Source organism: Ylistrum balloti, unplaced genomic scaffold (assembly GCF_031769215.1).
Source record: "Ylistrum balloti isolate Yb309-2 unplaced genomic scaffold, AGI_CSIRO_Ybal_v1 Utg372474, whole genome shotgun sequence".
NCBI classification, from domain to species: Eukaryota; Metazoa; Mollusca; class Bivalvia; order Pectinida; family Pectinidae; genus Ylistrum; species Ylistrum balloti.
In genome coordinates this window covers 1-72,089 of record NW_026783109.1, presented here as the reverse complement: position 1 = coordinate 72,089, position 72,089 = coordinate 1, and the positions used below count along the sequence as shown (strand labels likewise).

At 39.3% G+C, this 72,089-nt stretch overlaps 2 protein-coding genes across 2 annotated transcripts; one reads left to right on the top strand and one right to left on the bottom strand.

The window, feature by feature from the left end:
- Positions 1-46,732: 46,732 nt before the first annotated feature.
- Positions 46,733-47,965, top strand: LOC132564657 (P2X purinoceptor 7-like). The gene is made up of 2 exons (XM_060229295.1): positions 46,733-46,933; positions 47,702-47,965. Exons 1-2 carry the CDS (start codon positions 46,766-46,768, stop codon positions 47,963-47,965), a joined length of 432 nt encoding a protein of 143 aa, XP_060085278.1. The 5' UTR covers positions 46,733-46,765.
- A 1,642-nt stretch (positions 47,966-49,607) lies between these two features.
- On the bottom strand, positions 49,608-54,810 carry LOC132564656 (uncharacterized). The gene is made up of 11 exons (XM_060229294.1): positions 54,735-54,810; positions 54,399-54,491; positions 53,709-54,015; positions 53,070-53,352; positions 52,451-52,687; positions 51,782-51,858; positions 51,411-51,515; positions 51,086-51,300; positions 50,482-50,566; positions 50,361-50,437; positions 49,608-49,869 (listed from the first exon to the last, which is right to left on the bottom strand). The coding sequence occupies exons 4-11, from the start codon at positions 53,209-53,211 to the stop codon at positions 49,608-49,610; spliced, it is 1,200 nt and encodes a 399-aa protein (XP_060085277.1). The 5' UTR covers positions 53,212-53,352; positions 53,709-54,015; positions 54,399-54,491; positions 54,735-54,810.
- Between the last annotated feature and the right edge of the window lie 17,279 nt (positions 54,811-72,089).

Below are 72,089 nucleotides of genomic sequence, written 5' to 3'. Positions count from 1 at the left end.
AGCCTGCAAATGTTCCAAAGAATAAGGGCCAGGCATTTAAAGATGAAGATCCTGAAGTACCTGTCACCAGAGAAGAGAGACCAGCTCTGACCAGAAGACTGACCACCCAGGAATTTCAGCTGATCACCAAGCCTAGTCCTGATGGCCTTTCCCTCGTAGCAACAGATACTGGACACACACCATGTCCAACACGGATACTACGGCCAGCAACTGTTACAGCTGAAGAATCCAATTCCGAGCCTGTGATAGAAGGAAACCGGATCATAGACATAGTGTTGATGGTGAAAATGTGCAACGACATCATCAGACTTCATGGCGGACAACCTAACACTACAGCATGCATGGTACCAGAGTTTGAACTGGACACCGAGCGGAAAAGGGCCCTGGGATGGAGTTGTGCTGTCCGATGTAATAAATGCCAGTACAGATCTCCACTGTATAAACTATATAGAGAGGCAGACACGGATAAGCCCGCACCAAAGCCAGCCCTTGTAAACAAGTACCTGCCTTCAGCTTTGTGTGGCCAGGCTGTCAGCACCAAAGGAGCCAGGTTACTTCTCGGACACCTGAATATTTTGGAGTCAATGCCAGCACCAATACAAACCTGCTGTCAAGAAAACAAGTATGCCGTTGTTAGCAGAACAGCACAAGCAGCATGCGAAAAGATCCAGGACCGCTCGGAAGTCGGACTACAGGAGAGGTCAGCTAGATCCCAACATCCATCTATGTAGGGGAGACAAGCGGCCTCAGGACCACCTGTATTGAGAAGAGGTGACAACAAATTTATTAGAGACATGTTAACAATCAGAAAAAAAACCCAAAATAACGTAACAACAACAGCAACAACAACAACAAAATATATGACTACCTAATGAGGGAACCTCCACGTGGTGGTAGTCGGACAATGTTGTATACATCAGTGTACAATAGCTAATACCCTCAAATCAATAAAAACTTAATTAAATTTTCAAATCTTACATGCAGTCACTGAACCCTAAATGACCATAACACACATTTGAATTTAAACAGTACTGCCTATTATTATTAATAAAATAAGGTTGTGAACTTATGTCCTCTACATTTACACTTTAACTATTATGACAGAGATGGGAACAGTCCAGATCACTTGAAAATTCTAAATTTTCAGAAAAACAAATAAAAGCAAGTCTGTGTGCATGTTTCTTTTTCCAAGTGTCAGGAAAAATGAAACAGATTTTGCAATTATTAAGATATTTCAGTTCTGTAAATTGGTATATAAACTTGAATAATTCCTACATGTACCTATACAAAAAAGTTTTTCAATTTCAAATTACAACTTCATTTTTTTGTAGAATTTTATTGTTTTTTTTTTTCAATTACCAAATTTCAATATTAACTGAACATTTAATCTGCTTTAAAGCATTTTTCAGCTATGATTTGGACATGAAATAATCAATAGATAACAGTAAAGACTTGCAGTAAACAATCACAGTGAATGACACCCATTGGACTAACTAACAGCCACATGTATACATACACAGACTATCCATGCCAAAGACAGGGGGGTGGGGGTGGATGTTCTCTTTGGGCCTTTCTGTTTACTTATGTGTCTTAAACACCTTTGATGTCATATTATCAAACAGGCAATGATGTGTATATCACAATGACCAATCAAATGGTCAGCTTCAGTTTGATTTTTGTATTCTTAATACATCTGACTACTTCTGACTGACCATTGCTGACCACTACTGACCATTACTGACCATTACCAATATGAAGGGAGACAGAAAGAGAAGGAACAATTATTTCAAGCCTGCAAATGTTCCAAAGAATAAGGGCCAGGCATTTAAAGATGAAGATCCTGAAGTACCTGTCACCAGAGAAGAGAGACCAGCTCTGACCAGAAGACTGACCACCCAGGAATTTCAGCTGATCACCAAGCCTAGTCCTGATGGCCTTTCCCTCGTAGCAACAGATACTGGACACACACCATGTCCAACACGGATACTACGGCCAGCAACTGTTACAGCTGAAGAATCCAATTCCGAGCCTGTGATAGAAGGAAACCGGATCATAGACATAGTGTTGATGGTGAATGTGCAACGACATCATCAGACTTCATGGCGGACAACCTAACACTACAGCATGCATGGTACCAGAGTTTGAACTGGACACCGAGCGGAAAAGGGCCCTGGGATGGAGTTGTGCTGTCCGATGTAATAAATGCCAGTACAGATCTCCACTGTATAAACTATATAGAGAGGCAGACACGGATAAGCCCGCACCAAAGCCAGCCCTTGTAAACAAGTACCTGCCTTCAGCTTTGTGTGGCCAGGCTGTCAGCACCAAAGGAGCCAGGTTACTTCTCGGACACCTGAATATTTTGGAGTCAATGCCAGCACCAATACAAACCTGCTGTCAAGAAAACAAGTATGCCGTTGTTAGCAGAACAGCACAAGCAGCATGCGAAAAGATCCAGGACCGCTCGGAAGTCGGACTACAGGAGAGGTCAGCTAGATCCCAACATCCATCTATGTAGGGGAGACAAGCGGCCTCAGGACCACCTGTATTGAGAAGAGGTGACAACAAATTTATTAGAGACATGTTAACAATCAGAAAAAAAACCCAAAATAACGTAACAACAACAGCAACAACAACAACAAAATATATGACTACCTAATGAGGGAACCTCCACGTGGTGGTAGTCGGACAATGTTGTATACATCAGTGTACAATAGCTAATACCCTCAAATCAATAAAAACTTAATTAAATTTTCAAATCTTACATGCAGTCACTGAACCCTAAATGACCATAACACACATTTGAATTTAAACAGTACTGCCTATTATTATTAATAAAATAAGGTTGTGAACTTATGTCCTCTACATTTACACTTTAACTATTATGACAGAGATGGGAACAGTCCAGATCACTTGAAAATTCTAAATTTTCAGAAAAACAAATAAAAGCAAGTCTGTGTGCATGTTTCTTTTTCCAAGTGTCAGGAAAAATGAAACAGATTTTGCAATTATTAAGATATTTCAGTTCTGTAAATTGGTATATAAACTTGAATAATTCCTACATGTACCTATACAAAAAAGTTTTTCAATTTCAAATTACAACTTCATTTTTTTGTAGAATTTTAATTTTTTTTTTTTCAATTACCAAATTTCAATATTAACTGAACATTTAATCTGCTTTAAAGCATTTTTCAGCTATGATTTGGACATGAAATAATCAATAGATAACAGTAAAGACTTGCAGTAAACAATCACAGTGAATGACACCCATTGGACTAACTAACAGCCACATGTATACATACACAGACTATCCATGCCAAAGACAGGGGGGTGGGGGTGGATGTTCTCTTTGGGCCTTTCTGTTTACTTATGGGGGGATCTCCCTGTGTCTTAAACACCTTTGATGTTATATTATCAAACAGGCAATGATGTGTATATCACAATGACCAATCAAATGGTCAGCTTCAGTTTGATTTTTGTATTCTTAATACATCTGACTACTTCTGACTGACCACTGCTGACCACTACTGACCATTACTGACCATTACCAATATGAAGGGAGACAGAAAGAGAAGGAACAATTATTTCAAGCCTGCAAATGTTCCAAAGAATAAGGGCCAGGCATTTAAAGATGAAGATCCTGAAGTACCTGTCACCAGAGAAGAGAGACCAGCTCTGACCAGAAGACTGACCACCCAGGAATTTCAGCTGATCACCAAGCCTAGTCCTGATGGCCTTTCCCTCGTAGCAACAGATACTGGACACACACCATGTCCAACACGGATACTACGGCCAGCAACTGTTACAGCTGAAGAATCCAATTCCGAGCCTGTGATAGAAGGAAACCGGATCATAGACATAGTGTTGATGGTGAAAATGTGCAACGACATCATCAGACTTCATGGCGGACAACCTAACACTACAGCATGCATGGTACCAGAGTTTGAACTGGACACCGAGCGGAAAAGGGCCCTGGGATGGAGTTGTGCTGTCCGATGTAATAAATGCCAGTACAGATCTCCACTGTATAAACTATATAGAGAGGCAGACACGGATAAGCCCGCACCAAAGCCAGCCCTTGTAAACAAGTACCTGCCTTCAGCTTTGTGTGGCCAGGCTGTCAGCACCAAAGGAGCCAGGTTACTTCTCGGACACCTGAATATTTTGGAGTCAATGCCAGCACCAATACAAACCTGCTGTCAAGAAAACAAGTATGCCGTTGTTAGCAGAACAGCACAAGCAGCATGCGAAAAGATCCAGGACCGCTCGGAAGTCGGACTACAGGAGAGGTCAGCTAGATCCCAACATCCATCTATGTAGGGGAGACAAGCGGCCTCAGGACCACCTGTATTGAGAAGAGGTGACAACAAATTTATTAGAGACATGTTAACAATCAGAAAAAAAACCCAAAATAACGTAACAACAACAGCAACAACAACAACAAAATATATGACTACCTAATGAGGGAACCTCCACGTGGTGGTAGTCGGACAATGTTGTATACATCAGTGTACAATAGCTAATACCCTCAAATCAATAAAAACTTAATTAAATTTTCAAATCTTACATGCAGTCACTGAACCCTAAATGACCATAACACACATTTGAATTTAAACAGTACTGCCTATTATTATTAATAAAATAAGGTTGTGAACTTATGTGCTCTACATTTACACTTTAACTATTATGACAGAGATGGGAACAGTCCAGATCACTTGAAAATTCTAAATTTTCAGAAAAACAAATAAAAGCAAGTCTGTGTGCATGTTTCTTTTTCCAAGTGTCAGGAAAAATGAAACAGATTTTGCAATTATTAAGATATTTCAGTTCTGTAAATTGGTATATAAACTTGAATAATTCCTACATGTACCTATACAAAAAAGTTTTTCAATTTCAAATTACAACTTCATTTTTTTGTAGAATTTTAATTTTTTTTTTTTTTCAATTACCAAATTTCAATATTAACTGAACATTTAATCTGCTTTAAAGCATTTTTCAGCTTTGATTTGGACATGAAATAATCAATAGATAACAGTAAAGACTTGCAGTAAACAATCACAGTGAATGACACCCATTGGACTAACTAACAGCCACATGTATACATACACAGACTATCCATGCCAAAGACAGGGGGGTGGGGGTGGATGTTCTCTTTGGGCCTTTCTGTTTACTTATGGGGGGATCTCCCTGTGTCTTAAACACCTTTGATGTTATATTATCAAACAGGCAATGATGTGTATATCACAATGACCAATCAAATGGTCAGCTTCAGTTTGATTTTTGTATTCTTAATACATCTGACTACTTCTGACTGACCATTGCTGACCACTACTGACCATTACTGACCATTACCAATATGAAGGGAGACAGAAAGAGAAGGAACAATTATTTCAAGCCTGCAAATGTTCCAAAGAATAAGGGCCAGGCATTTAAAGATGAAGATCCTGAAGTACCTGTCACCAGAGAAGAGAGACCAGCTCTGACCAGAAGACTGACCACCCAGGAATTTCAGCTGATCACCAAGCCTAGTCCTGATGGCCTTTCCCTCGTAGCAACACGGATACTACGGCCAGCAACTGTTACAGCTGAAGAATCCAATTCCGAGCCTGTGATAGAAGGAAACCGGATCATAGACATAGTGTTGATGGTGAAAATGTGCAACGACATCATCAGACTTCATGGCGGACAACCTAACACTACAGCATGCATGGTACCAGAGTTTGAACTGGACACCGAGCGGAAAAGGGCCCTGGGATGGAGTTGTGCTGTCCGATGTAATAAATGCCAGTACAGATCTCCACTGTATAAACTATATAGAGAGGCAGACACGGATAAGCCCGCACCAAAGCCAGCCCTTGTAAACAAGTACCTGCCTTCAGCTTTGTGTGGCCAGGCTGTCAGCACCAAAGGAGCCAGGTTACTTCTCGGACACCTGAATATTTTGGGAGTCAATGCCAGCACCAATACAAACCTGCTGTCAAGAAAAGAAGTATGCTGTTGTTAGCAGAACAGCACAAGCAGCATGCGAAAAGATCCAGGACCGCTCGGAAGTCTGACTACAGGAGAGGTCAGCTAGATCCCAACATCCATCTATGTAGGGGAGACAAGCGGCCTCAGGACCACCTGTATTGAGAAGAGGTGACAACAAATTTATTAGAGACATGTTAACAATCAGAAAAAAAAACCCAAAATAACGTAACAACAACAGCAACAACAACAACAAAATATATGACTACCTAATGAGGGAACCTCCACGTGGTGGTAGTCGGACAATGTTGTATACATCAGTGTACAATAGCTAATACCCTCAAATCAATAAAAACTTAATTAAATTTTCAAATCTTACATGCAGTCACTGAACCCTAAATGACCATAACACACATTTGAATTTAAACAGTACTGCCTATTATTATTAATAAAATAAGGTTGTGAACTGATGTGCTCTACATTTACACATTAACTATTATGACAGAGATGGGAACAGTCCAGATCACTTGAAAATTCTAAATTTTCAGAAAAACAAATAAAAGCAAGTCTGTGTGCATGTTTCTTTTTCCAAGTGTCAGGAAAAATGAAACAGATTTTGCAATTATTAAGATATTTCAGTTCTGTAAATTGGTATATAAACTTGAATAATTCCTACATATACCTATACAAAAAAAAATTTCAATTTCAAATTACAACTTCATTTTTTTGTAGAATTTTAACTTTTTTTTTAAAATTACCAATCACATTCCATGGTGGTGGAGCATCACCAATTTCACCAAAACTGGTGGGTATTCAGTGTTTTTGTTGATAATCTAAAATATTAAATCCTCTCAGAATAATATTTTACAGCTTAATCCTGGGATTTGCTGACCCTGCATGGCTGTACTTGAGCTGTTGTTGCTGATAACCTCGCATGGCTGTCCTGGATTGGAGGATCGTGGCTGTAGGTTGCAGTGAGGTACATTTGTACCGAGTTTAGGTGTGTTTTGATTATCACGTGCACGGTGCGTTGTGACGTTAGCTTAGACACCCTGTATGCATATCATACAATATATATATATATATATGTATACACAAAACTGTTAACAGGTAATATCTGAACCACCAAAATACGTAATTTGAACGAGTGACATACATGTATATAACATTTTATTTATTAATTTTAAGTTTCGTTTAAGCCATAAAAGCAAATTTTGTAGTTTAAACCAGAATTTTTGACCTACTTGATTTGGTAGCTGGCATGTTACCTTTTTATTGAAAATATAAGTTGAATTAAAATTAATAATATTAGGGAGAATCTGGTTGCAGACAGATTCATACACATACTCAGATAAAAGTCACAGGGTTTATAACTCAATTCCATAAAAGGGTAAATAGAAAGTTGAAAATTAGATTTCAAATATTTTTTTATAAAAATGATTTTTTCTTACTACAACTAGGTAATTGTATAATTAACTAATTATATAATATTTATACACTACAGAGTTGGGCCAGTGACATAAATAAACTGTATCCTCATGGGCCAGTAACACATTAAGTAATAAACTGAAACCCGAGTTGGGCCAGTGACATAAATAAACTGTAACCTCATGGGCCAGTAACACATTAAGTAATAAACTGAAACCCAAGTTGGGCCAGTGACATAAATAAACTGTAACCTCATGGGCCAGTAACACATTAAGTAATAAACTGAAACCCGAGTTGGGCCAGTGACATAAATAAACTGTAACCTCATGGGCCAGTAACACATTAAGTAATAAACTGAAACCCGAGTTGGGCCAGTGACATAAATAAACTGTAACCTCATGGGCCAGTAACACATTAAGTAATAAACTGAAACCCGAGTTGGGCCAGTGACATAAATAAACTGTAACCTCATGGGCCAGTAACACATTAAGTAATAAACTGAAACCCGAGTTGGGCCAGTGACATAAATAAACTGTAACCTCATGGGCCAGTAACACATTAAGTAATAAACTGAAACCCGAGTTGGGCCAGTGACATAAATAAACTGTAACCTCATGGGCCAGTAACACATTAAGTAATAAACTGAAACCCGAGTTGGGCCAGTGACATAAATAAACTAACCTTATTGGCCAGTAACACATTAAGTAATTAATTGAAACCTCAGTTGGGCCAGTGACATAAATAAACTGTAACCTCATGGGCCAGTAACACATTAAGTAATAAACTGAAACCTCAGTTGGGCCAGTGACATAAATAAACTGTAACCTCATGGGCCAGTAACACATTAAGTAATAAACTGAAAGCCGAGTTGGGCCAGTGACATAAATAAACTGTAACCTCATGGGCCAGTAACACATTAATTAATAAACTGAAACCTCAGTAACACATTAAGTAATAAACTGAAACCCGAGTTGGGCCAGTGACATAAATAAACTGTAACCTCATGGGCCAGTAACACATTAAGTAATAAACTGAAAGCCAAGTCGGGCCAGTGACATAAATAAACTGTAACCTCATGGGCCAGTAACACATTAAATAATAAACTGAAACCTCAGTTGGGCCAGTGACATAAATAAACTGTAACCTCATGGGCCAGTAACACAATAAGTAATAAACTGAAACCCGAGTAATAAACTGAAACCTCAGTTGAAACCCAGTTGGGCCAGTGACATAAATAAACTGTAACCTCATGGGCCAGTAACACATTAAGTAATAAACTGAAAGCTGAGTTGGGCCAGTGACATAAATAAACTGTAACCTCATGGGCCAGTAACACATTAAGTAATAAACTGAAACCCGAGTTGGGCCAGTGACATAAATAAACTGTAACCTCATGGGCCAGTAACACATTAAAGAATAAACTGAAACCTCAGTTGGGCCAGTGACATAAATAAACTGTAACCTCATGGGCCAGTAACACATTAAGTAATAAACTGAAACCCGAGTTGGGCCAGTGACATAAATAAACTGTAACCTCATGGGCCAGTAACACATTAAGTAATAAACTGAAACCTCAGTTGGGCCAGTGACATAAATAAACTGTAACCTCATGGGCCAGTAACACATTAAGTAATAAACTGAAACCCGAGTTGGGCCAGTGACATAAATAAACTGTAACCTCATGGGCCAGTAACACATTAAATAATAAACTGAAACCTAGTGACATAAATAAACTGTAACCTCATGGGCCAGTAACACATTAAGTAATAAACTGAAACCTCAGTTGGGCCAGTGACATAAATAAACTGTAACCTCATGGGCCAGTAACACATTAAGTAATAAACTGAAACCCGAGTTGGGCCAGTGACATAAATAAACTGTAACCTCATGGGCCAGTAACACATTAAGTAATAAACTGAAACCCGAGTTGGGCCAGTGACATAAATAAACTGTAACCTCATGGGCCAGTAACACATTAAGTAATAAACTGAAACCCGAGTTGGGCCAGTGACATAAATAAACTGTAACCTCATGGGCCAGTAACACATTAAGTAATAAACTGAAACCCGAGTTGGGCCAGTGACATAAATAAACTGTAACCTCATGGGCCAGTAACACATTAAGTAATAAACTGAAAGCCAAGTTGGGCCAGTGACATAAATAAACTGTAACCTCATGGGCCAGTAACACATTAAGTAATTAATTGAAACCTCAGTTGGGCCAGTGACATAAATAAACTGTAACCTCATGGGCCAGTAACACATTAAGTAATAAACTGAAACCCGAGTTGGGCCAGTGACATAAATAAACTGTAACCTCATGGGCCAGTAACACATTAAGTAATAAACTGAAATCAGAGTTGGGCCAGTGACATAAATAAACTGTAACCTCATGGGCCAGTAACACATTAAGTAATAAACTGAAACCTCAGTTGGGCCAGTGACATAAATAAACTGTAACCTCATGGGCCAGTAACACATTAAGTAATAAACTGAAACCTCAGTTGGGCCAGTGACATAAATAAACTGTAACCTCATGGGCCAGTAACACATTAAATAATAAACTGAAACCTGAGTTGGGCCAGTGACATAAATAAACTGTAACCTCATGGGCCAGTAACACATTAAGTAATAAACTGAAACCCGAGTGACATAAATAAACTGTTGGGCCAGTGACATAAATAAACTGTAACCTCATGGGCCAGTAACACAAAGTAATAAACTGAAACCTCAGTTGGGCCAGTGACATAAATAAACTGTAACCTCATGGGCCAGTAACACATTAAGTAATAAACTGAAAGCCGAGTTGGGCCAGTGACATAAATAAACTGTAACCTCATGGGCCAGTAACACATTAAGTAATAAACTGAAACCTCAGTTGGGCCAGTGACATAAATAAACTGTAACCTCATGGGCCAGTAACACATTAAGTAATAAACTGAAACCCGAGTTGGGCCAGTGACATAAATAAACTGTAACCTCATGGGCCAGTAACACATTAAGTAATAAACTGAAACCTCAGTTGGGCCAGTGACATAAATAAACTGTAACCTCATGGGCCAGTAACACATTAAGTAATAAACTGAAACCCGAGTTGGGCCAGTGACATAAATAAACTGTAACCTCATGGGCCAGTAACACATTAAGTAATAAACTGAAAGCCGAGTAGGGCCAGTGACATAAATAAACTGTAACCTCATGGGCCAGTAACACATTAAGTAATAAACTGAAACCCGAGTTGGGCCAGTGACATAAATAAACTGTAACCTCATGGGCCAGTAACACATTAAGTAATAAACTGAAACCCGAGTTGGGCCAGTGACATAAATAAACTGTAACCTCATGGGCCAGTAACACATTAAGTAATAAACTGAAATCTGAGTTGGGCCAGTGACATAAATAAACTGTAACCTCATGGGCCAGTAACACATTAAGTAATACACTGAAATCCGTGTTGGGCCAGTGACATAAATAAACTGTAACCTCATGGGCCAGTAACACATTAAGTAATAAACTGAAAGCCGAGTTGGGCCAGTGACATAAATAAACTGTAACCTCATGGGCCAGTAACACATTAAGTAATAAACTGAAACCCGAGTTGGGCCAGTGACATAAATAAACTGTAACCTCATGGGCCAGTAACACATTAAGTAATAAACTGAAACCTCAGTTGGGCCAGTGACATAAATAAACTGTAACCTCATGGGCCAACATTAAGTAATAAACTGAAACCTCAGTTGGGCCAGTGACATAAATAAACTGTAACCTCATGGGCCAGTAACACATTAAGTAATAAACTGAAACCTCAGTTGGGCCAGTGACATAAATAAACTGTAACCTCATGGGCCAGTAACACATTAAGTAATAAACTGAAACCTCAGTTGGGCCAGTGACATAAATAAACTGTAACCTCATGGGCCAGTAACACATTAAGTAATAAACTGAAACCCGAGTTGGGCCAGTGACATAAATAAACTGTAACCTCATGGGCCAGTAACACATTAAGTAATAAACTGAAACCCGAGTTGGGCCAGTGACATAAATAAACTGTAACCTCATGGGCCAGTAACACATTAAGTAATAAACTGAAACCTCAGTTGGGCCAGTGACATAAATAAACTGTAACCTCATGGGCCAGTAACACATTAAGTAATAAACTGAAAGCCGAGTTGGGCCAGTGACATAAATAAACTGTAACCTCATTGGCCAGTAACACATTAAGTAATTAATTGAAACCCGAGTTGGGCCAGTGACATAAATAAACTGTAACCTCATGGGCCAGTAACACATTAAGTAATAAACTGAAAGCCGAGTTGGGCCAGTGACATAAATAAACTGTAACCTCATGGGCCAGTAACACATTAAGTAATAAACTGAAACCTTTGTTGGGCCAGTGACATAAATAAACTGTAACCTCATGGGCCAGTAACACATTAAGTAATAAACTGAAACCTCAGTTGGGCCAGTGACATAAATAAACTGTAACCTCATGGGCCAGTAACACATTAAGTAATAAACTGAAACCCGAGTTGGGCCAGTGACATAAATAAACTGTAACCTCATGGGCCAGTAACACATTAAGTAATAAACTGAAACCCGAGTTGGGCCAGTGACATAAATAAACTGTAACCTCATGGGCCAGTAACACATTAAGTAATAAACTGAAACCTCAGTTGGGCCAGTGACATAAATAAACTGTAACCTCATGGGCCAGTAACACATTAAGTAATAAACTGAAACCCGAGTTGGGCCAGTGACATAAATAAACTGTAACCTCATGGGCCAGTAACACATTAAGTAATAAACTGAAAACCGAGTTGGGCCAGTGACATAAATAAACTGTAACCTCATGGGCCAGTAACACATTAAGTAATAAACTGAAACCCGAGTTGGGCCAGTGACATAAATAAACTGTAACCTCATGGGCCAGTAACACATTAAGTAATAAACTGAAATCTGAGTTGGGCCAGTGACATAAATAAACTGTAACCTCATGGGCCAGTAACACATTAAGTAATACACAGAAACCTCATGGGCCAGTAACACATTAAGTAATAAACTGAAATCTGAGTTGGGCCAGTGACATAAATAAACTGTAACCTCATGGGCCAGTAACACATTAAGTAATAAACTGAAACCTCAGTTGGGCCAGTGACATAAATAAACTGTAACCTCATGGGCCAGTAACACATTAAGTAATAAACTGAAAGCCGAGTTGGGCCAGTGACATAAATAAACTAACCTCATGGGCCAGTAACACATTAAGTAATAAACTGAAACCCGAGTTGGGCCAGTGACATAAATAAACTGTAACCTCATGGGCCAGTAACACATTAAGTAATAAACTGAAACCCGAGTTGGGCCAGTGACATAAATAAACTGTAACCTCATGGGCCAGTAACACATTAAGTAATAAACTGAAACCCGAGTTGGGCCAGTGACATAAATAAACTGTAACCTCATGGGCCAGTAACACATTAAGTAATAAATTGAAACCCGAGTTGGGCCAGTGACATAAATAAACTGTAACCTCATGGGCCAGTAACACATTAAGTAATAAACTGAAACCCGAGTTGGGCCAGTGACATAAATAAACTGTAACCTCATGGGCCAGTAACACATTAAGTAATAAACTGAAACCCGAGTTGGGCCAGTGACATAAATAAACTGTAACCTCATGGGCCAGTAACACATTAAGTAATAAACTGAAATCTGAGTTGGGCCAGTGACATAAATAAACTGTAACCTCATGGGCCAGTAACACATTAAGTAATAAACTGAAACCCGAGTTGGGCCAGTGACATAAATAAACTGTAACCTCATGGGCCAGTAACACATTAAGTAATAAACTGAAACCCGAGTTGGGCCAGTGACATAAATAAACTGTAACCTCATGGGCCAGTAACACATTAAGTAATAAACTGAAATCAGAGTTGGGCCAGTGACATAAATAAACTGTAACCTCATGGGCCAGTAACACATTAAGTAATAAACTGAAACCCGAGTTGGGCCAGTGACATAAATAAACTGTAACCTCATGGGCCAGTAACACATTAAGTAATAAACTGAAACCTCAGTTGGGCCAGTGACATAAATAAACTGTAACCTCATGGGCCAGTAACACATTAAGTAATAAACTGAAACCCGAGTTGGGCCAGTGACATAAATAAACTGTAACCTCATGGGCCAGTAACACATTAAGTAATAAACTGAAACCTCAGTTGGGCCAGTGACATAAATAAACTGTAACCTCATGGGCCAGTAACACATTAAGTAATAAACTGAAACCCGAGTTGGGCCAGTGACATAAATAAACTGTAACCTCATGGGCCAGTAACACATTAAGTAATAAACTGAAACCTCAGTTGGGCCAGTGACATAAATAAACTGTAACCTCATGGGCCAGTAACACATTAAGTAATAAACTGAAACCCGAGTTGGGCCAGTGACATAAATAAACTGTAACCTCATGGGCCAGTAACACATTAAGTAATAAACTGAAACCCGAGTTGGGCCAGTGACATAAATAAACTGTAACCTCATGGGCCAGTAACACATTAAGTAATAAACTGAAACCTCAGTTGGGCCAGTGACATAAATAAACTGTAACCTCATGGGCCAGTAACACATTAAGTAATAAACTGAAACCTCAGTTGGGCCAGTGACATAAATAAACTGTAACCTCATGGGCCAGTAACACATTAAATAATAAACTGAAATCCGAGATGGGCCAGTGACATAAATAAACTGTAACCTCATGGGCCAGTAACACATTAAGTAATAAACTGAAACCCGAGTTGGGCCAGTGACATAAATAAACTGTAACCTCATGGGCCAGTAACACATTAAGTAATAAACTGAAACCCGAGTTGGGCCAGTGACATAAATAAACTGTAACCTCATGGGCCAGTAACACATTAAGTAATAAACTGAAACCTCAGTTGGGCCAGTGACATAAATAAACTGTAACCTCATGGGCCAGTAACACATTAAGTAATAAACTGAAACCTCAGTTGGGCCAGTGACATAAATAAACTGTAACCTCATGGGCCAGTAACACATTAAGTAATAAACTGAAACCCGAGTTGGGCCAGTGACATAAATAAACTGTAACCTCATGGGCCAGTAACACATTAAGTAATAAACTGAAACCTCAGTTGGGCCAGTGACATAAATAAACTGTAACCTCATGGGCCAGTAACACATTAACTAATAAACTCAAAACCCAGTTGGGCCAGTGACATAAAACTGTAACCTCATGGGCCAGTAACACATTAAGTAATAAACTGAAACCTCAGTTGGGCCAGTGACATAAATAAACTGTAACCTCATGGGCCAGTAACACATTAAGTAATAAACTGAAAGCCGAGTTGGGCCAGTGACATAAATAAACTGTAACCTCATGGGCCAGTAACACATTAAGTAATAAACTGAAACCTCAGTTGGGCCAGTGACATAAATAAACTGTAACCTCATGGGCCAGTAACACATTAAGTAATAAACTGAAACCCGAGTTGGGCCAGTGACATAAATAAACTGTAACCTCATGGGCCAGTAACACATTAAGTAATAAACTGAAACCTCAGTTGGGCCAGTGACATAAATAAACTGTAACCTCATGGGCCAGTAACACATTAAGTAATAAACTGAAACCCGAGTTGGGCCAGTGACATAAATAAACTGTAACCTCATGGGCCAGTAACACATTAAGTAATAAACTGAAACCCGAGTTGGGCCAGTGACATAATAAACTGTAACCTCATGGGCCAGTAACACATTAAGTAATAAACTGAAACCTCAGTTGGGCCAGTGACATAAATAAACTGTAACCTCATGGGCCAGTAACACATTAAGTAATAAACTGAAACCTCAGTTGGGCCAGTGACATAAATAAACTGTAACCTCATGGGCCAGTAACACATTAAGTAATAAACTGAAACCCGAGTTGGGCCAGTGACATAAATAAACTGTAACCTCATGGGCCAGTAACACATTAAGTAATAAACTGAAACCTCAGTTGGGCCAGTGACATAAATAAACTGTAACCTCATGGGCCAGTAACACATTAAGTAATAAACTGAAACCTCAGTTGGGCCAGTGACATAAATAAACTGTAACCTCATGGGCCAGTAACACATTAAGTAATAAACTGAAACCTCAGTTGGGCCAGTGACATAAATAAACTGTAACCTCATGGGCCAGTAACACATTAAGTAATAAACTGAAACCCGAGTTGGGCCAGTGACATAAATAAACTGTAACCTCATGGGCCAGTAACACATTAAGTAATAAACTGAAAGCCGAGTTGGGCCAGTGACATAAATAAACTGTAACCTCATGGGCCAGTAACACATTAAGTAATAAACTGAAACCTCAGTTGGGCCAGTGACATAAATAAACTGTAACCTCATGGGCCAGTAACACATTAAGTAATAAACTGAAAGCCGAGTTGGGCCAGTGACATAAATAAACTGTAACCTCATGGGCCAGTAACACATTAAGTAATAAACTGAAACCTCAGTTGGGCCAGTGACATAAATAAACTGTAACCTCATGGGCCAGTAACACATTAAGTAATAAACTGAAACCCGAGTTGGGCCAGTAACACATTAAATAATAAACTGTAACCTCATGGGCCAGTAACACATTAAGTAATTGATTGAAACCTTTGTTGGGCCAGTGACATAAATAAACTGTAACCTCATGGGCCAGTAACACATTAAGTAATTAATTGAAACCTTTGTTGGGCCAGTGACATAAATAAACTGTAACCTCATGGGCCAGTAACACATTAAGTAATAAACTGAAACCCGAGTTGGGCCAGTGACATAAATAAACTGTAACCTCATGGGCCAGTAACACATTAAGTAATAAACTGAAACCCGAGTTGGGCCAGTGACATAAATAAACTGTAACCTCATGGGCCAGTAACACATTAAGTAATAAACTGAAACCTCAGTTGGGCCAGTGACATAAATAAACTGTAACCTCATGGGCCAGTAACACATTAAGTAATAAACTGAAACCCGAGTTGGGCCAGTGACATAAATAAACTGTAACCTCATGGGCCAGTAACACATTAAGTAATAAACTGAAATCCGAGTTGGGCCAGTGACATAAATAAACTGTAACCTCATGGGCCAGTAACACATTAAGTAATAAACTGAAACCCAGTTGGGCCAGTGACATAAATAAACTGTAACCTCATGGGCCAGTAACACATTAAGTAATAAACTGAAATCCGAGTTAGGCCAGTGACATAAATAAACTGTAACCTCATGGGCCAGTAACACATTAAGTAATAAACTGAAAGCCAAGTTGGGCCAGTGACATAAATAAACTGTAACCTCATAAGTAACACATTAAGTAATAAACTGAAACCCGAGTTGGGCCAGTGACATAAATAAACTGTAACCTCATGGGCCAGTAACACATTAAGTAATAAACTGAAAGCCGAGTTGGGCCAGTGACATAAATAAACTGTAACCTCATGGGCCAGTAACACATTGAGTAATCAACTGAAATCCGAGTGACATAAATAAACTGTAACCTCATGGGCCAGTAACACATTAAGTAATAAACTGAAACCCGAGTTGGGCCAGTGACATAAATAAACTGTAACCTCATGGGCCAGTAACACATTAAGTAATAAACTGAAACCCGAGTTGGGCCAGTGACATAAATAAACTGTAACCTCATGGGCCAGTAACACATTAAGTAATAAACTGAAACCCGAGTTGGGCCAGTGACATAAATAAACTGTAACCTCATGGGCCAGTAACACATTAAGTAATAAACTGAAACCTCAGTTGGGCCAGTGACATAAATAAACTGTAACCTCATGGGCCAGTAACACATTAAGTAATAAACTGAAAGCCGAGTTGGGCCAGTGACATAAATAAACTGTAACCTCATGGGCCAGTAACACATTAAGTAATAAACTGAAACCTCAGTTGGGCCAGTGACATAAATAAACTGTAACCTCATGGGCCAGTAACACATTAAGTAATAAACTGAAACCCAGTTGGGCCAGTGACATAAATAAACTGTAACCTGATGGGCCAGTAACTCATTAACACATTAAGTAATAAACTGAAATCCGTGTTGGGCCAGTGACATAAATAAACTGTAACCTCATGGGCCAGTAACACATTAAGTAATAAACTGAAACCTCGAGTTGGGCCAGTGACATAAATAAACTGTAACCTCATGGGCCAGTAACACATTAAGTAATAAACTGAAACCCGAGTTGGGCCAGTGACATAAATAAACTGTAACCTCATGGGCCAGTAACACATTAAGTAATAAACTGAAACCCGAGTTGGGCCAGTGACATAAATAAACTGTAACCTCATGGGCCAGTAACACATAAAAAATAAACTGAAACCCGAGTTGGGCCAGTGACATAAATAAACTGTAACCTCATGGGCCAGTAACACATTAAGTAATAAACTGAAACCCGAGTTGGGCCAGTGACATAAATAAACTGTAACCTCATGGGCCAGTAACACATTAAGTAATAAACTGAAACCTCAGTTGGGCCAGTGACATAAATAAACTGTAACCTCATGGGCCAGTAACACATTAAGTAATAAACTGAAACCCGAGTTGGGCCAGTGACATAAATAAACTGTAACCTCATGGGCCAGTAACACATTAAGTAATAAACTGAAACCTGAGTTGGGCCAGTGACATAAATAAACTGTAACCTCATGGGCCAGTAACACATTAAGTAATAAACTGAAACCTGCGTTGGGCCAGTGACATAAATAAACTGTAACCTCATGGGCCAGTAACACATTAAGTAATAAACTGAAACCCGAGTTGGGCCAGTGACATAAATAAACTGTAACCTCATGGGCCAGTAACACATTAAGTAATAAACTGAAACCTCAGTTGGGCCAGTGACATAAATAAACTGTAACCTCATGGGCCAGTAACACATTAAGTAATAAACTGAAACCTCAGTTGGGCCAGTGACATAAATAAACTGTAACCTCATGGGCCAGTAACACATTAAGTAATAAACTGAAACCTCAGTTGGGCCAGTGACATAAATAAACTGTAACCTCATGGGCCAGTAACACATTAAGTAATAAACTGAAACCCGAGTTGGGCCAGTGACATAAATAAACTGTAACCTCATGGGCCAGTAACACATTAAGTAATAAACTGAAATCTGAGTTGGGCCAGTGACATAAATAAACTGTAACCTCATGGGCCAGTAACACATTAAGTAATAAACTGAAACCCGAGTTGGGCCAGTGACATAAATAAACTGTAACCTCATGGGCCAGTAACACATTAAGTAATAAACTGAAACCTCAGTTGGGCCAGTGACATAAATAAACTGTAACCTCATGGGCCAGTAACACATTAAGTAATAAACTGAAACCCGAGTTGGGCCAGTGACATAAATAAACTGTAACCTCATGGGCCAGTAACACATTAAGTAATAAACTGAAACCCGAGTTGGGCCAGTGACATAAATAAACTGTAACCTCATGGGCCAGTAACACATTAAGTAATAAACTGAAACCTCAGTTGGGCCAGTGACATAAATAAACTGTAACCTCATGGGCCAGTAACACATTAATAAACTAATAAACACATTGAATAAACTGAAACCTCAGTTGGGCCAGTGACATAAATAAACTGTAACCTCATGGGCCAGTAACACATTAAGTAATAAACTGAAACCCGAGTTGGGCCAGTGACATAAATAAACTGTAACCTCATGGGCCAGTAACACATTAAGTAATAAACTGAAACCCGAGTTGGGCCAGTGACATAAATAAACTGTAACCTCATGGGCCAGTAACACATTAAGTAATAAACTGAAACCTCAGTTGGGCCAGTGACATAAATAAACTGTAACCTCATGGGCCAGTAACACATTAAGTAATAAACTGAAACCCGAGTTGGGCCAGTGACATAAATAAACTGTAACCTCATGGGCCAGTAACACATTAAGTAATAAACTGAAACCCGAGTTGGGCCAGTGACATAAATAAACTGTAACCTCATGGGCCAGTAACACATTAAGTAATAAACTGAAACCTCAGTTGGGCCAGTGACATAAATAAACTGTAACCTCATGGGCCAGTAACACATTAAGTAATAAACTGAAACCCGAGTTGGGCCAGTGACATAAATAAACTGTAACCTCATGGGCCAGTAACACATTAAGTAATAAACTGAAACCTCAGTTGGGCCAGTGACATAAATAAACTGTAACCTCATGGGCCAGTAACACATTAAGTAATAAACTGAAACCTCAGTTGGGCCAGTGACATAAATAAACTGTAACCTCATGGGCCAGTAACACATTAAGTAATAAACTGAAACCCGAGTTGGGCCAGTGACATAAATAAACTGTAACCTCATGGGCCAGTAACACATTAAGTAATAAACTGAAACCCGAGTTGGGCCAGTGACATAAATAAACTGTAACCTCATGGGCCAGTAACACATTAAGTAATAAACTGAAACCCGAGTTGGGCCAGTGACATAAATAAACTGTAACCTCATGGGCCAGTAACACATTAAGTAATAAACTGAAACCCGAGTTGGGCCAGTGACATAAATAAACTGTAACCTCATGGGCCAGTAACACATTAAGTAATAAACTGAAACCTCAGTTGGGCCAGTGACATAAATAAACTGTAACCTCATGGGCCAGTAACACATTAAGTAATAAACTGAAACCTCAGTTGGGCCAGTGACATAAATAAACTGTAACCTCATGGGCCAGTAACACATTAAGTAATAAACTGAAACCCGAGTTGGGCCAGTGACATAAATAAACTGTAACCTCATGGGCCAGTAACACATTAAGTAATAAACTGATACCCGAGTTGGGCCAGTGACATAAATAAACTGTAACCTCATGGGCCAGTAACACAATAAGTAATAAACTGAAACCCGAGTTGGGCCAGTGACATAAATAAACTATAACCTCATGGGCCAGTAACACATTAAGTAATAAACTGTAACCTCATGGGCCAGTAACACATTAAATAAGAACCTGAAACCTTAGTTGGGCCAGTGACATAAATAAACTGTAACCTCATGGGCCAGTAACACATTAAGTAATAAACTGAAACCCGAGTTGGGCCAGTGACATAAATAAACTGTAACCTCATGGGCCAGTAACACATTAAGTAATAAACTGAAACCCGAGTTGGGCCAGTGACATAAATAAACTGTAACCTCATGGGCCAGTAACACATTAAGTAATAAACTGAAACCCGAGTTGGGCCAGTGACATAAATAAACTGTAACCTCATGGGCCAGTAACACATTAAGTAATAAACTGAAAGCCGAGTTGGGCCAGTGACATAAATAAACTGTAACCTCATGGGCCAGTAACACATTAAATAATAAACTGAAACCTCAGTTGGGCCAGTGACATAAATAAACTGTAACCTCATGGGCCAGTAACACATTAAGTAATAAACTGAAACCCGAGTTGGGCCAGTGACATAAATAAACTGTAACCTCATGGGCCAGTAACACATTAAGTAATAAACTGAAACCCGAGTTGGGCCAGTGACATAAATAAACTGTAACCTCATGGGCCAGTAACACATTAAGTAATAAACTGAAACCCGAGTTGGGCCAGTGACATAAATAAACTGTAACCTCATGGGCCAGTAACACATTAAGTAATAAACTGAAACCCGAGTTGGGCCAGTGACATAAATAAACTGTAACCTCATGGGCCAGTAACACATTAAGTAATAAACTGAAACCCGAGTTGGGCCAGTGACATAAATAAACTGTAACCTCATGGGCCAGTAACACATTAAGTAATAAACTGAAACCCGAGTTGGGCCAGTGACATAAATAAACTGTAACCTTTAAATAATGAACTGAAATGTAACCTTGTCTCCAGGCAATGTGATATCTATATATAAATCATAGTAAAATTACAAACAGTTAAATGGAGACGCTTGGTCAATGATATATAGATGTCGGGTGAAAATTCATCAAAACAGACATAAAGCCTCTCTGATAGTGGTGGCATGGATGTTATTTTAACAACAAACATTAGTTTACTGACATTGGAATGTTTAATTACACTGTGCAGACATAAATGGAACTTGCTATATAAGAAATTCATGTACATACAATACAAATTGAACTCCTATATCAAACATGTGCAGACATAATTGCAGTTTATGAGATATCACACGAAATGAAACCAGCAAGCTAAACAACTAGAGGGAACATAAAAGGCGATACTGAAGACATAGTGGAAGGGAGACAACTCGGACTGGATTGGTGTTTTGTGTTACATGGAGATACCTACACCGAATTACATCTGGGTTAATCTGCTGGCTTTGATCCCAAAATGTACTCCACCTCTAACTGATCTAAAATAGGGTTGTTGGTTGTTGAAATGAACACCGTCCGGTAAATACAAATCACACAAATTGGTCATGCGGTCATGCTCCAAAAACTTACTGTCAATACCAACGACTTGTAAACACACCACTGCAGGTCGAAGCTGGGTTTCTCATCAAAATGAGATTGAAGAGTAGTGACCATGCCCCCAGGGTATCCAACGAAATTAAGCTGATGAGAGTGGGGTTGAAAACCAAGATTTCGCTTTTGACAATGTTCGTCACAATAGGCACCCAAACGACGCACTAAACTATGGCCCCATAAAACAACAGTTTGGTTATCTGTAAAACACATTGTAAAGAATCTCAGACGTGCAGAAAAAAGTTAATACTCTACCGGAATTCGAAATAATACTCTCCTAATGGTTCGTCTGTAAGGCGCTGTCAGTGTCAATCAGCCAGGTTGTTGTCGTAGTCCGAGACTGTCAAAATGGCCTTGAAAGCACGTAAAGCTGACTTCCGATGTATAACCTTGGCCGCACGTGCAGAGAAATAACTTTCGCTTTCAGTATCGATGAAGACGGCTGAATATTTTGATTTGTATGAAAGATATCAAAATGTTTTCCTCTTTTTAAATATGGCGTTGTGAAGATAAATTTCTACCAGGAGAAAGTGTGATATGGGGTTCAGGGATGCTGAACAGGGGCTAGTCTACATCCTATTGACCAATGACATTATGACCCGGATGTCTTCCTTACCTTACAAGGGAATGGGCGGAGCTTACCAGATTAAATGTGACGTCATTCAACATGTAAAAAAAACTACTTAGAAAGCGTGATGGCAGTAGCTTCTAAAGAAAATAAAAGTTCTCTGCAAGTTTGGCAAAAACATGTTTGCTCACAAACTTTCATTTTTCTTACTGCCTTCTGTTATAACAAGACTAATAGTCGTAAGGGGTAAAGATAGCCTCCATTCCTATATATAGTTCTAAGATTTAAGGGATCTGATAAAGAGTGACAGTATAAATTTAAGGACGTGAGAAATGAAATGTTTGGAGGAAGAAAAAAAACCAGCAACATTTCAAGCAATTCTGTCTAGCAGAACCCGCCTAATCGAAGAGAAAAAAAATCAGTCTGGGTCAGATTAATGACATATATGTTATCAATCCCAATAAATACAAAACAAAAAAATTATCAATATAATCGTCTTCAGACTCATGAAAACTTTCATCTTTTCGTCCTATGTGTTTATTTAGATAGATATAAGAACCAGGCTTTCCTGTGGCGTTTCAGTAACACAGTGTACACCTGAGCTGTGCGCCAGGCACGTGCAAGAATGTTGGGTCTCAAGATCGTATTGACCAATGAAAACGTTAAGGGAAAGGACAACCAATGAGCATGGACTATTATGAAAACTGCTCAGTGCTGCGACAAAAAGTTTAGCGCTGGGCACGAGACTGGTCATTCAGAAAACACCTGCTGCGAAACTAACATGTAAGTGACATTTTTCTCATATGTAATTATGTACTAAGTGTAAAACTTGAAGAAATAAGAATTCCTATATGTTTTAAACATACCTTTTAGATGTATGTTGTGACTGTAGCGTATACACACACGAGAAAATGTACATGTTTGTCCCTTTGTGTGACCCGGTGTGGCCATACAAATCTTATTGTACTCTTGTAGTGTCGATATCTCATTCTTTTCACGGAATAAGAGAACATTTGTGACTTCTTACAGCTAAAGAGAGTTTCGCCATAGTCATGTCGTAGTTTAAATTAAAACATTGTGAGAACCGTGAAAATAATTTGGGAGGGAAATTACTGTTTTCTGGTATAACGAAGAAACTTTTTGGTCCTAAGATGTATGAAGCCCCCAGTCCTATAAAGGTTAATGGACGGGATAATTTCTGCTTTTTGTTATAACAAGACTAATAGTCCTAAGGGGTAAGGATAGCCACCATTCCTATATATAGGTTTAAATTTATGGCCAACTGCAGGGAGCGGGTGATAAATTTTTTTTAGTCCGCCTATCTCTCTACAAAAGAATTGGAACCTAGATGCGATGTAAGGGAAGTAACTCTTATAGAAAAAATATATCATTAGAAAAATCCTAAGGTATTTAATATGCAAGTGAGTGACTAAGCGGGAGCTGACCATTTATTTCATTACGTTTCATTCAGTAATAAAACATGTCTTCCACGAATCAATCAATCAGTTTTGTGTAAAAAATCTTGCCCATGGGTGTAAAACGTGAAAACTATCAGAAACGTTTGAAATACGTTTCATGAAAACGGCAGTGGCGGCGTCAGCATTTAAAAAAAAAATCAATAATTATTTAATTAAATCACAAGAGTTGTAATCACCATACCTGTGTAATCGTTATATTTAATAAGGAACATCTTCGTACATGTTTTACACTAAGATTTTAACGTAATGTTGATAATTAATTTGACTTTGTTATTTAATTGTGCTATGTCTTGAATTTATCTCCATATTCAGTTTTATTTCTCACATAAACAATGTACTTATATCGGTATATAACAATCCAAACATACATTTCAGTTTCACTTAATACATCTAACCTATTTAGACGGCTACATGCATTTAACCTTTGACCCTTCTCCCACCACCCTGGCAGGTGTCAACTCCGGTGCTCTGACTGAGTGGTACAAGGCGGAGTCAATTATGGTCCAATTAAGGGTATACTTGCACATGATTGGTTAACCGATGTAAGGCAGTGCGTTGATTGAAAGATGCTGAAAAAGGGCAGTATTTTCTATTTGCTCCCGACCACATCGTTCATTTTTATAAAAATTCTTCAGGTGTAAGCATGTCGTATTATGTGAGCGAGGCAGATTTTAATATTGTGACTGATCTCATACAGCAAGGGGAACGATCAGTTGAGGTACCCCTTGCGGACATTTTTAGGGACGATTTTATCGATATTTTGAAAACGGGCTGTGAAGACATTTCTTTGACACAATTCGGCATTGGAAATGAAACAAAACAAAATTCTTCAAGGTTTGGTTCCGCTCTTACATCAGACGATGTCGCAAAGAAACATATGGAAAGGATTCCGAAAAAAACCTAGGAATAACACTTTGTGGTGTGTTTCGATATGGAATTACTAGTTGGCGCACAGGAGGTCGTTACCTGAAACATATCATGAGCAATCGATGCTTTAGTTACGTCATTTTATGAAATCATCATCACCACGAAGACCTATCTTCAGCATGAGGATCAGTTTCTACAGGTATGTCGCAGTCAATCCTTGGCTCTGATTGGCTGGAACGTATGAAAATACCAAAACTGCCGTCTAACACTAGAACCAACTCCTACATCGGTTTGTACTATGCCTTTCAGACACGACTATCAGAAATACTCTATCCGTGTTACTATATAGTACACATGCTAACTGTATAGCGTATCCATTACAAACATGGCTAAATCACCAATTTAACATTCTAATTTTTAACATTTTTCTATGAATCATAATCTTATAATTGTTACAGGATGTTTTCTTCATAATTATAACAGTCACTTTGAAACAATAGGGTAAATTCTATCAGCAATCTCAATTACCAAGGGAGACAACTCCATAAAAATGAAAATACATTCTTTAAATACATGTCTTGGCACATAATCAGAACATAAAATTTAATATAAGAATTGTCAAGAACAGACTACTTCAGTCATTAACAATTGGACTAGAAAGGAATTTGATTGAACAAATATAGGAAACAGAACAAGTTCATGGCCTTATCATTGTCCGAACTGTTCAATTCTTTAATCATTCTAATCAACTATCCAAATATTTCTGTTTATCAAAATTACAAACTCTTTAATGGACATGTACTCTGACAAACTAAACCATAAAAGTTGAAAAGCTGAATTGAAATATATTGAGCTGTCAATTTGAGTTCATTTTTATTACAAGTATACTAGTATTCCAGGATAGGGGTGGGTGTGCCTTAACAGCTTGACACATACCCTTGGTTTAAAACACAGGCATCAACCCATACTGCATTCTGTGCAGGTTTGCCAGCAAATTGTAATAACTACTTTAATGAAGATCCTGATCCCTTTTGGCCTACAACACGTTTAACTTTGTAGTATGGTGCACTATCAGAATCTACCCTCATATCTTTGGATTCCATGTCCTGATAGCGGACAGGTTTCCCACAGGTTCGTTTGGGACACACTTGTACAGGTGCCCTATTTGGTTGAGGTTCCTTTTGAAGGGTTGTATCATTGTGAAGAGAAGGATTTTCTGTATGAACACCGCAAGACCAGTGAACAGTTTCACACTTCACATTTCACAGTAAAAATCTCTCAAAACACACTTTTCCGACAAAATTTTCAGAAATCAAGTTCATATTCGTGTTACTGAGACAAACAATGTTACTACTGGCAAACTGTCAACATATTTCAACCTCTAGAAATGACAGAAATTATCTAAAAAATGCAGAGCAAGAAAGCAGTGTGTACACTACTCAGCAGCCATGTTGAAAGTTGAATGGTCTAAATACTGGTATAATACATTTAGGCCAACTGGATCCCAGATTCAGATTTGCATGCTGTGTTCACTTATAAACAATTTCTGCTGGGATCAGAATTATATTCTATTGTTTTGTTTGACTGGTCTCTTTTCAATTTTAATATATAGACATAAATAATTATACCCCCTCACAACGAAGTGGGTCGGAGGTGGTAGAATAATTTTTTTTTGTCTCGTATGAGAAATAAAAAGATGTTGAGGTTTCACAGATTAGATATTTGTCCAACAGACAGTCACTGTTTTCAGCTAAGATTTCATCTTGACTCATAGAGGATATGCTGTAATATTATTGGCTTCATACTCTCTTATATTTTTTTAAATGATAAAAACACCTGACCATAGTGCCCATATCTTCTCAAACTTCTCAGTTTCATTTTTCCCTTTGGCTATCACCTTGTCAGTTTCATACATATTACCCGGTAGATAAGTATTTTTTTTAACTCAGTCAAACTTTCTGTCTTAGAGCTATAGTAGACAAATAATTTATCAGGTGTTTTTTACCAAATAAATACCAAATAAAATCTGTTTTAATTTTAATTTCAAGAGATTGGTTGTTTTTTAAGTGTATCCATCTGCATATGTCCTGCCAGAAGTTTTGTGTTATTTGACAATCATCAAAAATTTTAAAAAACATAAAAAAAAGGTGTTCAGTGGTTTCTTTGCTTTCATTACACAGGTTACATAAATCAGTGTCTAATTCCAGTTATTTTTAGATAGTGATTAAGAGGAAGTATTCTAGAAATAAGTCTAAAAGTAATCCATTGAATACTGCAAAAAAAAAAAAAAAAAAAATCTTCAAGAACTGAAAACAGATCCTGAAATGGTGGGCGCCAAGATCCCACCGGGATCTCTTGTTCAAGACTACAGAGTAATTTACTTACCTTTTCTCCTTCTTCAATCCACTTTGCTCTTGATCTTATGTTTCCTTTTAACTTTTCTTTTCTAATATTTTCTAACTCATTTTTTTTTATTTTGAAGTTCTTGTATATGTATGTCTGTTAATGTAGTATTACTGTTCTCAATGTCATCCGATTTCTACTTTTAGTTTGCTTTCTATTTTACTAGTTTTTCTTTTTTTATTTGATGCATATTGTATAGACAATCCTGTAATCTCTATAAGAGTTTCTAAAAAGAGCTGGTCACTTATTGTCAAGTCTAGATCAATATCAGATATATTTGTTATGTTTTGGTTGTACCTTGGTGATGCGTATTGTAGTTTAGTGTCAGTAATTTTCTGTTTTATCTTGTTTACATATTGAGTGTCATATAAAAGACTATTATTGAATTTCCATAATCCACAACCTTTTTCAAAATTATTTATTTTTAGTTCTATTGTTATTAGTAAATGATCTGTTCTGTATCCTGCATGCATGTGTGTTTGTTCTGCTAAATTCATAAGATTTTCTGATATAAGAAAAAAGTCAAAGTCTTGCTTGTTTAAAAGGGTTTCTTTTTCTCCAAGTACAACGTTTATATTCTGGGTAATTCTAAAGCAATCGACAAGAGTAAATTCTTATAAGGTCAGCAACTTTATCTCTAGCTCTGGGATTAATGTTTTTGTGTCGCCTGCAGAGCCGGTGTTGGCGTTGTCCGTACGAAAGTTTTCCGGACTTTTTGGCAGAGTTATGCCCCTTTCAACTTAGAAAATTTCCTGGGAATATTGTTTTCCAGACCTTTTTGGCTAATGCTTTGAGTTATCAAAATGAAATTTCGTATATGGCTTCTTGTTGCAAGGGTACAGATTAAGTTTGATTCCTGGCTGTCTGTGACCCTTCTTGGCTGAGTTATGCTCCTTTGAACTCAAAACATTCTTTGGGAATATTGTTTTCCAGATATTTCCCAATTATGCTCTGAGTCAACATAATGAAATGTTGTATATGGCTTCTAGGTGGAAGATTACAGATCGAGTTCAATTCTCAGCTCTCTGTGACTCTTCCTGACCCATTGAACTCAAATTCATTAGGAATATTGTTTTCTGGAATTTTCTTGGTTATGCTTCAACTTATGAAAATGCAATTTTGTATACGAGTTCTTGGTCAAAAGTTACGCACCGAGGTCACTTCTTGGCAGTCTGTAACCCTTCTTGGCAGTGATATGTCCCTTTGAACTTGGAAAATTTCTCAGGAATATTGCTTTGTGCAGTTTTCCCTTTATGCTTCAAGTTATAGAAATGAAATTTGGTATTACAACTTTATGGTTGATCGTAGCACATCCAGTTCAATTTCTGGGTGACGTGACACTTTATGTAGGCGACACATATAGTCCCGAGGAACTCTTCCTATAATTATGTGCATCTTATTTTGGATCCAAAACAAGATTGAAATAGCCACATATAATACATGGGGAATTGTTAAATTATCTTGTAGTGTTTCTTAAATTTTCGTAAAAATCAGGACAATCCTTATTTGGGCCATATATATTTTCAAGAGTAATTCTATTTTTTTCAATAGTTATGTCAAGAGCTAACATATTTCCCATACCATCGTCTTTTTTATTATGTAATTGATATTCAAAGTTATTATTAATCATAATACTTACTCCACAGGCATTTAAAAAGTTTTAAAAAACCCATTTAGACCCCCATAGTGTTTCTATCACTTTTTCCTGATGACATGTAAAGTGTGTATCCTGTAGACAGATAATGTTAAAGTTGTTGTAGTGTGTTTTTAGATAGATCAATACATCTTGTCTTTCATTTTTGGTACACAGGCCCTGACAATTTGCTGACGCTAGTTTAAGTTATGACCTTGACCATTCATTGCATAAGACCTCCAGACTTGCTATAAAAAATTTAAGGCATGAAATGGCTAACTTTAATTTCGTGGGTGAATTTCATGACCCAAAGGTGTTGCATTTCCTGTGAGAGGTAAAATTAACTGCCAGGTATTTTTTTTTTATATTTTATGAAATTTTGATTTCAACACAATTTCAACAATATTTTATAGATGGATCCTTGAAGGAACTGACCTAGTGTGGATGTACTAGACCTCACATGGCTGCATTGGATTGGAGGATTACGGCTACTGGTTGAAATAATAATTTGCTACAAAATTGAATCAAGACAACAATGTTGATGATGATGAAGATAAATGAAGATGATGATTGGTATCAATGATGATTGGGATCAAGACTACCGGCAGGTGTAATTCGGTGGGTATTCTTTGCTTGAGATTGTGATAATAGACACTAACAGTGTTTCCCTCTAACTGCCCCACCCAATCCAACCCCACCCTCGTCTATATCTGCAATGCTACAGGCAGGTTTGCCCTCTGGTATCATTCGTGTGTGATTCAGTGGGTATTCCTTGGCCGAGATTGCGATCATAGACACTAACAGTGTTTCCCTCTAACTGTCCCACCCAATCCAACCCCACCCTCGTCTATATCTGCAATGCTATAGGCAGGTTTTGCCCTCTGGTATCATTTGTGTGTGATTCAGTGGGTATTCCTTGGCCGAGATTGCGATCATAGACACTAACAGTGTTTCCCTCTAACTGTCCCACCCAATCCAACCCCACCCTCGTCTATATCTGCAATGCTTCAGGCAGGTTTTGCCCTCTGGTATCATTTGTGTGTGATTCAGTGGGTATTCCTTGGCCGAGATTGCGATCATAGACACTAACAGTGTTTCCCTTTAACTGCCCCACCCAATCCAACCCCAACCTCACCCAATCCAACCCCACCCTCGTCTATATCTGCAATGCTTCAGGCAGGTTTGCCCTCTGGTATCATTCGTGTGTGATTCAGTGGGTATTCCTTGGCCGAGATTGTGATCATAGACACTAACAGTGTATCCCTCTAACTGCCCCACCCAATCCAACCCCACCCTCACCCAATCCAACCCCACCCTCGTCTATATCTGCAATGCTTCAGGCAAGTTTGCCCTCTGGTATCATTTGTGTGTGATTCAGTGGGTATTCCTTGGCCGAGATTGCGATCATAGACACTAACAGTGTTTCCCTCTACCTGTCCCACCCAATCCAACCCCACCCTCGTCTATATCTGCAATGCTTCAGGCAGGTTTTGCCCTCTGGTATCATTTGTGTGTGATTCAGTGGGTATTCCTTGGCCGAGATTGCGATCATAGACACTAACAGTGTTTCCCTCTAACTGCCCCACCCAATCCAACCCCACACCCAATCCAACCCCACCCTCGTCTATATCTGCAATGCTTCAGGCAGGTTTTGCCCTCTGGTATCATTTGTGTGTGATTCAGTGGGTATTCCTTGGCCGAGATTGCGATCATAGACACTAACAGTGTTTCCCTTTAACTGTCTCACCCAATCCAACCCCACCCTCGTCTATATCTGCAATGCTTCAGGCAGGTTTGCCCTCTGGTATCATTTGTGTGTGATTCAGTGGGTATTCCTTGGCCGAGATTGCGATCATAGACACTAACAGTGTTTCCCTCTAACTGTCCCATCCAATCCAACCCCACCCTCGTCTATATCTGCAATGCTTCAGGCAGGTTTTGCCCTCTGGTATCATTTGTGTGTGATTCAGTGGGTATTCCTTGGCCGAGATTGCGATCATAGACACTAACAGTGTTTCCCTTTAACTGCCCCACCCAATCCAACCCCACCCTCACCCAATCCAACCCCACCCTCGTCTATATCTGCAATGCTTCAGGCAGGTTTGCCCTCTGGTATCATTTGTGTGTGATTCAGTGGGTATTCCTTGGCCGAGATTGCGATCATAGACACTAACAGTGTATCCCTCTGCCCCACCCAATCCAACCCCACCCTCACCCAATCCAACCCCACCCTCGTCTATATCTGCAATGCTTCAGGCAAGTTTGCCCTCTGGTATCATTTGTGTGTGATTCAGTGGGTATTCCTTGGCCGAGATTGCGATAATAGACACTAACAGTGTTTCCCTCTAACTGTCCCATCCAATCCAACCCCACCCTCGTCTATATCTGCAATGCTTCAGGCAGGTTTTGCCCTCTGGTATCATTTGTGTGTGATTCAGTGGGTATTCCTTGGCCGAGATTGCGATCATAGACACTAACAGTGTATCCCTTTAACTGCCCCACCCAATCCAACCCCCCACCCTCGTCTATATCTGCAATGCTTCAGGCAGGTTTGCCCTCTGGTATCATTTGTGTGTGATTCAGTGGGTATTCCTTGGCCGAGATTGCGATCATAGACACTAACAGTGTTTCCCTCTAACTGTCCCACCCAATCCAACCCCACAACCCCACCATCGTCTATATCTGCAATGCTTCAGGCAGGTTTTGCCCTCTGGTATCATTTGTGTGTGATTCAGTGGGTATTCCTTGGCCGAGATTGCGATCATAGACACTAACAGTGTTTCCCTTTAACTGCCCCACCCAATCCAACCCCAACCTCACCCAATCCAACCCCACCCTCGTCTATATCTGCAATGCTTCAGGCAGGTTTGCCCTCTGGTATCATTTGTGTGTGATTCAGTGGGTATTCCTTGGCCGAGATTGCGATCATAGACACTAACAGTGTTTCCCTTTAACTGCCCCACCCAATCCAACCCCAACCTCACCCAATCCAACCCCACCCTCGTCTATATCTGCAATGCTTCAGGCAGGTTTGCCCTCTGGTATCATTTGTGTGTGATTCAGTGGGTATTCCTTGGCCGAGATTGCGATCATAGACACTAACAGTGTTTCCCTCTAACTGTCCCACCCAATCCAACCCCACCCTCGTCTATATCTGCAATGCTTCAGGCAGGTTTGCCCTCTGGTATCATTTGTGTGTGATTCAGTGGGTATTCCTTGGCCGAGATTGTGATCATAGACACTAACAGTGTATCCCTCTAACTGCCCCACCCAATCCAACCCCACCCTCACCCAATCCAACCCCACCCTCGTCTATATCTGCAATGCTTCAGGCAGGTTTTGCCCTCTGGTATCATTTGTGTGTGATTCAGTGGGTATTCCTTGGCCGAGATTGCGATCATAGACACTAACAGTGTTTCCCTCTAACTGCCCCACCCAATCCAACCCCACCCTCGTCTATATCTGCAATGCTTCAGGCAGGTTTGCCCTCTGGTATCATTCGTGTGTGATTCAGTGGGTATTCCTTGGCCGAGATTGTGATCATAGACACTAACAGTGTATCCCTCTAACTGCCCCACCCAATCCAACCCCACCCTCACCCAATCCAACCCCACCCTCGTCTATATCTGCAATGCTTCAGGCAAGTTTGCCCTCTGGTATCATTTGTGTGTGATTCAGTGGGTATTCCTTGGCCGAGATTGCGATCATAGACACTAACAGTGTTTCCCTCTAACTGCCCCACCCAATCCAACCTCACCCCAGCCAACCCCACCCTCGTCTATATCTGCAATGCTTCAGGCAGGTTTTGCCCTCTGGTATCATTTGTGTGTGATTCAGTGGGTATTCCTTGGCCGAGATTGCGATCATAGACACTAACAGTGTTTCCCTCTAACTGTCCCACCCAATCCAACCCCACCCTCGTCTATATCTGCAATGCTTCAGGCAGGTTTTGCCCTCTGGTATCATTTGTGTGTGATTCAGTGGGTATTCCTTGGCCGAGATTGCGATCATAGACACTAACAGTGTTTCCCTCTAACTGACCCACCCAATCCAACCCCACCCTCGTCTATATCTGCAATGCTTCAGGCAGGTTTTGCCCTCTGGTATCATTTGTGTGTGATTCAGTGGGTATTCCTTGGCCGAGATTGCGATCATAGACACTAACAGTGTTTCCCTTTAACTGCCCCACCCAATCCAACCCCAACCTCACCCAATCCAACCCCACCCTCGTCTATATCTGCAATGCTTCAGGCAGGTTTTGCCCTCTGGTATCATTTGTGTGTGATTCAGTGGGTATTCCTTGGCCGAGATTGCGATCATAGACACTAACAGTGTTTCCCTTTAACTGCCTCACCCAATCCAACCCCACCCTCACCCAATCCAACCCCACCCTCGTCTATATCTGCAATGCTTCAGGCAGGTTTGCCCTCTGGTATCATTTGTGTGTGATTCAGTGGGTATTCCTTGGCCGAGATTGCGATCATAGACACTAACAGTGTTTCCCTTTAACTGCCCCACCCAATCCAACCCCACCCTCACCCAATCCAACCCCACCCTCGTCTATATCTGCAATGCTTCAGGCAGGTTTGCCCTCTGGTATCATTTGTGTGTGATTCAGTGGGTATTCCTTGGCCGAGATTGCGATCATAGACACTAACAGTGTTTCCCTCTAACTGTCCCACCCAATCCAATCCAACCCCACCCTCGTCTATATCTGCAATGCTTCAGGCAGGTTTTGCCCTCTGGTATCATTTGTGTGTGATTCAGTGGGTATTCCTTGGCCGAGATTGCGATCATAGACACTAACAGTGTATCCCTTTAACTGGCCCCACCCAATCCAACCCCACCCTCACCCAATCCAACCCCACCCTCGTCTATATCTGCAATGCTTCAGGCAGGTTTGCCCTCTGGTATCATTTGTGTGTGATTCAGTGGGTATTCCTTGGCCGAGATTGCGATCATAGACACTAACAGTGTTTCCCTCTAACTGCCCCACCCAATCCAACCCCACCCTCGTCTATATCTGCAATGCTACAGGCAGGTTTTGCCCTCTGGTATCATTTGTGTGTGATTCAGTGGGTATTCCAACCCCACCCTCATCCCTCACCCAATCCAACCCCACCCTCGTCTATATCTGCAATGCTTCAGGCAGGTTTTGCCCTCTGGTATCATTTGTGTGTGATTCAGTGGGTATTCCTTGGCCGAGATTGCGATCATAGACACTAACAGTGTATCCCTTTAACTGCCCCACCCAATCCAACCCCACCCTCACCCAATCCAACCCCACCCTCGTCTATATCTGCAATGCTTCAGGCAGGTTTGCCCTCTGGTATCATTTGTGTGTGATTCAGTGGGTATTCCTTGGCCGAGATTGCGATCATAGACACTAACAGTGTTTCCCTCTAACTGTCCCACCCAATCCAACCCCACCCTCGTCTATATCTGCAATGCTTCAGGCAGGTTTGCCCTCTGGTATCATTTGTGTGTGATTCAGTGGGTATTCCTTGGCCGAGATTGCGATCATAGACACTAACAGTGTTTCCCTCTAACTGCCCCACCCAATCCAACCCCAACCCTCACCCAATCCAACCCCACCCTCGTCTATATCTGCAATGCTTCAGGCAGGTTTGCCCTCTGGTATCATTTGTGTGTGATTCAGTGGGTATTCCTTGGCCGAGATTGCGATCATAGACACTAACAGTGTTCCCTCTAACTGCCCCACCCAATCCAACCCCACCCTCACCCAATCCAACCCCACCCTCGTCTATATCTGCAATGCTTCAGGCAGGTTTGCCCTCTGGTATCATTTGTGTGTGATTCAGTGGGTATTCCTTGGCCGAGATTGCGATCATAGACACTAACAGTGTATCCCTCTAACTGCCCCACCCAATCCAACCCCACCCTCGTCTATATCTGCAATGCTTCAGGCAGGTTTGCCCTCTGGTATCATTTGTGTGTGATTCAGTGGGTATTCCTTGGCCGAGATTGCGATCATAGACACTAACAGTGTTTCCCTTTAACTGCCCCACCCAATCCAACCCCAACCTCACCCAATCCAACCCCACCCTCGTCTATATCTGCAATGCTTCAGGCAGGTTTTGCCCTCTGGTATCATTTGTGTGTGATTCAGTGGGTATTCCTTGGCCGAGATTGCGATCATAGACACTAACAGTGTTTCCCTTTAACTGCCCCACCCAATCCAACCCCAACCTCACCCAATCCAACCCCACCCTCGTCTATATCTGCAATGCTTCAGGCAGGTTTTTGCCCTCTGGTATCATTTGTGTGTGATTCAGTGGGTATTCCTTGGCCGAGATTGCGATCATAGACACTAACAGTGTATCCCTCTAACTGCCCCACCCAATCCAACCCCACCCACGTCTATATCTGCAATGCTTCAGGCAGGTTTTCCCTCTGGTATCATTTGTGTGTGATTCAGTGGGTATTCCTTGGCCGAGATTGCGATCATAGACACTAACAGTGTATCCCTCTAACTGCCCCACCCAATCCAACCCCACCCTCGTCTATATCTGCAATGCTTCAGGCAGGTTTGCCCTCTGGTATCATTTGTGTGTGATTCAGTGGGTATTCCTTGGCCGAGATTGCGATAATAGACACTAACGGTGTTCCCCTTTAACTGCCCCACCCAATCCAACCCGGCCCTGGTCTATATTTGCAATACTTCTGGCAGGTTTGCCCTCTGATATCATTTGTATGTGATTTCATTGGGTATTCCTCATAATATTTTACAGCTTAATCCTGGGATGAGCTGACCTCGCATGGCTGTACAGGAGCTGTTGTAGCTGATGACCTTTCATGGCTGTCCTGGATTGGAGGATCATGGCTGTAGGTTGCAGTGAGGTACATTTGTACCGAGTTTAGGTATGTTTTGATAAATTGAATAATTGGGGGCCTGATAAAGGTGTTCAATTTTATCGCAATGAATGTCAGATAGTTTTAATGTTTTGTTGAAAAAATCTTTTAAAATCATTTGTGTGCGATTTTGTTTAGATTTTTTGTCGAAATAATCACCATGAGCTACCACTGACAGCAGTTGAAACCTTGGAGAGATGTACCAGCAGGAAGCTGCGATCATGGCTAGGAGTACCACTTAGTTTCACGGCGGTTGGCCTGTACAGCAAGACATCTCAGTTGCAGTTACTAAATAATCGAAATAATCACCATGAGCTGGAGTGGTCAAAAGTGCCCGGCCTGCAAATCACAGCCAATCGATTTTTCGCCCATAGCGGTGTTCGGTTATGGACGGTTTTACACCCATCTTTGGTAAGACATTGTTATTATCAATTAATCAAATATATTCACACTTGTCAGACTTATATATTTGCAGGTCCGGCGGAAGGGAGAGGCCGACCTCCCTGGGAGCCAGCTGGTCGGTCAGGTACATTTTTACCAAAATATAGGTACGTAGGTTCTCTGTTGTAAACCTGTTGTAGGAATGAAGTCTATATCGTGTGTCGGATTGAAGTTCTTACAAGGCTACATTCGGACCCTACTGGGAACTCTAGCAATTGGAGGACTGGACGAAGTTGGTTTTTTGATCAGGTCCGCTCAAACTGTGTACCTCTCCGACATCGCAAGTTCCTTCGGCAGGTAAATGTCCGTGAGTCGTATACAGATATTTCTCCGAACATGTGGGAATTTCAGTTGGCACGCATTCAGTGCAGAACTCGTTATTCCATACACACTCATGGGGTGAGAATGTTTTTGTGTGTGGCTTAGCAGGGTTTTCTTGCTTTGAGGGGTTGTGAAACAGGAGTCGAATACGGTGCGACTCGGCTGATAGATCGACCGAGTTCATAATTCGATTGTGACGAGAGAAGGTATGGTGTTTGTTTGCGCCGAATTCGAGCTTTTTTCTGTACATGGTGTTTTCTTCCCCTGCGAACAGTGTTAAGTTGATACAAGCAGCGGAGCTTTGTTTTCAACAGTACGCGGCCTGCAAATCACGGGCAATCGATTTTTCGTCCATGGTGGAGTTCGGTTATCGACGGTTTTACCCCCATCTTTGGTAAGACGTTGTTATTATCAATTAATCAAATATATTCACACTTGTCAGACTTATATATTTGCAGGTCCGGCGGAAGGGAGAGGCCGACCTCCCTGGGAGCCAGCTGGTCGGTCAGGTACATTTTTACCAAAATATAGGTACGTAGGTTCTCTGTTGTAAACCTGTTGTAGGAATGAAGTCTATATCGTGTGTCGGATTGAAGTTCTTACAAGGCTACATTCGGACCCTACTGGGAACTCTAGCAATTGGAGGACTGGACGAAGTTGGTTTTTTGATCAGGTCCGCTCAAACTGTGTACTTCTCCGACATCGCAAGTTCCTTCGGCAGGTAAATGTCCGTGAGTCGTATACAGATATTTCTCCGAACATGTGGGAATTTCAGTTGGCACGCATTCAGTGCAGAACTCGTTATTCCATACACACTCATGGGGTGAGAATGTTTTTGTGTGTGGCTTAGCAGGGTTTTCTTGCTTTGAGGGGTTGTGAAACAGGAGTCGAATACGGTGCGACTCGGCTGATAGATCGACCGAGTTCATAATTCGATTGTGACGAGAGAAGGTATGGTGTTTGTTTGCGCCGAATTCGAGCTTTTTTCTGTACATGGTGTTTTCTTCCCCTGCGAACAGTGTTAAAGTTGATACAAGCAGCGGAGCTTTGTTTTCAACAGTACGCGGCCTGCAAATCACGGGCAATCGATTTTTCGTCCATGGTGGAGTTCGGTTATCGACGGTTTTACCCCCATCTTTGGTAAGACGTTGTTATTATCAATTAATCAAATATATTCACACTTGTCAGACTTATATATTTGCAGGTCCGGCGGAAGGGAGAGGCCGACCTCCCTGGGAGCCAGCTGGTCGGTCAGGTACATTTTTACCAAAATATAGGTACGTAGGTTCTCTGTTGTAAACCTGTTGTAGGAATGAAGTCTATATCGTGTGTCGGATTGAAGTTCTTACAAGGCTACATTCGGACCCTACTGGGAACTCTAGCAATTGGAGGACTGGACGAAGTTGGTTTTTTGATCAGGTCCGCTCAAACTGTGTACTTCTCCGACATCGCAAGTTCCTTCGGCAGGTAAATGTCCGTGAGTCGTATACAGATATTTCTCCGAACATGTGGGAATTTCAGTTGGCACGCATTCAGTGCAGAACTCGTTATTCCATACACACTCATGGGGTGAGAATGTTTTTGTGTGTGGCTTAGCAGGGTTTTCTTGCTTTGAGGGGTTGTGAAACAGGAGTCGAATACGGTGCGACTCGGCTGATAGATCGACCGAGTTCATAATTCGATTGTGACGAGAGAAGGTATGGTGTTTGTTTGCGCCGAATTCGAGCTTTTTTCTGTACATGGTGTTTTCTTCCCCTGCGAACAGTGTTAAAGTTGATACAAGCAGCGGAGCTTTGTTTTCAACAGTACGCGGCCTGCAAATCACGGGCAATCGATTTTTCGTCCATGGTGGAGTTCGGTTATCGACGGTTTTACCCCCATCTTTGGTAAGACGTTGTTATTATCAATTAATCAAATATATTCACACTTGTCAGACTTATATATTTGCAGGTCCGGCGGAAGGGAGAGGCCGACCTCCCTGGGAGCCAGCTGGTCGGTCAGGTACATTTTTACCAAAATATAGGTACGTAGGTTCTCTGTTGTAAACCTGTTGTAGGAATGAAGTCTATATCGTGTGTCGGATTGAAGTTCTTACAAGGCTACATTCGGACCCTACTGGGAACTCTAGCAATTGGAGGACTGGACGAAGTTGGTTTTTTGATCAGGTCCGCTCAAACTGTGTACTTCTCCGACATCGCAAGTTCCTTCGGCAGGTAAATGTCCGTGAGTCGTATACAGATATTTCTCCGAACATGTGGGAATTTCAGTTGGCACGCATTCAGTGCAGAACTCGTTATTCCATACACACTCATGGGGTGAGAATGTTTTTGTGTGTGGCTTAGCAGGGTTTTCTTGCTTTGAGGGGTTGTGAAACAGGAGTCGAATACGGTGCGACTCGGCTGATAGATCGACCGAGTTCATAATTCGATTGTGACGAGAGAAGGTATGGTGTTTGTTTGCGCCGAATTCGAGCTTTTTTCTGTACATGGTGTTTTCTTCCCCTGCGAACAGTGTTAAAGTTGATACAAGCAGCGGAGCTTTGTTTTCAACAGTACGCGGCCTGCAAATCACGGGCAATCGATTTTTCGTCCATGGTGGAGTTCGGTTATCGACGGTTTTACCCCCATCTTTGGTAAGACGTTGTTATTATCAATTAATCAAATATATTCACACTTGTCAGACTTATATATTTGCAGGTCCGGCGGAAGGGAGAGGCCGACCTCCCTGGGAGCCAGCTGGTCGGTCAGGTACATTTTTACCAAAATATAGGTACGTAGGTTCTCTGTTGTAAACCTGTTGTAGGAATGAAGTCTATATCGTGTGTCGGATTGAAGTTCTTACAAGGCTACATTCGGACCCTACTGGGAACTCTAGCAATTGGAGGACTGGACGAAGTTGGTTTTTTGATCAGGTCCGCTCAAACTGTGTACTTCTCCGACATCGCAAGTTCCTTCGGCAGGTAAATGTCCGTGAGTCGTATACAGATATTTCTCCGAACATGTGGGAATTTCAGTTGGCACGCATTCAGTGCAGAACTCGTTATTCCATACACACTCATGGGGTGAGAATGTTTTTGTATGTGGCTTAGCAGGGTTTTCTTGCTTTGAGGGGTTGTGAAACAGGAGTCGAATACGGTGCGACTCGGCTGATAGATCGACCGAGTTCATAATTCGATTGTGACGAGAGAAGGTATGGTGTTTGTTTGCGCCGAATTTGAGCTTTTTTCTGTACATGGTGTTTTCTTCCCCTGCGAACAGTGTTAAAGTTGATACAAGCAGCGGAGCTTTGTTTTCAACAGTACGCGGCCTGCAAATCACGGGCAATCGATTTTTCGTCCATGGTGGAGTTCGGTTATCGACGGTTTTACCCCCATCTTTGGTAAGACGTTGTTATTATCAATTAATCAAATATATTCACACTTGTCAGACTTATATATTTGCAGGTCCGGCGGAAGGGAGAGGCCGACCTCCCTGGGAGCCAGCTGGTCGGTCAGGTACATTTTTACCAAAATATAGGTACGTAGGTTCTCTGTTGTAAACCTGTTGTAGGAATGAAGTCTATATCGTGTGTCGGATTGAAGTTCTTACAAGGCTACATTCGGACCCTACTGGGAACTCTAGCAATTGGAGGACTGGACGAAGTTGGTTTTTTGATCAGGTCCGCTCAAACTGTGTACTTCTCCGACATCGCAAGTTCCTTCGGCAGGTAAATGTCCGTGAGTCGTATACAGATATTTCTCCGAACATGTGGGAATTTCAGTTGGCACGCATTCAGTGCAGAACTCGTTATTCCATACACACTCATGGGGTGAGAATGTTTTTGTATGTGGCTTAGCAGGGTTTTCTTGCTTTGAGGGGTTGTGAAACAGGAGTCGAATACGGTGCGACTCGGCTGATAGATCGACCGAGTTCATAATTCGATTGTGACGAGAGAAGGTATGGTGTTTGTTTGCGCCGAATTTGAGCTTTTTTCTGTACATGGTGTTTTCTTCCCCTGCGAACAGTGTTAAAGTTGATACAAGCAGCGGAGCTTTGTTTTCAACAGTACGCGGCCTGCAAATCACGGGCAATCGATTTTTCGTCCATGGTGGAGTTCGGTTATCGACGGTTTTACCCCCATCTTTGGTAAGACGTTGTTATTATCAATTAATCAAATATATTCACACTTGTCAGACTTATATATTTGCAGGTCCGGCGGAAGGGAGAGGCCGACCTCCCTGGGAGCCAGCTGGTCGGTCAGGTACATTTGTACCAAAATATAGGTACGTAGGTTCTCTGTTGTAAACCTGTTGTAGGAATGAAGTCTATATCGTGTGTCGGATTGAAGTTCTTACAAGGCTACATTCAGACCCTACTGGGAACTCTAGCAATTGGAGGACTGGACGAAGTTGGTTTTTTGATCAGGTCCGCTCAAACTGTGTACTTCTCCGACATCGCAAGTTCCTTCGGCAGGTAAATGTCCGTGAGTCGTATACAGATATTTCTCCGAACATGTGGGAATTTCAGTTGGCACGCATTCAGTGCAGAACTCGTTATTCCATACACACTCATGGGGTGAGAATGTTTTTGTATGTGGCTTAGCAGGGTTTTCTTGCTTTGAGGGGTTGTGAAACAGGAGTCGAATACGGTGCGACTCGGCTGATAGATCGACCGAGTTCATAATTCGATTGTGACGAGAGAAGGTATGGTGTTTGTTTGCGCCGAATTTGAGCTTTTTTCTGTACATGGTGTTTTCTTCCCCTGCGAACAGTGTTAAAGTTGATACAAGCAGCGGAGCTTTGTTTTCAACAGTACGCGGCCTGCAAATCACGGGCAATCGATTTTTCGTCCATGGTGGAGTTCGGTTATCGACGGTTTTACCCCCATCTTTGGTAAGACGTTGTTATTATCAATTAATCAAATATATTCACACTTGTCAGACTTATATATTTGCAGGTCCGGCGGCAGTGCAGCGGCTCACCCAGGCAGCAGAGAGGGCATCCTGTTGGGGTTTGGATGAAGAGGGACGAGAGTAGCTGGAGACCCACCACCGACGCGCAGCGACTGATCACCACTGTGGACCCCCATCCTGAGTACCGAGTAAGGGGTCGAAACACGCGATGAAGGATGGCCTCGCCTGAGGACGTCGGCGATGTAGCAGCAATTCCATCTAGCTGTTTGTACGTACCAGTGCTGAGGTAAAGATAATGAACAAACCAGTTCATGAGACAATGATAAATGGTAACTCTTTCATACACCATGTAAGATTTGAAAAAGATCCAGGACATCAAGAACCTGTAACTGACCACCTTAGGCCTGAGGATCTCAACTGAAGAAAAGATTGTGAATATGACGATGACATACCCCTTGTATAGACTACTGACATTAACACCTGTGGTGTAATTTGATGTAACACATGTTGCAGAAATGTTTGAATTAATGTGATTGTAATTATTGTAGGTGAAATAAAATGTCCGGTGGAAGGACAGAAATCTCAAATCCCGTGTCGGCGAGTCACACTTGGCACGTTAAATAGAATAGGCTAGTTAGGTATATGATAGTTGTAGTGGTAGGTTAGGAATTCTGTGACACTCCAAATCATTTTTTAGAATTTTGTTTCTCCCTTTCTTAAAGATAAATTGTTTTGGGCTGCAATCTTTGTAATAAAACAATCGGTTATATCATTTCTGTGAGAAATTGTAAAGCATGTAATCATTTTTACTAAAATTAAGTAATGGCAGTTTGCCTATAATTTTGCCTCTCCTAATAAAAAGATCTTCTGTATTTGTTTGGGTTTGCATGAAACTGAAATGATATGCATGTTTGCTACTAAAAAAGCATGCCATGTAGTAAAAATTTCGAAATTAATAAATCAAAAATAGTACCCGATATCTTTTGTATTCGTCATTGCATAAGATGTGAAATAGATTGAATTCAACTTGCTCAATGCCACAATGTCAAAGGTCAAATAATGGCAAATGTTTTATCTCTTTAAAACTTTATAATACTTACAATGCTATAGATAATTACAGAATTATTTTGGCAGCAAATGTGATAAAAACTCCACTCGCATCAAGTAAGGCATATGCTGCACTGTAATCGGGTTTCTGTAAAAGAAAAATTAGGAACCCAATTTACAAATGCAAAAAAAAAAAAAAAAAAAGTTCTGAAATATTTGTTAAATTCATATTTAGATTAAAATAGAATATCATTTATTTTAGAATAGATTAGATGAATAAAACTTTCATTTTTTTTAATATTGCTTTTTTTTGCTAGCTTAAAGTAGTGGTCCTTTAATGAGGAGGCCTCCACGTGGCAAGGACTGGAAACAGCTTACACTCATTATTGTTAGTAGGCTGGCTGACATCCTCATGCAATATGTTGAATTTTAGGAACAATTATAAATCATCCTTTTTATTTGTTTCAAAATTTTTGAATGATGCATAAGAATAACAAGACATGGGACACGTACCAACATTCACACATCATCATCCTCAATCAATCTAACATCATCATCATCATCATCAATCAATCATCATCATCATAATCATCCTCAATCAATAAATCCATTATCCTCAATCAATCCACCACCACCACCACCACCATCATCATCATCATCATCATCATCATCATCATCATCATCATCATCATATCATCATCATCATCATCATCATCATCCCATCATCATCATCTCAATCATCCATCATCATCCTCAATCATCATCATCATCATCATCCATCATCATTATCCTCAATCATCCATCATCAATCATCATCATCATTATCCTCCTCAATCAATCAATCCATCATCATCCTAAATTTCAGCTGTACATGAGGCCGACCTCGGTGGAAGCTAGCTGGTCGGTCAGGTACATTTTTACCAAAATAGAGGTACGTTGGTTCTTCAAATAATTTGTCCAGGGTATATCTCACAAAAAGTAAAAAGAAATCTTTCATAAAACTTGATGTGCAGTTACACCACAAGACGAAAATGTCACTGTGACCTTGACCTCGAAGATAAAGAATATTGTGTTTTTGCCAAAGGATTCCTAAACTGTAAAGAATATCTTCACATCAAACTTTGTGTAGTTGCCTCATCTGACGATGTGCAGTGCTTTAGAAAAGTTCACTATAAACCTTGACTTTGAGCTCAAAGGTCAAATGATATATATTTTTGTTGGAAAGGGAGACATAATCACCAAAACATTTCTAGTTCTTGTCTTGATAATGAGCACTGAGTTTAAAAGACTGAAGTACTAGAATAATAGAGAAAAAACAGTTCATCTCTGAACTTCTAGATTTAACATTACCAACCAACGGTATTACAATCTATTTGCAGGTACCAGAGAAATTTCAACAAAGTTTGGCAGGTGGGCTGTACATGCCGTCATGGAAGAGAAGTCGTACACTCATGTCGAAGGACTTTAAGAATCTGTAGTGGAGCATCGTTTGGCAGATCGAGTTAGGATGAAGGGAGGACCAACTATGGCACCAAAGGACCCCAGATGGGTTGCGAAGACCGTTGCTCCAGTACCACATCCCCCAACGTCTGAGCTCGTAAAGCATCAGAAAAGTAGACTGAAGTAAATCTTATCTTGGCCTGTTTCATAACCCGGATTTGTGATATGATATAGTGGGATGTTCCGAAGACGTTTTTGATAAAGAATGAACATTGACTTAAAAAAAACAACAGAATTATGAAGTGTTCATGAACAGTTCTTGCTTCAGTATTCTAGTTACATTAATTTTGTGACTTAGTTTGGCTGATTCCTGAAGGACAAATGAATCTATATTGTGTTGTGGCATCCATCTGTCTGTGTCAGTTTTGAGATCTTTATTCATCTTCAATAACACAAAGATACTCGATTCAAGTCTTTTTGCACATAGCAAGCTGTAATGGAGTCATTTCATGTTTGTTACCACAAATAAATGACCTTCAATTGCTTTTTAGATGATTTAGGTCAAATTGTGTAAATTTCCAAGTAACATTTTGAAAATCTGAAGACCCATGATGTTTTGTCTGTGGCATACTGGGATGCTATCAAATTTGAGCCAATATATATATATATATACTGTTTCAGCTTTTCCTTTTTACACTGCATTGCAGATGAGCATTTAGAAACCATATGGTAATTTTGGCTTTTTGTTTGTAAACACATTTGATGTTACTTTTTATTACATGTATTTTATACCAGATAAATCATGTGATATTAGTTCATGTTTTTGTTCTTATTTTGTAAATAATAAATTTAATCATTATCTCAATGACTGTAGACTGGTATATGGAGCAAACCCAGAATGACTGTTCCTGTAGATTTCTAGTTTCAGAATGTAAACAAGGGTGGCCAGAACAGTCAGTATCCCTAAACAAAGTGACTTAATCAGAACATGACCCTTCAAGTTCAGATGAAAATTCGGGTGATGAGAATGCCATGATCACTGACCATAAAACAGAAACTGAACCCATCACTTTAGTTGCTGAACAAAAAGAACGTCTTGTAAAGACACCATCTGGCAGTGAACAGTCATTTAAGAAAAAGAAACAAGACTCACAAAAAGACACTTAAGAGTGGCACTAAAACCAGCACCATGACCACCCTCGACAAGTTTCTAAACCAAGGAACTCTGATGTCTCGTAAATCAAGACAAATGGCTGAAGAGGTGCGTACACCACCAACTCTTGACAGAAATGCTGGAGGCTGGAGGAAAAGCAAAGAAAAAACCAAAGGACGATAAAGTAAATAACAAGGTGTAAATGTAATGTAGATCAATGAAAAATAACTTTTGGGATTTGTATCCTTTTTCCCTTCCAGATCTACAAATACAGTATCCATGAGAAAATACAATCACAGTAAATATATAACAGAGAAAGTAGAAATTAAGTTAGAAATATGTTTATTTACAATGTAGAAAATTTCACTAAAACAATCCAACATGGTAATATATGTATGAATCACGAAATATATTCTATACAGAATGTATGCCATATTAACTACATAAACAGTATACATGCATTTACATTGTACATATATCAACAAAAAACAACACCATGTTAATTGTGTCATACAATGTATAATGTACAAACATAATGAAAACAACACATACAACAAAATGTTACATATGACAATCATAATCTAAATATCAAAATATTAAATGCGTCTTACAAGGTGTATATGTATAAATATATGTATAATAAAAAATACCTGTATATTACAGGATAAAATCCATCAAATTATTAATCAGTTAAAAACAGATATTTTCAAAATATTAAAAAATTCAAAATAAAATACAAATTGCACTGTATAACGCTAAAAACACAAGGTCTCGGAGAAAAACAAAAACATAGCACATTATTTATATCTATAACACATCTACATCAAATTTATAGGCAAACATCCAATTCAAAGAGGCATATTATTTTTTTCCCTAATATACATACATTTTTAGGGACTTCATTTAATTGTGGTCTTAGTCCTAATATAGGACACTTTTTTTTCTTAAATTTAAAAAAAAATATTTTCATCAACTGTGTGCTATTTCAAACATTTTGGCGTAAACAGAATCAGCCTAGGTCAAATAAAACAGAAGTTATGAAGAATTGAAAAACCCCTCTCAGACCGAGATTTTAACTCAGTTTTACATACACTATGCTGTACATATCACAGACACCAAGTGTCAGGAAAAATGAAACAGATTTTGCAATTATTAAGATATTTCAGTTCTGTAAATTGGTATATAAACTTGAATAATTCCTACATGTACCTATAGAAAATGTAGGTAGAGGAAAGGGTAGAGGGAAAGGACGAGGAAAAGGAATGACGCGTAAAAGAACACCTCCAGAAATTCGGGAAGAATCCTCATCTAGTGGGAGTCCACATCGCCACGAGGGAGCAACACAGGCAAAGGGAGAGGTCGAGGCCGAGGAAGACAAAAAAGACAGTCTCAGGAAGCCATAGAAACTGTTCAGTCTAGGCAGGAAAGAATGAAAGTATGTATGTCTACATACCTTGCATTTGGCAATTGATGTAAATGTTTTGGTCCTTAATTCAAATAATGTATAAGTTGTGTAGCTGTATAGTTATTATAAAGGTATGTGTATATATATATTATAATGATTAAGTTTTACATATATAGATTAATATTGTGTATTTTGAAAAATGTTTGTATTTTCATTATCAAATATGAACTTCACTTTTAATGTCTTTTAAAAAAAAACTCTTTCATTACTTTTATATCTTTTAATAGACTATAGTACAACAGCTGTCTGAGGAGAATGCCAAGGAGCTTTTGACTAAAGCCGTAACATTCCACCCTGGATTGATGTTTGACATCATAGAGCCTATGGCCCCTCAGCCTGTAGGACACCATCCAACAGAGGGCTCAGCTCCACCAAAGTGGTGCACTTGCACCAGGTGTAGGGAGATGCCAACAGAAGCAGAGAGAGTTTGCTGTGGCAAATCCAGGGAAAGATGTGTATCGATCCTCCCAGTATGTATTTATATGTGGCTTCCAACAGTCTGCAATTAGATCTGATTTATCACAGATGTTCATACAGGATCTTACATGAGTTGCCATTTGATATGTTTATTTCAGAAACTTGTCTACTAATTTTCCCTAGTGAGCTGAATTGAAAAAAAATGTGACTAGCTTCATAAATCACACATGAAATAAATGTAAGATCTTTATTATCACATGATCAAATTACTTTTAGTATAATTACTTGAGCAAATATATTGCAGAAGACATACATTTACATACATGTCAAAATTGAACTCAACCTGTATTGGTATAACACTGGCCATTTCCATTGTTACTGGCCATTTCCATTGTTACGTCATAATAGAGACTTCATTTCTCTATCAAAAATGCACATCACATTAAGTTACAGTACATTAGTTACAAATAGCAAAAATATATCATGAACATATTTGTCTAATATCAAGATAATTATGTGATGAATATATACATTCTTGTGTATATATATATAAGGGTGTGTGCGTATGTTAACATTCATGACCCTCACACCAGGAAATTTCTAAGTACATGTGTTTCTAAAAAACGTATATGTTTGAAAATAGAATACAAATATATTAGAATAGATGTATATATAATGCCATGGTTTTAGAAAATATCTGTATCAATTTGTTTTTCAAATCAGTGTTTATGTGCTATTGGAGCATGTGGGGCTTTGAATATACAAAGGTAATTCAATTTGTGAAGGCTCACATACCTAAATTGTCCTTCTTAATACTTCAGGATTTCAATGTACTGGTTTTGGATGAGGCAGTGCTTGCTCTAGCAAGGTTGTACAGAAATGATGTCCTTGTCCTAAATGAAGAAGTTGACTTGATGAAGGCAAATAGGCACCAAGGATATAGACAGTTTATTCTTTGGCAGCATGGGTGGCTTGGCACTGGGAATCACAGGGTGATTCCAGGCTGCTGTGTTTGGAGAATCCGTGACGGATATCCGGATCCCTTTGGCCAGTACAAAGAATTTGTCCCTGGACGACTTGCCTGATAAATGTTTGTTTTGACTTATGGTGCTAGATAATGTGTGATGAAGTAACTGATGGTGCTAGATATTGTGTAATGTGTGGTGATGTGACTGGTGATGCAAGCTATGTAATGTGTGTTGGTGTGACTGTTGGTACAACCTACTGTGTACAATGTGTTGGTGTGACTGATGGTGCTAGCTACTGTGTAATGTGTTGATGTGACTGATGGTGCTAGCTACCGTGTAATGTGTTAGTGTGACTGATGGTGCTAGCTACTGTGTAATGTGTGTTGGTGTGACTGATGGTGCTAACCTACTGTGTACAATGTGTGTTGGTGTGACTGATGGTGTGTAGCTACTACTGTGTAATGTGTTGGTGTGACTGATGGTGCAAGCTACCATGTAATGTGTGAAATGTGTTGGTGTGACTGATGGTGCTATGGTGCTAGCTACATGTAATGTGTTGGTGTGACTGATGGTGCTAGCTACTGTGTAATGTGTGTGCTACTGTGTAATATGTGACTTGTGACTGATGTGTGTTATTACTTTTTTCACTTATTACAATTTTAATAAATGTTTTCGTGTCCTATAACACCCAGGTCATTTCAGGATATGCCATATTTGGATGGCGTAGAAAAGGTGGAGAAAAATCACCATATGATGAGCACATGGCACCTGCCCAACGAGTCTCAAACTTGTCGACTCAAGAGGATGAGGATGTTACTTTGACCTCTAGCCCCGGCATCTGTCATGCTCCAAATCAAAATGGCTCTATGGACTGTGACATGCATATAGTGAATAAGTACTGGTAGTGTTTTGATGTAACAGCAGACTTCCCTGTCGATTTCATGTTACTAGCATGGTATAACAGTCAAAAGTAAAAAATACTTGTGGTGCCATTATACGATTATTGTAACATAAAATTCAAATGCTTCAGTGATTTTATAGTGTTTCTTCAAGAGAAATATATCTGATGATTTTTTTAGCTTTCTAGCTCTGCTCTAGACCAGAATATGTCAACTTATAGAGAACTGCATATAATGACCAAACAATCATTGTAGAAGTTTCCATGGTACAGTTTCCAAGCCAAAACACAATATCCTGGTAAGAGTGATTCAAAGAAATATTTCAAACTGGAAAGGGTAACTTGCAAAATTTATTAATCATCTCCAGGCATATACAATTTGGTAAAGCATACTTTATTTTCATTCACAACCCCAATATTGTACATATTTCAAGAGACCATTTATGATCACTTACTTTCGTACACCGTTAATTTTCATAAGATACAGTATCAAACGTGCATTACACATAGTAACTGACAGGCTCTACACACACACTCCCAAAATTATAATACATGCCCCAGAACACGCACACACTCCAACATCATACAACATGAGGCTTTACCCCACACATAAACATTCCCACATTATGCTGCAATCACCACAAATACAAAACCAACATTATACAACTGATCCTACACATACACATACCAAAAATGATTGTGAAGGGCCATCACCAGGATGCCTGATTCATACCCCTTGCATCCCCCCTCCCCCCCACCCATCATAACTCTCTTGAAAGGGGGCACTTTGTAAAGATTACTTTGGGGGCCACAAGTCCTTGTTACACTGATCAATAACACAAAATTTCAGAAAGATAATTTTCACTTTTCAGTCTCTTTTTTCCGTATCATTTGTTGAGACACAAGCTCCTTTGTTGCCTTTGGACTTACTGGAGAAAGATGTACAGACAATCTTCGAGGGTCATCTGCTGCCATAGCCTTTGGACGGTGCATTCCCATCTTGTCTTCTAAGCGTGCAGAAAGCATCCTTCTCAGAAGGTCCCTCACGTGCTGATAGTTTTTGTTTACCTTGCATGGGTATACAGACCACCTTCCACTTTTCTTATTGAAAGTTCTGTGATACCTATAAAAAAATGTTGTTTATAACTGGGTGTGTCACATAAGTCCTAATAAAAGTTTGAGAACAATGACCTGATGTTGACTCTACAATATCTCTAATTATCAATAATTCAACAGCTCATGTAGCTAAGGTTGACAGTCAGTTAAACAATATCTCTAATTATCAATAATTCAACAGCTCATATAGCTAAGGTTGACAGTCAGTTAAAAAGGTACAAAATATGAAATGGACCTCCTCAATCTGAATATTTGATATAGAGACAAAATTTTCAATTGATCTTTCGATCAAATGGTCATGACCTTGTGCCCTAAGCTTTTAATGATAACTTATTATTTTTTTATGTATATAAAAATTTAACTAGAAAATGATCTGATAGACAAGAAAACAAAGAGTGATCACCTACAGGGCTCTTGTATCTGATACTGGACCCTAATTTACATCTTACCGGTATATAAATTGGAAAATGAATGGCTAAATTTTAGATAAAGACTTACACAACTTCTCCTTTCTTGTTCATCAGTAATGGCCTATCTATATGACAATTATTGTCCAAGGCTTCATCAGTAATGGCCTATCTATATGACAATTATTGTCCAAGGCTTCATCAGTAATGGCCTGTATGCTGGCAGGACTATATTCAAAACGCTTTGCACAATACATCAAAATAAGATTGTTGAATACTTCAATCTCTGCTGTCATTCTGTAGATAAATATGAAAACAGGATCTTGTATACACTTTTAGTATGGTCATGAATTATCAAGGCTTCCACAGTTAACTAGACAGTGTCTTATTGTATATAAAATTGTAACTTCGTAACTTCTATAACCATATTATGATGTGAGCTAAAACCTTTATTATTCAGTCCGTCTGTTCTGAAGATCAGAATCATTCCACTAATCTACCACAATTTTTCAAATAAATCAAAGCATAAATTCCTCTAGAAATAACAAATGCATACTGACATTCTGGTTTTGATAAGAAATATATAACACTTCAAATAACAAGCACCAACCATTAAATGTAAGGCATGCCAATGCTACTTGTAAGGTTAACATTTGCTACAAACCTGTGCAATTTTTGAATGGTACTCAATCAAACATTAAATTGATTACTCCCTCGGATATTTTCCATACCTGAAACAGGCTTATTTCAAACTTGTACCAGCCCCCTTGTTTAGTTCAAGTGGGCTAGAGTTAAGACTGGTTGAATCTTTCGTACCTGAAGTTTTCAATGTATCCATAACTGTTTCTCAGTCTTTTGTCTAACACTATTTCATTAATAGCTTTAGCTGCGAGAGACTCCTTTGGAAGCCAGTCTGGTCTGTTTGCATCTTTCTCTAGGTCTCCATGTGAGCACTCCGCAGGCCCTTCACCTTCTGAAAGGATCCACTCATGTTCATTGCAAGCATGGTGGCGCACTTGTCCCCAAATATTCTGAAAACATTTGTTCCTTGCTTATTAATTCACTTAATTTCTGTAATAAGATAAGTTACTATATTCAATCATCTAAATGCAAATCACACACTAGAACTCATTATACTTACGATGAACCTCATGTAACCTGTGGCTTCTCTACAAGCATACCAAAAATGATTGACAATATGTTTGGCCCATCTCAGTAAATCTTTGCATCCTTTTTTCTGTCCAGCCTAAAAAAAAATGATCAAGTTGACTTCAACTCTTTCACATCCTCCTGTCTATACATATGTATCATGAAAACACCCCACCCCACCCCCAAAACACACACACCCTCACATATATGTGATAAATTAAAATAAAAAACACTGTATATGTCAAAACTATTCATCATGAAAATGATTAAATACAAGATACTCATAAAATGGTGCCATTATCTGTTATATCAGAGTATCATATCCTTTGATCAGAATCCTACATTTTCTCTATCAGTGTTTACCTTTGTTATCCTTTTGCCCAAGTTTTTGGCTACGTGCCAAATGTCATGACTGTGTTTGATCTCAGGATAAGATGTCCCTGAAAATCAACATATAGAATGTGGAAATAAACAAGGAAAAGGTAGCATGATACAGAAACACCAATATTTTATTGAAAAGATTTTTCAAAAATTTAAATTGCCGATTTAACTTGACCTAATATACAGTTACTTTCTTCCATACTTTCTCGGGAAAGACAATGTTTACACATGAGATGATAAATCTGTCTTTTCCTAGGGAAATACAGCTCACACGAGCTATGTCTTCACCATTTCATGTAGCGTAACCAGGGCACTGATTGCTGACATAATACATTTTGATGATCATTTGATGGTGAAGCCATGTATACAGTGCACAGCAACCTTCAATTTCTTTTGTTATTTCTGTACATTTAAGTAAGGGAGAAAAAAGAATCAAACATTGGTCTGTTAAGTGGACAGGGTCTCTCAACCCTTGTGTAAGAATTTGGCTGGTTAGCACTCGGCAAAGCCTCTGCTAACCATACATCAACCGTCCACCTTCCAGAGTACCAAATGTTCACATGTACCCCGGTCCTCAGACTGATGGTATATGTTCCTCTTCTGTTACTATACACTGGAATGTTCAGTTGGATAGTTATATATGATACTTACTCATCAAATATCCAATTCCCATATGTGCATCTGTCACCACCTCTTTCACACCTAAACCTTTAGCTTTTAACTCCTCAATGCTCCTTCGAAAGGCTTCCTTTTCAATTGTTGTTGATTTGCGGTCAACAACACGTTTGTCCATTGTTACTAAACTCAGCACCTTTTTGGTTTCCATTTCCATGAGGGAATAGCTACAGTACTGAGCACTATGCCCTGGACTATCCATTCTTCCGTCTCCTAGAATTACGTAGACAGATCAATCAAAGTTTGAATAAAATTTATCAGTTTATGCATTATAAAAAGAATGCAAATTACCTATGTGAGGCCAATGTCAGCTAGACATTGTTTGCTACAGAAGTATATAAAGAATACATGCAGAAGTGGCATATTATATTGATTGGATAGGGAACATACTATAAATGTTCCACAAAACATGATAGATTATAGAGGTAAATGTCATAGAAGCACATTAAATAATCACAACATAAGACCCTAATTGGCTTTCACAGCCATGTTTTGAATACAAATTATGTCTGTTCTATATTTCATTGAACTGAGGAGGACATAAAAATGTTCCACTTAAATTTCATTTTTTATATAAAGTACATGTAAATCGTACCCATCAGCACTATGTCTTTTCCTGCAAAACTTTCAATCAGTTCTGTTTGGTGTTCTTTCCAAAACAAATCCACAGTAGGTCCAATGTAAAAGTTCTGTATCCTGTGGAATACAGCTGCACTTGGGAAATGAAGATTTAGCATCTTAGCCCAAAGGGCAAGCTTTCCAAAATTATTTCCGGATGTCACACACGTAGCAGATATCAGAAAGTCCCCACTATGTAATCGTCTATTCAAAATATGCTGTGAACATCAAATGTGTTCAATGTGTTTGTCAGCACAAATCTATAATTAAACAAAACCGAGTTTAATAAATTATCATTTAACCAAGCTACAGTAGTACAAAAGATAGTGCAAATATTATTTTCTTGACTATACCACCATTTTCTTATTACTGTATGTACCTATTCAGCATGAATCAATGAAATTTACAGCAAATATTACAACAGGAACTTGTGAACAATCATATATATAATCACCTCCCTCCTTTAACGCAGTACAATAATTAAATTTGTGTAAAAGTTTAGAAATAACTTGCAAAAGAACTTACTTCTACAAAGATACCAAAATGGGACAGACAAGCACTAGTTACTGACAAAACCTACATTGAATAGTATGTGTATACTCCCATGTTGACTTACCCATTTCAAATAAATAGCTGATCCCAGGAACTCAACCTCAATTGCCAGGGTCATCCTGCAAACTGAGCACTGCTCCTTTGCAGTATGTGCTAATGCAAGAAGCTGGCTTACATACACGAAACAAACATCATCTCTTACAAGTCTATCTATATCCTCTGGACTCTTTACTCTCTTGACTCCAGGACCAACATCTTCCTCCACCACTTCAATCCCTGTCATGACATCTTCTTCATCCTTTTCCATCTCCTGACCAAACTCAGCTTCTTCAAATGCTAGCTCTTCCACATCATCAGTCATTCCTTCTGGCCTTTATTTTGTTGCAAAAACATTAAAGTGGAATTATTAAGACAAAACATCAGGACAAAATAATTGTAATAAAAATAAGTAAGTAGGTTGTATAACTGTACTTACAAGTAATCATGTATTAATGTATGATATTAAATATACTTGCCACTGTAACAAGATAGGAAAATATACTTCATTGTTCTCTATATGAAGTTGTCACTTGAAGGTTTAAGGGAAGGTGGTTGTAACAGATGGGAGGCCTTATAGAGATATTTTTTTAAATCAATAATACTAACCATTAGGACTAATGGTGTAATTATGGTACAGATGTACAACTTATGAAGGCTCAAGTATTTTGTGAATGAAGCTCATAGTAAGTATGATAAACAGCAATATGTAACTTACATAATAGAGAAGTTGAATTCTGGCTTATAATCGGGATCATTTTGTAGGTCGTCATCACCTTCTTCTTCAACCTCCGATATCTCAAGTGTCAAACTGAATGACAAAATAAAATATTACAACTTCCATTAATATACTTGTGAACAATTTCTGATTATCTATGTTCATACATGTATCTAAATATGAGTACTACATAACTATTCAAATTATCTAACAGATGAATATTTACTTACTGCAACTGAACTAACAGAATTATGGGCATTATAAATAAAATTTTCACTCTCAAGTATTTTGTAAGAGCAAAATATTAACTGAGTTACAAAATATGATATAACTCACTCAATTGGATTCACAAATGATCCAGACAAGGCCTGCTTTCTCTTTCGTTTGCCTTCATCAAAAGATGGTTCCTCTGCTGATAGCTCTTCAACTCCTGACATAGTTGTCTCTCTGAATATTGATGATGTAATATATTATACATGTGTGCATTCAAGGGTGTGTGAATGTTACAATTATCAGTTCATGCTCTACGTTGTCTAGACTGTGTGTTGTGTCAAAGAATTTTTCATCGCACTGCTAGGAGATGACGTATACAATCTATGCCTGTTGTCAAATCAAATTACACACATTTTATTAAACAATAAAATTTGATGAAATACGAACTGATAATACATACACTTCTACATATATAAGATAAAATAAAATTTGTTCCCTTAGCGGCATTGTAATAAAAGCTCTACAGAGCTTATGTTGTTTGTTGATCTACATGACGTTAAATAAAGATTATTATTTATATAGATGTCAGTTTTATCAGAGACGTATATAACACATATACGTCTCTGGTTTTATACACAAAATAATTCAGACACCACAGATGTTTACCAGTAGCACATCAATAATGAATGTTAGAAATGATAGATATGAACTATATTTTATTTGGAACAAAAAGGAAACAATCTTAATTACAACAGATAGAAAGAACCATAATTAGCCTATTGCAATACTGTATACCCTTATGCTAACTCAACTGTACATGTATGAAAAAATTAAACTACATGTAGTTGTAGTTCTTTACAATTTCATAACTTCTATATTGCTGTAGTGTATTTAATCACTTACCCCCATGATTCTGCAGCAGATATTTCAGACAGTACAGCCGTGTGCTCTTTTGGGGATCCAGGTGGTCGTAGGCCTAAACTTAATGGCGTTGGCGTCACTGCACTTGATGGTCCAGGTCTGACGTTTTCTCCATGTCTTCATCATATATGCACATACCAAAGTATACATTATATACAGTGTTTATCTAAACTATGCGATATCTGTGCAATAATCCAGACACATAAATAACCAGGTAACCCAAACAGTCAATTAAGCGATTTACTGCATCAGCCAAAAACATGTACACATTGGGGACCGTAGGCTTAAAACTTACGAGAATAGCATTGGTACACAACTTGCAAAAGATGAGATTAAATCATCATCTCATTACTGATATTAAATTTCCTGTGATCAGTGAACAAGTAAGAAAGTGTGATTCTTAATACATCTGACTACTTCTGACTGACCATTGCTGACCGCCACTGACCATTACTGACCATTACCAATATGAAGGGAGACAGAAAGAGAAGGAACAATTATTTCAAGCCTGCAAATGTTCCAAAGAATAAGGGCCAGGCATTTAAAGATGAAGATCCTGAAGTACCTGTCACCAGAGAAGAGAGACCAGCTCTGACCAGAAGACTGACCACCCAGGAATTTCAGCTGATCACCAAGTCTAGTCCTGATGGCCTTTCCCTCGTAGCAACAGATACTGGACACACACCATGTCCAACACGGATACTACTGCCAGCAACTGTTACAGCTGAAGAATCCAATTCCGAGCCTGTGATAGAAGGAAACCGGATCATAGACATAGTGTTGATGGTGAAAATGTGCAACGACATCATCAGACTTCATGGCGGACAACCTAACACTACAGCATGCATGGTACCAGAGTTTGAACGGGACACCGAGCGGAAAAGGGCCCTGGGATGGAGTTGTGCTGTCCGATGTAATAAATGCCAGTACAGATCTCCACTGTATAAACTATATAGAGAGGCAGACGCGGATAAGCCCGCACCAAAGCCCGCCCTTGTAAACAAGTACCTGCCTTCAGCTTTGTGTGGCCAGGCTGTCAGCACCAAAGGAGCCAGGTAACTTCTCGGACACCTGAATATTTTGGGAGTCAATGCCAGCACCAATGCAAACCTGCTGTCAAGAAAAGAAGTATGCTGTTGTTAGCAGAACAGCACAAGCAGCATGCCAAAAGATCCAGGACCGCTCGGAAGTCTGACTACAGCAGAGGTCAGCTAGATCCCAACATCCATCTATGTAGGGGAGACAACCGGCCTCAGGACCACCTGTATTGAGAAGAGGTGACAACAGATTTATTAGAGACATGTTAACAATCAGAAAAAAAACCCAAAATAACGTAACAACAACAGCAACAACAACAACAAAATATATGACTACCTAATGAGGGAACCTCCACGTGACATTAAGTAATTAATTGAAACCTCAGTTGGGCCAGTGACATAAATAAACTGTAACCTCATGGGCCAGTAACACATTAAGTAATAAACTGAAAGCCGAGTTGGGCCAGTGACATAAATAAACTGTAACCTCATGGGCCAGTAACACATTAAGTAATAAACTGAAACCCGAGTTGGGCCAGTGATATAAATAAACTGTAACCTCATTGGCCAGTAACACATTAAGTAATTAATTGAAACCCGAGTTGGGCCAGTGACATAAATAAACTGTAACCTCATGGGCCAGTAACACATTAAGTAATAAAATGAAACCCGAGTTGGGCCAGTGACATAAATAAACTGTAACCTCATGGGCCAGTAACACATTAAGTAATAAACTGAAACCCGAGTTGGGCCAGTGACATAAATAAACTGTAACCTCATGGGCCAGTAACACATTAAGTAATAAACTGAAACCTCAGTTGGGCCAGTGACATAAATAAACTGTAACCTCATGGGCCAGTAACACATTAAGTAATAAACTGAAACCTCAGTTGGGCCAGTGACATAAATAAACTGTAACCTCATGGGCCAGTAACACATTAAGTAATAAACTGAAACCCGAGTTGGGCCAGTGACATAAATAAACTGTAACCTCATGGGCCAGTAACACATTAAGTAATAAACTGAAACCCGAGTTGGGCCAGTGACATAAATAAACTGTAACCTCATGGGCCAGTAACACATTAAGTAATAAACTGAAATCTGAGTTGGGCCAGTGACATAAATAAACTGTAACCTCATGGGCCAGTAACACATTAAGTAATAAACTGAAAGCCGAGTTGGGCCAGTGACATAAATAAACTGTAACCTCATGGGCCAGTAACACATTAAGTAATAAACTGAAACCTCAGTTGGGCCAGTGACATAAATAAACTGTAACCTCATGGGCCAGTAACACATTAAGTAATAAACTGAAAGCCGAGTTGGGCCAGTGACATAAATAAACTGTAACCTCATGGGCCAGTAACACATTAAGTAATAAACTGAAACCCGAGTTGGGCCAGTGACATAAATAAACTGTAACCTCATGGGCCAGTAACACATTAAGTAATAAACTGAAACCCGAGTTGGGCCAGTGACATAAATAAACTGTAACCTCATGGGCCAGTAACACATTAAGTAATAAACTGAAACCAGAGTTGGGCCAGTGACATAAATAAACTGTAACCTCATGGGCCAGTAACACATTAAGTAATAAACTGAAACCTTGGGCCAGTGACATAAATAAACTGTTGGGCCAGTGACATAAATAAACTGTAACCTCATGGGCCAGTAACACATTAAGTAATAAACTGAAACCTCAGTTGGGCCAGTGACATAAATAAACTGTAACCTCATGGGCCAGTAACACATTAAGTAATAAACTGAAACCCGAGTTGGGCCAGTGACATAAATAAACTGTAACCTCATGGGCCAGTAACACATTAAGTAATAAACTGAAACCCGAGTTGGGCCAGTGACATAAATAAACTGTAACCTCATGGGCCAGTAACACATTAAGTAATAAACTGAAACCTCAGTTGGGCCAGTGACATAAATAAACTGTAACCTCATGGGCCAGTAACACATTAAGTAATAAACTGAAACCCGAGTTGGGCCAGTGACATAAATAAACTGTAACCTCATGGGCCAGTAACACATTAAGTAATAAACTGAAACCCGAGTTGGGCCAGTGACATAAATAAACTGTAACCTCATGGGCCAGTAACACATTAAGTAATAAACTGAAACCCGAGTTGGGCCAGTGACATAAATAAACTGTAACCTCATGGGCCAGTAACACATTAAGTAATAAACTGAAACCTCAGTTGGGCCAGTGACATAAATAAACTGTAACCTCATGGGCCAGTAACACATTAAGTAATAAACTGAAACCCGAGTTGGGCCAGTGACATAAATAAACTGTAACCTCATGGGCCAGTAACACATTAAGTAATAAACTGAAACCTCAGTTGGGCCAGTGACATAAATAAACTGTAACCTCATGGGCCAGTAACACATTAAGTAATAAACTGAAACCCGAGTTGGGCCAGTGACATAAATAAACTGTAACCTCATGGGCCAGTAACACATTAAGTAATAAACTGAAACCTCAGTTGGGCCAGTGACATAAATAAACTGTAACCTCATGGGCCAGTAACACATTAAGTAATAAACTGAAACCCGAGTTGGGCCAGTGACATAAATAAACTGTAACCTCATGGGCCAGTAACACATTAAGTAATAAACTGAAACCCGAGTTGGGCCAGTGACATAAATAAACTGTAACCTCATGGGCCAGTAACACATTAAGTAATAAACTGAAATCTGAGTTGGGCCAGTGACATAAATAAACTGTAACCTCATGGGCCAGTAACACATTAAGTAATTAATTGAAACCTTTGTTGGGCCAGTGACATAAATAAACTGTAACCTCATGGGCCAGTAACACAATAAGTAATAAACTGAAACCCGAGTTGGGCCAGTGACATAAATAAACTGTAACCTCATGGGCCAGTAACACATTAAGTAATAAACTGAAACCCGAGTTGGGCCAGTGACATAAATAAACTGTAACCTCATGGGCCAGTAACACATTAAGTAATAAACTGAAACCCGAGTTGGGCCAGTGACATAAATAAACTGTAACCTCATGGGCCAGTAACACATTAAGTAATAAACTGAAAACTGAGTTGGGCCAGTGACATAAATAAACTGTAACCTCATGGGCCAGTAACACATTAAGTAATAAACTGAAACCCGAGTTGGGCCAGTGACATAAATAAACTGTAACCTCATGGGCCAGTAACACATTAAGTAATAAACTGAAACCTCAGTTGGGCCAGTGACATAAATAAACTGTAACCTCATGGGCCAGTAACACATTAAGTAATAAACTGAAACCCGAGTTGGGCCAGTGACATAAATAAACTGTAACCTCATGGGCCAGTAACACATTAAGTAATAAACTGAAACCCGAGTTGGGCCAGTGACATAAATAAACTGTAACCTCATGGGCCAGTAACACATTAAGTAATAAACTGAAACCCGAGTTGGGCCAGTGACATAAATAAACTGTAACCTCATGGGCCAGTAACACATTAAGTAATAAACTGAAATCTGAGTTGGGCCAGTGACATAAATAAACTGTAACCTCATGGGCCAGTAACACATTAAGTAATAAACTGAAACCCGAGTTGGGCCAGTGACACAAATAAACTGTAACCTCATGGGCCAGTAACACATTAAGTAATTAATTGAAACCTTTGTTGGGCCAGTGACATAAATAAACTGTAACCTCATGGGCCAGTAACACATTAAGTAATAAACTGAAACCCGAGTTGGGCCAGTGACATAAATAAACTGTAACCTCATGGGCCAGTAACACATTAAGTAATAAACTGAAACCCGAGGTGGGCCAGTGACATAAATAAACTGTAACCTCATGGGCCAGTAACACATTAAGTAATAAACTGAAACCCGAGTTGGGCCAGTGACATAAATAAACTGTAACCTCATGGGCCAGTAACACATTAAGTAATAAACTGAAACCTCAGTTGGGCCAGTGACATAAATAAACTGTAACCTCATGGGCCAGTAACACATTAAGTAATAAACTGAAACCCGAGTTGGGCCAGTGACATAAATAAACTGTAACCTCATGGGCCAGTAACACATTAAGTAATACACTGAAAGCTGAGTTGGGCCAGTGACATAAATAAACTGTAACCTCATGGGCCAGTAACACATTAAGTAATTAATTGAAACCTTTGTTGGGCCAGTGACATAAATAAACTGTAACCTCATGGGCCAGTAACACATTAAGTAATAAACTGAAACCCGAGTTGGGCCAGTGACATAAATAAACTGTAACCTCATGGGCCAGTAACACATTAAGTAATAAACTGAAACCCGAGTTGGGCCAGTGACATAAATAAACTGTAACCTCATGGGCCAGTAACACATTAAGTAATAAACTGTAACCTCATGGGCCAGTAACACATTAAGTAATAAACTGAAACCCGAGTTGGGCCAGTGACATAAATAAACTGTAACCTCATGGGCCAGTAACACATTAAGTAATAAACTGAAACCTCAGTTGGGCCAGTGACATAAATAAACTGTAACCTCATGGGCCAGTAACACATTAAGTAATAAACTGAAATCTGAGTTGGGCCAGTGACATAAATAAACTGTAACCTCATGGGCCAGTAACACATTAAGTAATAAACTGAAACCCGAGTTGGGCCAGTGACATAAATAAACTGTAACCTCATGGGCCAGTAACACATTAAGTAATAAACTGAAATCCGAGTTGGGCCAGTGACATAAATAAACTGTAACCTCATGGGCCAGTAACACATTAAGTAATAAACTGAAAGCCGAGTTGGGCCAGTGACATAAATAAACTGTAACCTCATGGGCCAGTAACACATTAAGTAATAAACTGAAACCCGAGTTGGGCCAGTGACATAAATAAACTGTAACCTCATGGGCCAGTAACACATTAAGTAATTAATTGAAACCTTAGTTGGGCCAGTGACATAAATAAACTGTAACCTCATGGGCCAGTAACACATTAAGTAATAAACTGAAATCTGAGTTGGGCCAGTGACATAAATAAACTGTAACCTCATGGGCCAGTAACACATTAAGTAATAAACTGAAATCTGAGTTGGGCCAGTGACATAAATAAACTGTAACCTCATGGGCCAGTAACACAATAAGTAATAAACTGAAACCCGAGTTGGGCCAGTGACATAAATAAACTGTAACCTCATGGGCCAGTAACACATTAAGTAATTAATTGAAACCTTTGTTGGGCCAGTGACATAAATAAACTGTAACCTCATGGGCCAGTAACACAATAAGTAATAAACTGAAACCCGAGTTGGGCCAGTGACATAAATAAACTGTAACCTCATGGGCCAGTAACACATTAAGTAATAAACTGAAACCCGAGTTGGGCCAGTGACATAAATAAACTGTAACCTCATGGGCCAGTAACACATTAAGTAATAAACTGAAACCCGAGTTGGGCCAGTGACATAAATAAACTGTAACCTCATGGGCCAGTAACACATTAAGTAATAAACTGAAACCCGAGTTGGGCCAGTGACATAAATAAACTGTAACCTCATGGGCCAGTAACACATTAAGTAATAAACTGAAACCTGAGTTGGGCCAGTGACATAAATAAACTGTAACCTCATGGGCCAGTAACACAATAAGTAATAAACTGAAAGCCGAGTTGGGCCAGTGACATAAATAAACTGTAACCTCATGGGCCAGTAACACATTAAGTAATTAATTGAAACCTTAGTTGGGCCAGTGACATAAATAAACTGTAACCTCATGGGCCAGTAACACATTAAGTAATAAACTGAAAGCCGAGTTGGGCCAGTGACATAAATAAACTGTAACCTCATGGGCCAGTAACACATTAAGTAATAAACTGAAAGCCCAATAAGGTTAGTTTATTTATGTCACTGGCCCAACTCGGGTTTCAGTTTATTACTTAATGTGTTACTGGCCCATGAGGTTACAGTTTATTTATGTCACTGGCCCAACTCGGGTTTCAGTTTATTACTTAATGTGTTACTGGCCCATGAGGTTACAGTTTATTTATGTCACTGGCCCAACTGAGGTTTCAGTTTATTACTTAATGTGTTACTGGCCCATGAGGTTACAGTTTATTTATGTCACTGGCCCAACTCGGGTTTCAGTTTATTACTTAATGTGTTACTGGCCCATGAGGTTACAGTTTATTTATGTCACTGGCCCAACTCGGGTTTCAGTTTATTACTTAATGTGTTACTGGCCCATGAGGTTACAGTTTATTTATGTCACTGGCCCAACTCGGGTTTCAGTTTATTACTTAATGTGTAACTGGCCCATGAGGTTACAGTTTATTTATGTCACTGGCCCAACTCGGGTTTCAGTTTATTACTTAATGTGTTACTGGCCCATGAGGTTACAGTTTATTTATGTCACTGGCCCAACTCGGGTTTCAGTTTATTACTTAATGTGTTACTGGCCCATGAGGTTACAGTTTATTTATGTCACTGGCCCAACTCGGGTTTCAGTTTATTACTTAATGTGTTACTGGCCCATGAGGTTACAGTTTATTTATGTCACTGGCCCAACTGAGGTTTCAGTTTATTACTTAATGTGTTACTGGCCCATGAGGTTACAGTTTATTTATGTCACTGGCCCAACTCGGCTTTCAGTTTATTACTTAATGTGTTACTGGCCCATGAGGTTACAGTTTATTTATGTCACTGGCCCAACTCGGGTTTCAGTTTATTACTTAATGTGTTACTGGCCCATGAGGTTACAGTTTATTTATGTCACTGGCCCAACTGAGGTTTCAGTTTATTACTTAATGTGTTACTGGCCCATGAGGTTACAGTTTATTTATGTCACTGGCCCAACTGAGGTTTCAGTTTATTATTTAATGTGTTACTGGCCCATGAGGTTACAGTTTATTTATGTCACTGGCCCAACTCGGCTTTCAGTTTATTACTTAATGTGTTACTGGCCCATGAGGTTACAGTTTATTTATGTCACTGGCCCAACTCGGCTTTCAGTTTATTACTTAATGTGTTACTGGCCCATGAGGTTACAGTTTATTTATGTCACTGGCCCAACTCGGGTTTCAGTTTATTACTTAATGTGTTACTGGCCCATGAGGTTACAGTTTATTTATGTCACTGGCCCAACTCGGGTTTCAGTTTATTACTTAATGTGTTACTGGCCCATGAGGTTACAGTTTATTTATGTCACTGGCCCAACTGAGGTTTCAGTTTATTACTTAATGTGTTACTGGCCCATGAGGTTACAGTTTATTTATGTCACTGGCCCAACTCGGCTTTCAGTTTATTACTTAATGTGTTACTGGCCCATGAGGTTACAGTTTATTTATGTCACTGGCCCAACTCGGCTTTCAGTTTATTACTTAATGTGTTACTGGCCCATGAGGTTACAGTTTATTTATGTCACTGGCCCAACTCGGGTTTCAGTTTATTACTTAATGTGTTACTGGCCCATGAGGTTACAGTTTATTTATGTCACTGGCCCAACTCGGGTTTCAGTTTATTACTTAATGTGTTACTGGCCCATGAGGTTACAGTTTATTTATGTCACTGGCCCAACTCGGCTTTCAATTAATTACTTAATGTGTTACTGGCCCATGAGGTTACAGTTTATTTATGTCACTGGCCCAACTCGGGTTTCAGTTTATTACTTAATGTGTTACTGGCCCATGAGGTTACAGTTTATTTATGTCACTGGCCCAACTCAGATTTCAGTTGATTACTTAATGTGTTACTGGCCCATGAGGTTACAGTTTATTTATGTCACTGGCCCAACTCGGCTTTCAGTTTATTACTTAATGTGTTACTGGCCCATGAGGTTACAGTTTATTTATGTCACTGGCCCAACTCGGTTCAGTTTATTACTTAATGTGTTACTGGCCCATGAGGTTACAGTTTATTTATGTCACTGGCCCAACTCGGGTTTCAGTTTATTACTTAATGTGTTACTGGCCCATGAGGTTACAGTTTATTTATGTCACTGGCCCAACTCGGTGTTTCAGTTTTTATTTATGTCACTTATTATGTGTTACTGGCCCATGAGGTTACAGTTTATTTATGTCACTGGCCCAACTCGGGTTTCAGTTTATTACTTAATGTGTTACTGGCCCATGAGGTTACAGTTTATTTATGTCACTGGCCCAACTGAGGTTTCAGTTTATTACTTAATGTGTTACTGGCCCATGAGGTTACAGTTTATTTATGTCACTGGCCCAACTCGGCTTTCAGTTTATTACTTAATGTGTTACTGGCCCATGAGGTTACAGTTTATTTATGTCACTGGCTCAACTGAGGTTTCAGTTTATTATTTAATGTGTTACTGGCCCATGAGGTTACAGTTTATTTATGTCACTGGCCCAACTCGGCTTTCAGTTTATTACTTAATGTGTTACTGGCCCATGAGGTTACAGTTTATTTATGTCACTGGCCCAACTCGGGTTTCAGTTTATTACTTAATGTGTTACTGGCCCATGAGGTTACAGTTTATTTATGTCACTGGCCCAACTCGGGTTTCAGTTTATTACTTAATGTGTTACTGGCCCATGAGGTTACAGTTTATTTATGTCACTGGCCCAACTCGGATTTCAGTTTATTACTTAATGTGTTACTGGCCCATGAGGTTACAGTTTATTTATGTCACTGGCTCAACTGAGGTTTCAGTTTATTATTTAATGTGTTACTGGCCCATGAGGTTACAGTTTATTTATGTCACTGGCCCAACTCGGGTTTCAGTTTATTACTTAATGTGTTACTGGCCCATGAGGTTACAGTTTATTTATGTCACTGGCCCAACTCGGGTTTCAGTTTATTACTTAATGTGTTACTGGCCCATGAGGTTACAGTTTATTTATGTCACTGGCCCAACTCTGTAGTGTATAAATATTATATAATTAGTTAATTATACAATTACCTAGTTGTAGTAAGAAAAAATCCTTTTTATAAAAAAATATTTGAAATCTATTTTTCAACTTTCTATTTACCCTTTTATGGAATTGAGTTATAAACCCTGTGACTTTTATCTGAGTATGTGTATGAATCTGTCTGCAACCAGATTCTCCCTAATATTATTAATTTTAATTCAACTTATATTTTCAATGAAAAGGTAACATGCCAGCTACCAAATCAAGTAGGTCAAAAATTCTGGTTTAAACTACAAAATTTGCTTTTATGGCTTAAACGAAACTTAAAATTAATAAATAAAATGTTATATACATGTATGTCACTCGTTCAAATTACGTATTTTGGTGGTTCAGATATTATCTGTTAACAGTTTTGTGTATACATATATATATATATATATTGTATGATAAGCATACAGGGTGTCTAAGCTAACGTCACAACGCACCGTGCACGTGATAATCAAAACACACCTAAACTCGGTACAAATGTACCTCACTGCAACCTACAGCCACGATCCTCCAATCCAGGACAGCCATGCGAGGTTATCAGCAACAACAGCTCAAGTACAGCCATGCAGGGTCAGCAAATCCCAGGATTAAGCTGTAAAATATTATTCTGAGAGGATTTAATATTTTAGATTATCAACAAAAACACTGAATACCCACCAGTTTTGGTGAAATTGGTGATGCTCCACCACCATGGAATGTGATTGGTAATTTTAAAAAAAAGTTAAAATTCTACAAAAAAATGAAGTTGTAATTTGAAATTGAAAAACTTTTTTGTATAGGTATATGTAGGAATTATTCAAGTTTATATACCAATTTACAGAACTGAAATATCTTAATAATTGCAAAATCTGTTTCATTTTTCCTGACACTTGGAAAAAGAAACATGCACACAGACTTGCTTTTATTTGTTTTTCTGAAAATTTAGAATTTTCAAGTGATCTGGACTGTTCCCATCTCTGTCATAATAGTTAAAGTGTAAATGTAGAGCACATAAGTTCACAACCTTATTTTATTAATAATAATAGGCAGTACTGTTTAAATTCAAATGTGTGTTATGGTCATTTAGGGTTCAGTGACTGCATGTAAGATTTGAAAATTTAATTAAGTTTTTATTGATTTGAGGGTATTAGCTATTGTACACTGATGTATACAACATTGTCCGACTACCACCACGTGGAGGTTCCCTCATTAGGTAGTCATATATTTTGTTGTTGTTGTTGCTGTTGTTGTTACGTTATTTTGGGTTTTTTTTTCTGATTGTTAACATGTCTCTAATAAATTTGTTGTCACCTCTTCTCAATACAGGTGGTCCTGAGGCCGCTTGTCTCCCCTACATAGATGGATGTTGGGATCTAGCTGACCTCTCCTGTAGTCAGACTTCCGAGCGGTCCTGGATCTTTTCGCATGCTGCTTGTGCTGTTCTGCTAACAACAGCATACTTCTTTTCTTGACAGCAGGTTTGTATTGGTGCTGGCATTGACTCCCAAAATATTCAGGTGTCCGAGAAGTAACCTGGCTCCTTTGGTGCTGACAGCCTGGCCACACAAAGCTGAAGGCAGGTACTTGTTTACAAGGGCTGGCTTTGGTGCGGGCTTATCCGTGTCTGCCTCTCTATATAGTTTATACAGTGGAGATCTGTACTGGCATTTATTACATCGGACAGCACAACTCCATCCCAGGGCCCTTTTCCGCTCGGTGTCCAGTTCAAACTCTGGTACCATGCATGCTGTAGTGTTAGGTTGTCCGCCATGAAGTCTGATGATGTCGTTGCACATTTTCACCATCAACACTATGTCTATGATCCGGTTTCCTTCTATCACAGGCTCGGAATTGGATTCTTCAGCTGTAACAGTTGCTGGCCGTAGTATCCGTGTTGGACATGGTGTGTGTCCAGTATCTGTTGCTACGAGGGAAAGGCCATCAGGACTAGGCTTGGTGATCAGCTGAAATTCCTGGGTGGTCAGTCTTCTGGTCAGAGCTGGTCTCTCTTCTCTGGTGACAGGTACTTCAGGATCTTCATCTTTAAATGCCTGGCCCTTATTCTTTGGAACATTTGCAGGCTTGAAATAATTGTTCCTTCTCTTTCTGTCTCCCTTCATATTGGTAATGGTCAGTAATGGTCAGTAGTGGTCAGCAATGGTCAGTCAGAAGTAGTCAGATGTATTAAGAATACAAAAATCAAACTGAAGCTGACCATTTGATTGGTCATTGTGATATACACATCATTGCCTGTTTGATAATATAACATCAAAGGTGTTTAAGACACAGGGAGATCCCCCCATAAGTAAACAGAAAGGCCCAAAGAGAACATCCACCCCCACCCCCCTGTCTTTGGCATGGATAGTCTGTGTATGTATACATGTGGCTGTTAGTTAGTCCAATGGGTGTCATTCACTGTGATTGTTTACTGCAAGTCTTTACTGTTATCTATTGATTATTTCATGTCCAAATCAAAGCTGAAAAATGCTTTAAAGCAGATTAAATGTTCAGTTAATATTGAAATTTGGTAATTTAAAAGAAAAAATTAAAATTCTACAAAAAAATGAAGTTGTAATTTGAAATTGAAAAACCTTTTTGTATAGGTACATGTAGGAATTATTCAAGTTTATATACCAATTTACAGAACTGAAATATCTTAATAATTGCAAAATCTGTTTCATTTTTCCTGACACTTGGAAAAAGAAACATGCACACAGACTTGCTTTTATTTGTTTTTCTGAAAATTTAGAATTTTCAAGTGATCTGGACTGTTCCCATCTCTGTCATAATAGTTAAAGTGTAAATGTAGAGCACATAAGTTCACAACCTTATTTTATTAATAATAATAGGCAGTACTGTTTAAATTCAAATGTGTGTTATGGTCATTTAGGGTTCAGTGACTGCATGTAAGATTTGAAAATTTAATTAAGTTTTTATTGATTTGAGGGTATTAGCTATTGTACACTGATGTATACAACATTGTCCGACTACCACCACGTGGAGGTTCCCTCATTAGGTAGTCATATATTTTGTTGTTGTTGTTGCTGTTGTTGTTACGTTATTTTGGGTTTTTTTTTCTGATTGTTAACATGTCTCTAATAAATTTGTTGTCACCTCTTCTCAATACAGGTGGTCCTGAGGCCGCTTGTCTCCCCTACATAGATGGATGTTGGGATCTAGCTGACCTCTCCTGTAGTCCGACTTCCGAGCGGTCCTGGATCTTTTCGCATGCTGCTTGTGCTGTTCTGCTAACAACAGCATACTTCTTTTCTTGACAGCAGGTTTGTATTGGTGCTGGCATTGACTCCCAAAATATTCAGGTGTGCGAGAAGTAACCTGGCTCCTTTGGTGCTGACAGCCTGGCCACACAAAGCTGAAGGCAGGTACTTGTTTACAAGGGCTGGCTTTGGTGCGGGCTTATCCGTGTCTGCCTCTCTATATAGTTTATACAGTGGAGATCTGTACTGGCATTTATTACATCGGACAGCACAACTCCATCCCAGGGCCCTTTTCCGCTCGGTGTCCAGTTCAAACTCTGGTACCATGCATGCTGTAGTGTTAGGTTGTCCGCCATGAAGTCTGATGATGTCGTTGCACATTTTCACCATCAACACTATGTCTATGATCCGGTTTCCTTCTATCACAGGCTCGGAATTGGATTCTTCAGCTGTAACAGTTGCTGGCCGTAGTATCCGTGTTGGACATGGTGTGTGTCCAGTATCTGTTGCTACGAGGGAAAGGCCATCAGGACTAGGCTTGGTGATCAGCTGAAATTCCTGGGTGGTCAGTCTTCTGGTCAGAGCTGGTCTCTCTTCTCTGGTGACAGGTACTTCAGGATCTTCATCTTTAAATGCCTGGCCCTTATTCTTTGGAACATTTGCAGGCTTGAAATAATTGTTCCTTCTCTTTCTGTCTCCCTTCATATTGGTAATGGTCAGTAATGGTCAGTAGTGGTCAGCAATGGTCAGTCAGAAGTAGTCAGATGTATTAAGAATACAAAAATCAAACTGAAGCTGACCATTTGATTGGTCATTGTGATATACACATCATTGCCTGTTTGATAATATAACATCAAAGGTGTTTAAGACACAGGGAGATCCCCCCATAAGTAAACAGAAAGGCCCAAAGAGAACATCCACCCCCACCCCCCTGTCTTTGGCATGGATAGTCTGTGTATGTATACATGTGGCTGTTAGTTAGTCCAATGGGTGTCATTCACTGTGATTGTTTACTGCAAGTCTTTACTGTTATCTATTGATTATTTCATGTCCAAATCAAAGCTGAAAAATGCTTTAAAGCAGATTAAATGTTCAGTTAATATTGAAATTTGGTAATTGAAAAAAAAAAAATTAAAATTCTACAAAAAAATGAAGTTGTAATTTGAAATTGAAAAACTTTTTTGTATAGGTACATGTAGGAATTATTCAAGTTTATATACCAATTTACAGAACTGAAATATCTTAATAATTGCAAAATCTGTTTCATTTTTCCTGACACTTGGAAAAAGAAACATGCACACAGACTTGCTTTTATTTGTTTTTCTGAAAATTTAGAATTTTCAAGTGATCTGGACTGTTCCCATCTCTGTCATAATAGTTAAAGTGTAAATGTAGAGCACATAAGTTCACAACCTTATTTTATTAATAATAATAGGCAGTACTGTTTAAATTCAAATGTGTGTTATGGTCATTTAGGGTTCAGTGACTGCATGTAAGATTTGAAAATTTAATTAAGTTTTTATTGATTTGAGGGTATTAGCTATTGTACACTGATGTATACAACATTGTCCGACTACCACCACGTGGAGGTTCCCTCATTAGGTAGTCATATATTTTGTTGTTGTTGTTGCTGTTGTTGTTACGTTATTTTGGGTTTTTTTTCTGATTGTTAACATGTCTCTAATAAATTTGTTGTCACCTCTTCTCAATACAGGTGGTCCTGAGGCCGGCTGTCTCCCCTACATAGATGGATGTTGGGATCTAGCTAACCTCTCCTGTAGTCCGACTTCCGAGCGGTCCTGGATCTTTTCGCATGCTGCTTGTGCTGTTCTGCTAACAACAGCATACTTGTTTTCTTGACAGCAGGTTTGTATTGGTGCTGGCATTGACTCCAAAATATTCAAAATATTCCTTTGGTGCTGACAGGGCCACACAAAGCTGAAGGCAGGTACTAGTTTACAAGGGCTGGCTTTGGTGCGGGCTTTATCCGTGTCTGCCTCTCGATATAGTTTATACAGTGGAGATCTGTACTGGCATAGGCCATCAGGACTAGGCTTGGTGATCAGCTGAAATTCCTGGGTGGTCAGTCTTCTGGTCAGAGCTGGTCTCTCTTCTCTGGTGACAGGTACTTCAGGATCTTCATCTTTAAATGCCTGGCCCTTATTCTTTGGAACATTTGCAGGCTTGAAATAATTGTTCCTTCTCTTTCTGTCTCCCTTCATATTGGTAATGGTCAGTAATGGTCAGTAGTGGTCAGCAATGGTCAGTCAGAAGTAGTCTGTATTAAGAATACAAAAATCAAACTGAAGCTGACCATTTGATTGGTCATTGTGATATACACATCATTGCCTGTTTGATAATATAACATCAAAGGTGTTTAAGACACAGGGAGATCCCCCCATAAGTAAACAGAAAGGCCCAAAGAGAACATCCACCCCCACCCCCCTGTCTTTGGCATGGATAGTCTGTGTATGTATACATGTGGCTGTTAGTTAGTCCAATGGGTGTCATTCACTGTGATTGTTTACTGCAAGTCTTTACTGTTATCTATTGATTATTTCATGTCCAAATCAAAGCTGAAAAATGCTTTAAAGCAGATTAAATGTTCAGTTAATATTGAAATTTGGTAATTGAAAAAAAAAAAATTAAAATTCTACAAAAAAATGAAGTTGTAATTTGAAATTGAAAAACTTTTTTGTATAGGTACATGTAGGAATTATTCAAGTTTATATACCAATTTACAGAACTGAAATATCTTAATAATTGCAAAATCTGTTTCATTTTTCCTGCCACTTGGAAAAAGAAACATGCACACAGACTTGCTTTTATTTGTTTTTCTGAAAATTTAGAATTTTCAAGTGATCTGGACTGTTCCCATCTCTGTCATAATAGTTAAAGTGTAAATGTAGAGCACATAAGTTCACAACCTTATTTTATTAATAATAATAGAAGCTACAAGGGCTGGCTTTGGTGCGGGCTTATCCGTGTCTGCCTCTCTATATAGTTTATACAGTGGAGATCTGTACTGGCATTTATTACATCGGACAGCACAACTCCATCCCAGGGCCCTTTTCCGCTCGGTGTCCAGTTCAAACTCTGGTACCATGCATGCTGTAGTGTTAGGTTGTCCGCCATGAAGTCTGATGATGTCGTTGCACATTTTCACCATCAACACTATGTATGATCTTTCCTTCTATCACAGGCTCGGAATTGGATTCTTCAGCTGTAACAGTTGCTGGCCGTAGTATCCGTGTTGGACATGGTGTGTGTCCAGTATCTGTTGCTACGAGGGAAAGGCCATCAGGACTAGGCTTGGTGATCAGCTGAAATTCCTGGGTGGTCAGTCTTCTGGTCAGAGCTGGTCTCTCTTCTCTGGTGACAGGTACTTCAGGATCTTCATCTTTAAATGCCTGGCCCTTATTCTTTGGAACATTTGCAGGCT

Coding starts and splice junctions, on each gene's coding strand:
- LOC132564657 (XM_060229295.1), top strand. CDS start 46,766: ATGTTTGACATCATAGAGCCTATGGCCCCTCAGCCTGTAGGACACCAT. Junction 46,934..47,701: donor GATGTGTATCGATCCTCCCA/GTATGTATTTAT, acceptor TTAATACTTCAG/GATTTCAATGTACTGGTTTT.
- LOC132564656 (XM_060229294.1), bottom strand. CDS start 53,211: ATGCTAAATCTTCATTTCCCAAGTGCAGCTGTATTCCACAGGATACAG. Junction 51,301..51,410: donor CAGGTTACATGAGGTTCATC/GTAAGTATAATG, acceptor AAATGTTTTCAG/AATATTTGGGGACAAGTGCG. Junction 50,567..51,085: donor GGATACATTGAAAACTTCAG/GTACGAAAGATT, acceptor ATTTATCTACAG/AATGACAGCAGAGATTGAAG.